We start from the raw sequence: 64118 nt of genomic DNA, 5'->3' as shown, positions 1-64118 counted from the left end.
TGTATTTATATATATATATATATAAATATTTTAAATATCATAGCATACTTCTAATTTTAAAAATCTCAATCATGCCTTCTATAAGATTTATTTATACAACAGGATTGCAGCATTCGTGAAAATAATGTTACAAAATTAGTGGTGAATTACGGTACAAATTGCATCCCAAAAATATAGGTAATTGTAATATGGAACTGAACTAGGCTACTATGCTATTAATAGCACCAAATCATTGGTGCTACCAAATTTTCGGCCATTCGATTGAGAGATGTGCGGTTAGGATGATGTGGGTCTCCTAGGATTGATTAGATGGTTGGTTGAATAGTATGATCTAACGGCTGAAAATGATCAAAGGGGTGGATCTAACGGCGGAAAACTTGGTAGCACTGAGTGCTTCGCGCTGTTGATAGCATAGTAGCCAGACTCTATGGAACTGGACATTATGGGGACCAATGATAGGGCTGTCAATAGGTCGGATTTGGTATGACTTTTTAGAAATATGAACTCGAATCCGACAACTAAATTCGAAAATCAAAACCGAATCCGAATCTAAACCCAATAGATTTTAAAAATTCATATCCGAAATCGAATCAGATTATAAACCTGAAATCCGAACAAATCTGAAACAATTATTTCTGTTTACTATATTTTAAAATATATTATATTAAAATTTAAAATTTATAAATTTAAGTATAATATTTGACATTTATATATATATATATATTATATAATCTAAAATATATTTAGATTTAGATCTGATTCGAATATATTAGATTTTTGTTTCTATATTCATATTTAAAATCATATTCGGTTAATATTAGATAAATGCGCTATTTGGGTTCCGAGTTCGAATAAAATCTCCGATCCGTACCCGTTTGCATCTCTAGCGAAGTGGATGCGACGAATGAAAATCCGCCACGTGGAGATGCACATGTTCCTCTGTCTCGGACGATCCACTCTCGGATCATCCACCGCAAGATCGGAGGCCACGTGCGTTCGCTTTTGTCGGAACATCTCGGCTCTTGCTGAACCCGGTTCACCACGTCATCAGCGGCATAGTCCGCCCCTCGGTCACTGTTCCCCCTTTGAGTCCAAGCCGACGTGGTGGACTCGGTCCACATACAATAATTTAAATAATTTCTACTCTTGGGACCCAGGGGGTTGGTAGTCCACAAAAATTTTGTGGACATTGGTCCAAACAACTTGTTTGGAGACGAAGCCGATGGCTCCGTGTAGTGTACGCTCCTTTCCACCACCGATTTCTTTCTTTCTCTTTCTGAAAAATTGGAGCCCATAATTTTTTTTTTTTTTCATTTCCGAGGGTCGCGATGGGTGCCGCATACCACGCGGTGCCCGTCAGTATCGGTCCCAAACAAATTGTTTAGGGATGACGCCCACAAAATTTTTGTCCTTTGGGTGTAGTTTTGTTTTTTTTTATTTATTTGTTTTAGAAATTTTTTTTATTCTAAGGTTGTCGCCTCTCTATTTATTGTCTAGGCCTCTTGGTATGCAATATAGTGCGCAATTTAAGTGACGAATCAAACAAAATTATCACAACATATATTTATTATATCGCTGAACTCACAAAACCAGTAAATTAATTATTGAATTTGCACTAAAAAACATATAAGATTCATACTCTCAAAATTTAGTCGAATGGAATCTGAAGTCGAGTTCGTATAACTTATGAACATGATGCGCTCCTGTCTCGGCAATTTCAAATAAAGGTTAAAAGTTTAAATGTTAAGCTGACCGTCTAAAAACTACTTCATATTTTAAATTTTTTATATTTGTTATGTAAATATATTTTATATGTCGTATTTTTAAAACTCTACGTTATAAGCTTCAAAACATAAAATTTAGCTTGTCAAAGGCGTTTAGAATTTAAGAAAAACAAAACGTAATTTTGTTTTTATAAATTAAATAATGATTTTTTTTTTCTTTTTATGGTGTTGATTTTTGCGAGAATTTAACAATAATGAATTATAAAACTGTATTTCTTTTCTTAGAATATTAAATGCTTTTTTTTTTTTTTATAGATATGTAACTTAGGTCTAAATTCTTATAAGGGGCTTAGAGCTCGTTTGTTATGATGGTTCCTCTAACACCAGTAGACAAAACATAATTGATTAATATATAAAAATATATTTTTTATCTTTCGATAGAATTATAAAAAATATATTATAACTGACTCATTATGATGTGCAAATAATATATTTTTTATTGTATTTTTTCACCGCATATATTAAAAATTTGTAGGATTCCGTTTCGCCAGCCAACCGGCATCTCCATTGCACGACCACACTCGGCCGTCAATATTCTAGGTCCAACTTTAAAGACTAACTTTGTGAACGCATATACCAATTGCAATATCAAACTCTACCTATTGAGCGTTCCGTGGTCACCACGCACCACGAATTCTCGTTTGACGCATTTGTCTTAATGAGTCTAAAGTAATGCCGAAGATATTATTTCTGTATACTAATATCATGTATGTTGTAATGAATCGGTTGCGATATACTGTTACGGTTTCATCGCTGGACAACCAGCTCATAAAAGTTGTATTATGTACATCCCGAAGGAGCTGTATTCACCAAATCAGGAAATTTACAAGGGCATAGTCGCTGTGGAAATAGATCTGCTTAATTTATTGTATTGTTAATAATTAATTTAATTAATTTTCATATGATTAGTTTAGTCTTATATATTGTATTAAATAAAAATAACTTACATTTAGATATGTAAGAATTAAATATTTAGTATAATAGCTCGGGGTTAAAAAGCTAATTAGATAGGTAGTTTTAGCGCAATAAATTATTAATAGGCTAAATTACAGAAAACCCCCTTGTAATAACCCGCTTTTTCACTTTCCCTCCCTGATATTTAAAAACCTATACTTTGCCCCCATGTAAAATAAAAAATATGCACTTCACCCCCTACCGTTAGGGTTCCGTTAAAAAATATATTTTTATGCCGAAAATACCCCTCCGCCATCTCCCTGTTGCTTCGCCACCCTCCAGCTCGCCACCTCGCTGCCGCCTCGCCGCCTAGCCACCTCGCCGTCCTCCACTGCCGCGCCCTCACCCACATCCCCTTCGCCGTCCTCCGCCGCCTCGCTTTCGCATTCTTTGCCCTTCTCCTACTGTCGCCCACCTCGGTTTTCTCCTACTGTCGCCGAAATCAAGGGCGGCGAGGGTGCAGGAGGAGAAGGGGAGCAGGTGGAAAAGGAAATGGAGAGAAATCGCGGCCGATTGAGATTGGAATCGCGGCCGAACGAAGGGGCAGCTGAGGAAGATGGGGAAGAAGACGACAATGGCGAGGGGCAAAATGGTCATTTTACACACCGTAACCCCTCTGTGAACATTTTTTATTTTACAGGGGGGCAAAGTGTAGGTTTTTAAATGTCAGGGAAGAAAGTAAAAAAGCGGGTTATTACAGGAGGGTTTTCTGTAATTTAGCCTTATTAATATTAGTGAATTCCCTTATGTATATAATATTTAGTTTTATAATGGTATTGGAGAAAATAAAAATACTATCAACATCTTTACCGTACGGTATTAGTAAATTCTTATTTATTATTAAAAATGATAAATTTAAGAGAATGAATTGGTGATTTTAATGTGTCCAAGTTATAGTCTTTTGAAGGGGCATGAGAAAACGCACTCTGGTTCATGATGACGTGGTGAACCGTGTCTAGAGAACGATTTATCGTAGTTGCGTGGGTCCCACTGCGTTTTCTCGTATTTGCGCGGGTCCCACTACAGTTTTAGCAAAAATAAAATATATCATAATCATATTCCTCGTGCCCCCCCTTTTTTTAATATTTTTTTTTAGCGCAAATATCAACGCATTTGGAAAGGCCCCGCCCCGTTCCCCTTGTCTCCCCGTGCGCACTCTCTCTCTCTCTCTCTCTCTCTCTCTCAAACATGGCGTTGGCGCCGCCGAAGCCCCTCTTCCCCTCTCCTTCCTCCTCCGCCGTGGCTGTGGCGGAGCTCTCCCCCCTCCCCTCCTCCCTCTCCTCCCTCCTCTGCCGCTCCCGATCCCCATTCCTCGGCCTCCGCCTCGCCCATGACCCGAGTACCTCGCTCCTCCTCCTACCACTGCGCTACCGGCGGCCTCTCTGCGCCGTCGCCGACGCGGCGGCGGTGGCGGCGGAGGCGGAGGACGCCGGATCGCCGCGCCCGAGGGTGCTCGTCGCGGAGAAGCTCGGCGAGGCGGGGCTCGAGCTCCTCCGCGGCTTCGCCGAGGTGGACTGCGGCTACAACCTGCCCCCCGAGGACCTCCGCGCGAGGATCGCGCGGTGCGACGCGCTGATCGTGCGGAGCGGGACGAAGGTGACGCGCGAGGTGTTCGAGGCCGCGGCGGGGCGGCTCAAGGTGGTGGGGAGGGCCGGGGTCGGGATCGACAACGTCGACCTCCAAGCCGCCACCGAGCACGGGTGCCTCGTCGTCAACGCCCCAACCGCCAACACCGTCGCCGCCGCCGAGCACGGGATCGCGCTCCTCGCCGCCATGGCCCGCAACGTCGCCCAGGCCGACGCCTCCATGAAGGCCGGTAAGCAATCGCTCCCCGTCCCCATCTCGATATCTCATTCCCTTCGTCTCCTTCCTCCTTAATTGGATCCGATCTTCGACTGGGATCGAAAGTTTTTGTCGTTTTGGATCTCTTTAGATCTACCTATATTTTTGGATCGGTGCATCTGAAATGCTTGCGTTGTGTTTGTCGACGCGAGTGTAGTGGGAATTTGATGGAGAATGTAGTTAGAAAATTTCCTCCACAATTGTGGAATATACAGTACTGCTTTTCCAATTTTTTGGCGAATAGATAAGTAATTAAAATGTCCCTGTTCAGAGTTTGCGGTGGAATGTGATGTTTTGGAAATTATTGAGCCTCGCATTAACTTAGGTTTGGAATTATGTGGAATTATTATGTGGTGTGATTGGAAATTATTGAGCCTCGCATTAATTTAGGTTTTTGAGTGGGTGGCTGTCATAGGGACCAGCTTTTTATTAATGTACTACATATTATAGCTCCTTTTGCTCAAGGAAAAGGGCAATGATTGGGTGGTATGTTCACTAAACCACTTACCTGGTTTGACCAAATTCAATGAATCCAATCTGCCTATATAAATCAAATTTAGGCACTGATATGCATAAATAAATAGCAGGTATTCATGGATCAAATATGTCAAGAGAGGCAAATATGCACTGATATGCATAAATCAAATTTAGGCCTGCCGTGCTGAGTACCGATCGAGTTCAATGTTTTTCAGTCGGTGGATGGCATGCTCTGTAAATAGCACTGTCGAAAGAATTGTAGTTCTCTCTTTTTACTTGATTGCGTGCTAGTTGTCAGTGTTTGCTGAGTGATGGTAGCTGTATAACTGTCGTTTTGGTGGTTACGTCAAACCAATTATTTGTGCTACGCTTGTTGTTGAAGAAGTGCTTTCTTTGTTCTTTCATTTGGTCCTTGTAGATACACTATTGTCCACAGATTTCTTTATCAATGTATATTGCTTGGGTGGTAGGTATGTGCTTTAAACCAACTTAGTTGCCTTGCGTCTGCTTTTGACATTACATAGGCACCTACTATTGAACTGCTAGGGACAACAACCATAGTGTTGTAAGGCCCTTTCATTGTAAAGTATTTTTTTTTTACCGTTCTCAGGTTTCAGTAGTTCTCATTTATCATATGCAGAAACTGTTTCTTTCTGTGTCTGCTTGTAGTGTTGTGTTAAGTCAGCTTCGACAAGTTGGCAAAGTTTAACATTGTGAGTGTACAGTACGACTCTTAAGGAATCATCAAAGTTCATAGCGTAGTAGTTGCATTTCTTCTAAATGACTTCTTTGGGCAAAAATATTCAGGCATAGTGACCTGCATTTTATTATTCTTATTCTAGCCAAAGCAATTTAAAGAGTTTGGAAACTTGCATGCACTTGGGTTCAATTCTGCTAAAAGATCTCCCTTTGCTGTTCACAAATTTCCCTATCCTTGTCTGCTTCATGAGCCTTATACTATTGCAGCACATAGATTCTGTTGAATCAAATTTTCTTTCACTTTGTTCAAAATTATTAAACACTTCAACATTTTTATTCCAGTTCTTTTATTTTTGTTCCTGTACCATATTTGGATAGACATTCTCATACCTGTGCGTCATTCTGTCCTCAGATGAAGTGGTAAATTCTCTCCCACCATATTTTTCTATTAAGTTGGTTTTCTTCTTGAGTTGGGGTTAAGAGCACTAGTTTCTACTTGAAGTAAATTATAGTCTGCGTGATTAAGTTAATAGCATGTTACTGTGCATTACTCAGGAAAATGGCAACGAAATAAATATGTTGGCGTCTCTCTGGTGGGAAAAACGCTGGCCGTGATGGGATTCGGGAAAGTTGGTTCAGAAGTTGCTAGGCGTGCAAAAGGGCTTGGCATGCATGTTATTGCTCATGACCCTTATGCCCCTGCGGACAGGGCCCGAGCAATTGGGGTAGAACTTGTATCATTTGATGAAGCTATATCCACTGCAGACTTTATATCACTCCACATGCCGCTGACTGCTAATACCTCAAAGCTGTTCAACGATGAGACCTTTTCAAAGGTGAAAAAAGGAGTGAGGATTATAAATGTCGCAAGGGGTGGAGTAATTGATGAAGATGCCTTAGTGAGAGCACTTGATAGTGGAACAGTTGCACAGGTAAACTGTTGTGGCAAATTTTGCTTCTGATTTTTTTCAAACTTAGTAACTATAGTCTGAGTAGCAGTAGGCAGGAGATTGGCAAGCAAAACGGCTAGAGCTTTTCCTCTAGTGAAAAGCTGGAATGATCTTTTGCATCTCTGTAGCAGTGCTGTCTGCTTTTGCTCAGTGTGAAGCTGATGAAGGAATTATGACAAAAGGGCTGGTAGTGTTACCTCAAAAAAAAAAAAAAAGAAAAGAAAAGAAAAGAAAAGAAAAGAAAAGAATTGAAGGCTGATAATATAGTTCTTTAAAAAGCTAGCTTAATTTAAAAGCATATCTACAGAAGCTCCATCCAGCCAAGGCAAACAGGCCCTTAATCCACAAGATGCTATTGGTCATAGTTACCATTCTTAGGGTGGTATCAGTCATTGACTTTACAACCTTTGATTTCATTCCTTAAACAGAGATTTGATGAATTTACTTATCTTACATGTTGCAATTACATCATTCATTGTGGGCATGCTCTATTTTAGGACCTTTTCTTATTTCATTACATTAATAAAATTACAGGATCTGAACCACTACAACAATTTCCATTTCCTTGAGATAAATTCTTTATGTTACTGACTTTTTTAATATCTTGATAGGCGGCACTTGATGTATTCGCTGAAGAACCCCCGCCAAAGGATAGCAAGCTGGTGCTGCATGAAAATGTTACTGTTACACCGCATCTCGGAGCTAGCACAATTGAAGCTCAGGTTTGGCTTTTTAATCCAGCAATTATTTGAAGTCCAATTGAAATCGGCTTCTCTAACATTTAATAATAATTACAGGAAGGTGTAGCCATAGAAATAGCAGAAGCTGTTATTGGAGCATTGAAAGGTGAACTTGCTGCTACGGCTGTGAATGCCCCCATGGTTCCTGCTGAGGTGATCACTTTTAACTAGTTGTGCCTCTTTCGCCCAATCTTCTGGAATAGCTTCTGTATGAGAAGCAAAAGCCAGGCAAGTGGCAAAAACTTGGTGGACCCTTCCTGCTGTCACTGGAAGCTGAAATGAGCATTGAGAACTGAAAAGCAGAAGCTTCAATTTGGAGATTTTGCTTCCAGTTTCAGTTGTTGGGTTTTCTGCATATATATCCTGCAAAGCAAAACCCATTCCAGAGTGAGAACCTTGGCTTTTATGTTCGTTGCTTGCAGGGCATATATGCAAAACCATCTAAATGTTTGGGGACACTTGCAAATAAGTGAAGTTTCTGGGGCATGTGTGCAGATAGTAACTCTCGAATGCTATTTGCATTATCTCACTTGTAGACTTGTAGTAGTCTATGGATACAGAAAACCTTTTAAATAATAGAGTTTTAAGTACTTCTTCGAGTAGCTTTACTCAGAGACCATATGTGCAGAATTCTTAGCCAGGTGAAACAAGCTCTAGCAGCTTGATGGACATTTAAACTTCTATCTAAAACTATTGTCCTTCTCTCACAGGTTTTATCCGAGCTATCCCCTTATATTGCCCTTGCCGAGAAGCTAGGCAAGTTAGCTGTCCAACTCATAACTGGCGGAAGTGGCGTTCGAGGAGTAAAAGTAGTATACTCCTCAGCTCGAGACCCTGATGACTTGGACACTCGAATTCTCCGAGCCATGATAACCAAAGGCATTCTCGAACCCATCTCCAGCGTTCGCATTAACATTGTGAACGCCGACTACACTGCCAAACAAAGAGGTCTCCGAATCAGCGAAGAGAGAATCTCCATCGGTGGCTCTCTGGAAGTTCCTATTGAATCTATCCGAGTCCACATCGCGAACGTGAACTCCAAATTTGCTGGCGCTTTACTGGATAATAACGGGGATATAGTCCTAGAGGGAAGGGTTAAAGATGGTATACCCTATTTAACACTTGTGGGATCTTTCACTGTGGATGTGGGCTTGGAGGGGAATCTGATACTGTGTCGGCAGGTCGATCAGCCTGGTATAATCGGACGAGTGGGAAAAATTCTCGGCGAGAAAAACATCAATGTGAATTTCATGAGTGTTGGGAGGAATGCGCCAGGAAAACAAGCTATAATGGGTATTGGCGTTGATGAGGAACCTGACAAGGAGACTCTCAGGATGATTGGGGAGATACCGGCCATTGTGGAGTTCGTGTTCCTGAAACTATAAAGGAAAAAGGTATTCTCCCCCTCCTTCTCATTTGGTAATTTTGGTGAAAGTCGTTTTGCTGCGAGGTATAATAAATGCGCTGCTTGAGCGACGCACGTAAACCTAATCTTTTCCCCCCTTTTCTTTTCCTACGTATTTTTTGTGTGCTTTTGGTATTACTAGCCCTACCAGAAGGCAGCAGATTTGAAGCCTTCTTGCTACTCTTCTTCGGTTGGCGGCTCATTTCCCTCACTTTACTATTGTTGTTGTATCATCAATTTGTATCGGAGTTCTTTAGGAAAAATCCTTTGCGTTTGTGCGGCGAATGCGCTCCCGAGTATGTGTACCCTTTTCTGTCGGCATTGTTTCAGGTTGTAAAACTTCTGCAATGTGGCTGTCTTCGTGCCGGCTTTGAAATGCCATCTTCCTTTTAACAATTGTCTTTAGCACAACTTTTAATGTAGACAACCAAAATTATTTCCTTTTCTAAAACCTTCTTGTTATCACTAACAAGAAAAAGAGAAGATGGAGAAAGTATTCATCTGGCATTAGTGATATTATCTGTATCATGTGAACAATTTACACTATGCAACTTCCTTTGGATCAAATATTTGGGCATCATAAGACTTATATCTGCAATTTGTGTTTTACATGCTCTTTAATTTCACTTTATTCGTGGTATCCAATCACTTTTAATTACCTGCTACAGGAATTGTACTCTTTCAACTATAATTTGTGCAATTACTTTGACTAAAGAGGATCATGGTAAACTCTTTTGTTCTCTCTAGCGCTTCACTGTTTGCTTAGTAATAAGGTAAAAAAAAAATGCATTTTTTTGTTGTGTTTTGTTTTCATCATTACTACATTCTATCTTTATAGGAAGATCATCAGCCATTGTACCAAGTTTTCTTTTAACTCTTGTGTTTTGTTTTCATCATTACTACATTCTATTTTTATAGAAAGATCATCAGCCATTGTACCAAGTTTTCTTTTAACTCCACCAGATAGTGGTTTTAACCACTAGCACCAACTTTATTTTGTTGAATATAAAATTTGAAAATACCGTGTTGTGTTGTGGTAGTTTAAAATTTTGGAGAACAATTGATGGGTCTTTTTTTTTTTTAACATGATATTAAAGTAGGAGGTTTTGTGTTTTGAGTTCTATCAATTTTTTAGTCTTATTAATTTTTTTTTATATTTAATTTAAACCTATGTTTTGGATTTATAAAAAAGCTGAAGTGTTTGAATTAAAAGTAGAAAAAATATTATTCTCTAGCAGCTTAAGTTATTGGAGAACAACAATCATTNTATATATATATATATATATATATATATATATATATATATATATATATATATATTCAACGTATATTATCATAAGTTACAAGAAGATAAATATTCGATAAAACCAACAAAGGATAAAAAAAATTACAGGAAAATTAATTTAACTAAGAGCAAAAATTCACTTCACACAAAACAAAATGTATTTAATTAGCCAACAATTTCATTGATATCTGTATCAACAAAGTAGTCCAACACTCTACATATCAGTTCTCAACCTTGATAGCAATAGAACAACTTCCAAAAATCAAAGGACAAAGAATTTTTTCTTTTTTGCAATTTAGTGTAATAAGAAGGCCCAAAAATTCCATTCTTTCTCCTTAGCCCATCCAAAGTTAAAATAAGGTCCATGCTATGATTCATCTACCAATACACGCATGGCATCATCCATCATCCATCATTATGCATCATGGCTCATCATCATCCATGCATGACCCGCCTCCCATCCCCATGCCTCATGTAGGGATCACGCATCTTCTGCACGTCCATCACCCCAAACACCCCATACATACTCTTGCTCTCCACATCATCCCCCATCTCACCATCATCATTATTATCATCATCATCACCGTTGTCACCACCACCATCATCATACTTGTTCATCAAATGCTCCCCATAACTGACACTCTCAATCCTTAGCATTTTCTTGTCCCCTACCTTATCTCGTCCTCCCTTCGTCGTCGCCGCCGCCGCCGCTTCTGCTGTCATCGTTGTATCTTCGCCTCTGAGTATCGCCACCACCTCCCGCATGTCGGGCCGCCTCTCGGGCTCTCCCTGCACGCACAGCGCGGCGGCCTCCACTACTCTTCGCAGCTGGACCGGGTCATACTCTCCGCGTAACCTTAGGCATAGAATGGCACAAGTTCAGCATTCGGAATAAATTCGAGACATAGCTCAGATAACAAAGAATTTCTGATGCATTACATATTGGGCTTAAATCATCAAAATGGGCCTTGGGTTGGACCGAAATTGTTTCTACCCATTTTTTTTTATTATTCACCTGGGGTCAACGAGGTCGCCGAGACGGCCCGAGGCGATGATGGGCTCGGCCCACTCGGTGATGGTGCGCTTGATCCCGCCGGGGAGCTTCTCGATGGGCTTCCGGCCGGAGATGAGCTCGAGGAGGAGGATGCCAAAGGAGTAGACGTCGCAGCTGCCGGAGACCTTCCCCCACATGGCGTACTCCGGCGCGAGGTAACCGAGGGTGCCCTTGACGCGGGTCGTCATGTGGCTGACGCCGTCGGGGATGAGCTTCGCGAAGCCGAAGTCGGCCACGAGGGGCTCGAAGTCGGAGTCCAGCAGCACGTTGCTGGCCTTGATGTCCCGGTGGATGATATGCGGGCTCACCTCGTGGTGTAGATACCTGCGTTTATATATATACATACGATAGGTAACACGTCAATCAAATATTATAATTTTTTAAAGGTTTTTTTAAGTTTAGCTCATAACAAATCAAATATTACCTGGTGAGTCCTTTCTTTAGCCAATGTCTAAGAAAATCGTGCACGTAAACATTACTATTAGAATTCTCTTTTTGTTAATATCAAACTTACGCAGTGTTACTTAATAAATTTTATGTAAATACTGCTTTTAGGAAAAGTACTATGCTAGTTCAGCAAACATTAGGGGAGCGCTGATCATATCATTTTAGCTTACGATCATAGCAGAATCTACGAATTTCTTTTGCTGAAAAATATTATATAAGAAATGATAAGAACTGAAAGCAGAAGCAAAAGTGGAGTCAAAAAGGCATCGACAGGATCACTAACACCAGCCCTTCTGCGGAGCCCAACATGACATTCACCCTCTTCTTCCAATCGAGCCGAACCTCGCTGGCGAACTGGCCGTGCAAGTGGGAGAGGAGGCTGAGGTTGGGCATGTAGTCGTAGACGATGAGCCGCTGCTCGCTACCGGCGCAGTATCCCCGCAGGCCGAGCAGGTTCTTGTGCCGCACCCTCGCCAGCACCTCCACCTCCACCGCGAACTCCATCTCTGCCTTCGAGTTGTTCGCTGCCTTCAGCTTCTTCACCGCTATCTACAAAATATATACACTTATGCTTACAACTTGCGCTCGCTTCGATTTTTTGCATAACATGATATCGGAGCGAGTTCTAAACTTCCTCACTTTTGAGAGGTCATGAGTTACATTCACTCGTTAGTATAAGTGACATGATTCATCTAATATTCAACATATACAGGAGTAAAGGTGTTAAGACTAATTCTGATCCGTTTTCTATCGTATCGATTTTTTGGCTAACACAAACAATATTTTTTTTGGCGAATACTTTTTAAAAAACTCAGGACATGGAGTAGTCGATGCTCAAGGTGTTAACTTATGAAATATTTGAACGCTACTCACTCTCACAACTGCTTCAATATCTCCAAAAGTTTTGCCTTCAAAATAAGCTATAATTTACATAATTTTTTTAGCTTCTTTTTTTCTTTTTACAGTAACTAATGCCACTTTTATAATAAGTTCTTACATAAAATATACTAAAAAAAATACTACAAAACAATTAATTAAAAAATATATATTTATGTATAAAAAATACCTGAAGCCCATCTGAGGTTTTTCCCCAATAAACGCTTCCAAATCCTCCCTCTCCGAGCAAATTCCCCTCGCTAAATCCATTGGTTGCAGAGTACAGCTCCTTGTAAGTGAATATCCTCCACGTACTATTCACTACTCCACTCACACACCTATTTTAATTTATAAAAAAAAACATATATATGTATAAATTAACCACATGCACCTACAATATCATCACCATTAGTTAACATCTGCTAAAACAAATTAAAATAAACTTTTGAGCCCCAAAATAAATGGTCTGAGTTGTTGTGGGAGATTTGAATTAATGAGAAAAGTATTAGTGACTCGTCAACCAACTCCCTTAGTTCGCGCTACGGTATCTCACTTTTTCGGTGGATAATTTGGTGCACGACCGTATTGCACCGGAAAAGCTAGGCTAAACACATTCTTAGGGCATGTTGAACTCAGGTCATCAAAAGCTTGTCCCAGCTCGGAGCGTATTCAAAACTGTACTAAACTACAATTGCATGTTAAACCCGCTCGTGCTAATCCACGTGCTCTTCTGCAGAAACTAATTTATAATAGAAAACATTCACAAATATTTACAAAGCTCACTCAGTTACGCGATCAAGTGCGGTGAGAGAGCACGAAAAAAGCTAGGCTAAACACGTTCTTAGGGCATGTTTAGCTCAGGACGTCAAAAGCTCGCCCCAAATCGAAGCTTATTCAGAACCGCACTAAACTACGGTTTCGTGTCAAACCTGCTCGTGCTATAAACATGCACTTCTGCAAAAGCTCGTCCGACAAAACAAAGAAAAAAAAAAAAAAAAAAGGGAAAACTTTCACAGATATATACGGAGCTCATTCTGCTAACCGATCAACTTACACTTGATCCACCTTCTCGTTGCAGCAGCAAGAGCTCGCCACCGCACCCATCGCGGCCGCCCTCCGACGATCAATCAACCGATCGATCGATTGATCGATCTCCGTTGACACGACAACAAACCCTTATCAAATGCTAACCATTCTCTCTTATATATATGAATGTATGTCTCTATCTCCAATTTGCCTCTTTTGTATGTATTTATTCGAAATGCGATGGAGATTTTAAGTGGTGATTAGGAGAGATCGAGAAAAGTATTTGTCACGTAAAGCCGCCCTCGGCCGGCTAAACAATACGTAAGTAGTAATACCGGGCCCTTCTTTAATTAAATTAGCTCTCTCAAAAAGAAATATTTTATAAATAATTCTATCAACATTATGAATATAAATAAATATCAATTACTCAAATATTTTAAGTGAATATATATGGTAAATCACATACTGTGTTTTTACGCAACATAATAGATTTTAAAAACAAAATGCATGTCTCTTTCTCTTCATACACTATTCTAGATTCGGTGAATGAATCATCGTGTTTACTTAAAATATTTTTCTTCTACCCTGCGTGCGTCTATGTGTATAAATATAGAACTATTTTTGTATTTATAATTTTAATTTAATTACTCAAAAAATAAATTTCTTTTATGGAGACCAAATGCAAAAAAAAATTAATAAATTATGAAAAATTCTATTTGTAGACCACAAAGGGAAGAGTTCGATCTTACACACCCATCTTAGAATTTACAAAATTTCAAATAAATTATAGTAAAATAAAAAAATAATAAATTTTTTTTAAAAAAAAGTATAAGATATACATTCTATTTTGAAATTATGATAAGCTCTTAATTACAAGTGCAATGTCGGATTGAGTATTTTTTGTTGGAACTCCATATACAAATACTGAGAGGATTATTTGGTGCACACGTGGCCAAACATGTGTGTTACTAGAGAAAATTTACTGTATCATATTAATTTGCACCACATCATCAATAACAAGCTAATCATATTTATTTTTTAAAAAAATTATAATAAAAATATTTCTTTTATAATTATGATGGGATGAATAAACCTAAAAAAAAATTATTTGATTAGTTGAACACGTTACATCACTAATATAATAATTGGTACATTTTAAAATTTTTTATGTTGCTAGAGTCGCCGCATGGAGTTTCCCAGCTGGGAGGCTGGCAGCTTTCTCTGGTCAACGTGTATTTCTCTGCCACGTGGAGACCTTACAACCTGTTTGACCTCAATTTCTTTTCTTTTTTTTTGGGGCCAAATCTTATTATAATTTCTAGTTTAAACTTTTTAAATTATTGCAGTCAATTTCTACATCGGTCTAACTTAATTGACTAAATATTAATTTATTACTCACGTAATAATATCTTATTTGATAATATGACCGATAATAATTAAAATGCATGGCAGATCGCAATCATATCAATGATACATATCAGCATCTAGGTAACTGAACTAAATGTAAGAGTTGATTGCAATAATATAAAAATCTTATGCTAGAAATCATAATAATTAATGATTTTTTTTCCCCTCCTTATCATTAGGATGAAGCTCAAAGCTAATCCATAATTTACGGTAACCTAAGTTTGGAATCTGGTCTAAACCTGCACTTCAGCCTTCTTTCATGAGGAATAGTTGGGCCAAACCACCACCAAGATAAGCTTTTCATCACTGCACAAAAAGATCGGACCGAATTTGAAAAAATTTGCGCTGTTTTCTTGGCCCATTTGCACTTTATTCCATTACACTTACTTCGGCCTGTTTTGAAGATACACGCTGGTAAACCACAGTCACGCATTCTTTCTAGTATTTAGCGACATTTGAATTCAGAATCTACTACTCAACGACGTAGCGTTGCCAAAAGCAACCGCTTCTATACTTTGGAAAGCCGCACGGAGAAAGTAATATAGCGCTTTCGAGTTTTCCAGATCTTTCAAAAGTGTTTAGACAACGAACTAAGCGTAAGTAGTAGTAGTTTGTAGTTTTTCGCTTTGGTGATTGTAATGACGCCGTTGGAGTTACACCGGTAAAATAATATATTGGATTGCCTACCCTCCTGAATTTGATTGTGGGCCATGATTATTAGTACTATTTCAAAAAATTGAAAAAGAAAAAAAAAAAGAAGATTTTTAAAAAACTATATCCTATGAACTACTCTAGTAATTAAAGTATAGATTTCACATAGAAAACACTAATTACATGAACAAGGCAACCTTGTTTTTCCAAATTTTTTTACTTTCAAAGTGATATGACAAAGAAAATGATCAATTACACCATTTTGAAGATACTTCAAAAACACTCTTGATGAGAATCTTGTCCAAAACAAAAGTTCTCTTTTTTTTTTTTTTGGGTGAATTCCTAAAAAAGTTAGTAGTTGAGTGGCCCTGTTGTGTTCCCCATTATTTTTTTGGGTTCCCCAAAATGTGCCTCTTATTAGTATACAATGGGTCCCCCTCACTCATATATATAGTGGCATCTTCTTTTGCATATAAGTTGTCTCCCACTAAATCTATTTTTCATTTTCACACCTCCCTAACAGAAAATATTTCCCTTCAAGACATATATATCTATAGCTTTCAACAAAAAGAAAAAAGAAGATTTATATATTTGTGTCATAACCCTTTATAGAGATAGAGAGAGAGAGAGAGAGAGAGTCCAACTACTATACTATCGATCCATGGTATTAAGCTCTGAGTACTATCGAATTTTTTATCGTTAGATCTATTCTTTGATCATTTTCATCCGTTAGATTATACTATTCAACTAACCATCCACTCAATCCTAAAAAATTATTATCATCGTAATCAGATACCACTGTCATTCTAACCGCACATCCTCTCATCCAACGATCGAAAACTCAACAACACCAAGTGCTTGATACTACCGACAGTATAGTAACATATATATATATATATATATATACTATTTAATTGATTATTAGAGTATAACTTGTACAAACTTAGTAATCAGTTGCTATGAAGAGTTATAGTATGGCCTCTACTAGCTAATGATTTTAGACAAACTAATTATATTAATGAATCATTGGGATGTAGAGCTAATTATAACTTTATATTCTAGTAACAACCATGGAGAACTTTTCTTGTGATACTTGGATGCTAAATAATGTGAAAACAATTGTTTCTCCATAACATAACAGTATTTCTAACGTTTATGTTTAACACTCTCACTGGCGTCCGAAATCGAAACATTTTTTTAATAAATCTACGACATGGACATAAATTAAATAAGAGAAAACTAAATAAGAATAGGGACCTGGCGGGGTTCGAATTTAATTAGAATACTCTGCTCTGATACTATATTGTACACACAAGATAATTTGAGGGAATTATTACTGGCACCCAAATTGCATGCAAATTTGGATTTAAATTCCAGAAAAAAAACAAAAAGGGCAAAAGTTGAGGGGAGTGCTTCAAAATTGGCTATAGCTGAGGGGGTCTTCATACATTTTCACGACCGAGAGCCAAATGTTCGCAACAGTAACCGCCTTGCCACGTGGCGCGATCTCCCCCGTTCCCTAACGACAGCCCCGTCCCGTACGATCCCTCGAATATTCCGCCATTATTACGCCGTGAAGCTTTCGCGGTGTCGGGTCGCCGCATACATTCCATCGCAAAACCGCGGCTACAAGCCAACGCGCACACCCACCACCGTCGGGCCAATGGATCGTTGCCACGTGGCGTGTAGTTTACTATGCGGGTTTGAGTTACCACTTACTACTTACCGCTTTGAAATTTTTTTTTAAAAAAAATTTAAAAGCCTGGATAATGTGCACATACTGTATTGTACTTACATGGTTTGGACTAATTATTTTAGCAAATTATTAATTTTTTTTAAAAAAAACTATATCATGCACTTTAGTTTAATACTACAAAAAATAAATAAATAAATAATTTTTTTTTCATAATATTATTATTTATACTGTTGTTTTAGAATCACAAATTTTACTTTATGTTAAAAATTTTGAAGAATTATTTTTAATCAAATTCATAATTATTTAAGTTAGAAATATACGTATTTATGAAATAGGTCTCTCAGCTTTTATTTTTTATTTTAAAAAAAAATCTCACTTAATGACACTCCTTAGATTTTATTTTCTTTTTATTTAAATTATTTCAGTCAATTGAAATAAAAATATTCTCAAACTTAATGATGAATTATCAAATTTAGCAATTTATTTTTTTAATTAAAGAAATGCGTTAAATAGGAGCTGTTTGAAGGACTAATTTAAAATGACCACAATTGAGGGGGTGTCTATATTATTTTTATTCTTTTGTGAGATTTTTATCTTCAGTCGTCGAGTTATTTAGATCACTGAGAGAATGATATCGAAAATAATAAAATTTATTCTTTAAATATTTTAAATATTTAATGGAGCTAGTCATTAATTTGAAAGTCTGATTATCGAAAATAATTTAAGAGTACGAAAACATGCATGCTTCTAAAAATGTCTGGTATATACACTTCGAAATTCTAATGTTTTAGTGAAATAATTAAATAACTATTCATAAAATTTACCCTTAAAAAACAAAAAGAAGAAGAGGAAGAGACATATATTCTAACACCTTGTTTTTATATGCACAGCTTCAGTGTGTATTTTATCTGATTCGATTCAGGTGCTGGGGAAGAAAAAGACATAATCACCCCTGCAAAATTGTCTATTTAAAGTGAAGTCCACTTCAATATGCAAAGTTACAAACCTCTCTTTACTTAAAAATTCTTCATAAATTATCTTTTCTCTTTTTTTTTTTTTTTTGCCCACTACAAAATCTTATTAGTAATTGTAACAGAAAGTTATTTACACAACTATCATACTATATATATATATATATATATATATATATATATATATATATATATATATATATATATTATTTACTTTGCTGAACAAGATTTAATACTTATAATAAATATACTTAGCAGGATTATGTGTATTTGATGCTTCATGCAGTCCAAACTATTAAAATTTAACCAAATAACCCATAATTGACAATTTGGAACAAAAGTAATCAATTTCTATATATCTAATTCGTATTAATTAGATTTCGAATTTGAACTTCCAGAGTACGTACCAACATTTATATCTTAGTTAATATCTATGTTCCATGCTTCTCTTTATATTTGTGCTCCTTTTTTCTTATATTATAGATTTAAGACGTGGCTTGAATTAAGTTTTTCGAATTATTCTAAAATTGAAGCTTAATTTTTTTTTCCTGCAATAAACTATTTTTATATATATATATATATATATATATTATATATATATATATATATATATATATATATATATATATATATATATATGAGTGGGCTGGTATGCTTCTGGAAGCACGAGTCCTCCGTGCTTCCAAGTTGTTTTCGATATTCGTATTTTCGAATCGACGGTCGGCTCCGTTAGAGTTGATCTAGAGTATTTGAAGTACCTAGAAAATAAATTTTGTGATTTTTTAAAATTATTTGCCTAGTGATTGAAGGGACTCAAATTCAATAATTTTAATGGCCGTGGTGAGCCGTTTGCAAGTTTAACAATGTAGAAATATCCAAATCATATGAAATTTTCATAGAAAATTCTTTATACCATATAAAACAAGATCAATAATTTTGATCTAAAATTTTAATTTCATATCATCCTATTTTGTAAGATTTTTATTTTCAGTCGTTGATTTTGAGCCTCTTCGATCACTAGGCAAATGATATCGAAAAATCGCGAAATTTATTTTTTAAATACTTTAAATACTCTAGATCAAGTCTAACGGAGCCGATCGTCGATTCGAAAGTTCCAACATCGAAAATAATTTGGAAGCACGGAGTGCTCCGTGCTTCCAAAAGCACCCCAGACGCGCTCATATATATATATATATATATATATATATATATATATATATATATATATATAAATATATATATATATATATATGTGTATATATATATACATATATAAAGGGAAAACGTTACTTGTGTGACTCATATATGATCATACACAACCACCTTTTAGATGCTTAAATAGAAGAGGAAAAAATTTCAATTCACACCCTGCATTATGATGAAATAAATTAACAAAGCCTTGTCGCTCTCCTTCCTCATCCCAAAAATTTCACAAATTTACATTTCGGTCCAAAACAATAACAACATCTCCACCATCCAAACCCTAAACCCCCCCCAAAAAAGTTAAAATAATTTTTTTTAAAAAAAATATATATAAAAGATAAAAACTCTTCACTACTCATTTGCTTCTCCCTCGCGAGTCCCGTCACGGGGCGGTGCGGTTACCGCTCCCCTGAAGGTGGGGGTGGCGAGGTGCGTTGGGTTCTGGTTCCCGGCCATGATCACGGCGATGCGCTCCTCGAACGCCGGCGGGGGCTCGGTGGGGCCGCCGCCGGAGCCCTTCCCGCCGGAGGAGGAGGAGGCGGCGCCGCCGCCGCCGCGGCGGGGGTCGTCGGAGTCGGGGTCGAGGTGGGCGGAGAGTTTCCAGTAGGAGCAGGCGAGGATGAGGAGGGCGAAGGCGATGAGGCTGAGCATCGCCGCGAGCCCCCCGAAGAGGTACGGCACCGGCGATCGCCACGGCGAGTGGGCCTCCGCCGCCGCCGCCGGAGAAGGTGGCAGCGGGTGCGGCGGCGGTGGGACGCCCCCGATCCCCGGTCTCATGCTCTAGCTCTCCTCCCTGTGAAAAGTGGTTTAGGGTTTAGAAAAGTGGAGAGAGAGAGAGAGAGAGAGAGAGAGAGAGAGAGAGAGGGTGGGGGAATGGGGAAAGAGGAGGGGCGAGGGAGTGGCTTTTTATAATGGCAAAATTTGGAGGGTAATTTTGGGATTTGAAGGTTTTTTTTGTTTTTCTTTTTAAGTTGTGTGTCTTATTTTCATTTTTCATTTTTCTTTTTTTCTTTTTTCGATTGGTTAGCTTTCACATTTCAATCACCTAGAGATACCAATGTGTTTAAGAAAAAAAAGAAAAAAAAAATTATAATGTTCCCTAATAATATATTCTGTATTATTTTTTCGAAATATCTAATGCATGCGTGGTGCATCAGTATGTCAGTACATCGATACGATAAATAAGAAAAATTATATGCAATACTCAATTTTAGGATATATGTATGGCTTGGTTATCAATAAAAGAGATTAATTATGGATCTTAAGACCACTGGTTATTTCAAACAAAATAATCGTGTCAAAGAATTTAATGTAGAATATACTACAAAGTTGGTCAGGGTGTATATGTTTTTTCTTTTTTTTTTTAGAGATAGGTAGCACGCTACCCGCTTCATTTATTTCATTTAGAAATAAACTTAACTGAAAATGTGAATCAACTAGGATTCGAACTTGGGTCTCGGGTATCAATCACCAAGCCCTTTGCCACTTGCTCTAGGGACGGTCAGGGTGTATATGTTTCTCAGATATATAGGTGGGACCAACATACAACTGAAAATTAGCTTCAAAATAGACAAAGACATTAATTGTTTCTAGCTAGATTGCAATTTTTAGAAACCTTGGTGCTTAAAGTTTAAATTTAATTATTATTATTTTGGGTTAATGTTAATTATTACTATGTTCCATGTTTGTGCTTCCTTTTTAGATGTGATAAGCATTGATAAATAAAGAAGGAATCTGAGTTTCTTGTGTGGTAGGTCTATTAATTATTCCTTGAGCATTAAATAAGAGCTTCCTTTCAGCTTGAGTTTCGCATACAAATTAACTAGTAGAATATGTATACTACATTACAATATTATACTACAATATGTATACAAACTATTAGAATATGTTTACTACAATATTATCTTTTTTATAACATAAATTTTTTGTTAAAGGCTCAAATCAATTCAAAACTTAAGTTGATTGGGGGAAGCATATCAATATCTTTCGCATTATATGCATGTCAGGATTATTTCTTTCGCAAATCAAATATGGTACTATATATACTATTTTCATAACATGAATTAGATCAAGCATGTAATACCAATTTGCTCTTGTTCACCTTTAAGCTTCACACTTTGTTAATTGGGAGGTAATGTATATATATACACTTGTAGCGCATAAACTTTTCATTAATTATGGATAAGATTAAGTCATTAATTGGTATTGTTAGGCGCGAGCTTATCTACAACACAACCCTTTGCCTGTATATTAGCTCTTCTATGTTATATATGACCCACGTAATTTATTCAAAACGATATCTAATGACAAACTCGATCCAACGGTTACAATGTATCTCTGGACACGTTTTTAATGGACAAACATAATTGGACATCCTTACATTAGAATTTATATATATATATATATACTTGTAACGGGAGTCCACATCGACTAACTCTAGCTACCCCTAATTTTTCTATAACATCTCCTTCTCGAAAAAAGGGAATAAATTGGAAACATTCCGTTCCTTTGCAGATCTTGAACGATCGATGAGGAATTATAAGCAAAAACTACAAAACCGTCATTTGAAATCTGTCTATAGAAATAAAAAATCACGACAGAAGATATGATTTAATATTAGTATGATCTAACATCCGACATATGATCCTTACAAGAGAGAGAGAGAGAGAGAGAGAGAGAGAGAGAGAGAGAGNTGCATATATATATATATATATATATATATATATATATATATATATAATTGAGCTCCTATACTTTTAAAAGTATCAAGTCATTGGTACTTCTAAGTTTTCCACCCTTGGATTAAGGGATGTGCGGATAGGATGATGTGGGAACTCTAGGGCTGAGTGGGTGGTTTGTTGAATAGTATGATCTAACGTGTGAAAATGATAAAAAACGTAGATCTAACGGTAAAAAATTTACAAGCACCAAATGCTTGGTGCTTTTACAAGTATCATAACTGAACTCTATCCATATATATGGTGGTAGCTTTGTGTGACATGATATAAAGGTGTACGAAATAAGCCACCCCCTATATATCTTAATTTGCTCTCCATTATACAATAAATTTATTTAACCTAGCTAACTTTATCAAATTTAATTATCATGCCATTGGCCACTACTAGCTATATATATTACCTAGGGATCCTTTTCTTTGTTGGTGGCATCAAAAGAGTGAGATATATCCAATTGTTTAAGCAACCACAAGCCCATGGTTTTGGTGCAATTGCTTTTTGTGGTTTCCTACATGTATATATGGTGCAACACTTGGCCATTTGTTTGTTGGAGTTCACATGTTTCCACTTGTATGGTGGTTTGATATTCACATGCTACGTACATAACTCTTGTACATTTTTGGGTGGTTGTGTGGGTTTGTCACAAAATTGGGTTGGTTAATTAAGTAGTTGGGAGCAAGAACAGTTCAACATGAGATCATGGTGTGGTTGATTCATGCGTGCGCTAAGATCAATTCTTATATGATTGTGTTTTCAATTATACGTTGAAAACATATTTTGGGCCCAAAAATATCACTTTGTACTCTTCTGGGTCTCAATATGAAGATCACATCATCAATTTTAACCACGCATGCATTTCGTATTGCATTTACCTATCAATTTTCCAAAGCAATATTTAGATACAAAATTATCATATCGCTTTTAACTAAATTCCTCGCCATCTCATATAGTACAATATAATTAGTTCAAAATATATTTTTTGTGTCATAATGTTGTGGATAATACATTTTTCCATATATAATCTGATAATAATGTGTCGAGACAGTTTTTTCTTCTTTATATATATAATATATATACTATGTACCTTAATTTTTTTAAATTTCTATTTAAATTACTTAAGTGAATTAGAGTAGGGATTCTTTGTAAAATTTGATATTTTTAATTAATATTGATTGATAATTACAGACGAAATTTACACTATCTGCAATTAAATGTACATAGAGCCAAAAAACTTAATGGGACCATTCACTAATTCGATAAAATTTTGTACTACTCTGAAAAGACAATTTCAGAGAAAAAGTGGTACCATTTGATTGAAAACGATCATAAATTGTAAAAGTTAGTTGCGAAAGTATAATATACGAGAAAATTTAAAAACTAAGAGAATGTTTGGATGCACATAACTCTCCTGCACCGAACTCAATCGGTCTGAGCAAGTTTGACTTTCGTGCCTTTGATTTGATATTCAAAGTTAGAAAACCTACTGTGAGTCGATTGAGTCAAGGTTCAAGTCCAACAATAATATATATATATATAGAGAGAGAGAGAGAGTTCAGTTTGTATGTTTTTAGAAGTACGGTAGCCTCCGAACTATTCAAGTCATTTTCGATACTGAGACTTTCATGGATAATCAGTTTCGTTAGACTTGATTTATTTATCTAGTGATTGAAATATTTGGCGGCAGGAGATGGTACATGATTAATTTCGTTGTTCTAAGTTAAAGGAAAATGGTCTCAATCAAAATCGTTGGCTTTTGGACTTATGCCGTAGTTCCATTGATTCAAGTAAGATTTTCGAACACTCTCGATGCACACCTCATTCGTCGGATTAAGTAATTCCGTAAGCAAACTAGCTCACATTAGGACTAGCCGTAGGAGTCATTGTACTACCCTAGTAGGTGTCTGGTTCGGGAACATTCAAATTTATACATATGGATAATATATAAATGCGTGAGCTCAGAAAATTTCAGGTACTGAAATTAATAAGAGGTAATAAAGGCACTAACCATCCATTTTATCCTTCCCTTTTTCTTGGTTTTTTTTTTTTTTTTTCACCCTCTCAACCTCCATTTTTTTTTGGGTAAACTTCAAATATCAGTCCTGTGGTTGTGCATGTTCTTACTTTAGAATCCTTGTGGTTTAAAATGTATCAAGTTAGTGTCATATGGTTTTATTTTTATTTTTTTGTCAGCTTTCCGTTAACATTTCATTAAATTATATAAAAAAAACTTCAGATCCCCCACCTAGGTTTATCGAATATTCACTTTAGTACCTTTTAGTTTTAACTTTGTCATTGATTTAACGAAAAAACTAGTGAAATTCGTAATAAAAAAGATAAAAATGAAACCATATGGCACTAAATTGATAAAGTTTAAACCGCAGGTCATTAAAGTGAAAAAATGTAAAACCAGAGGGATGGGGGTTTTTTTTTTTTTTTTTTTTTTTTTATTTATTTAAGTCTAGGCCAGTGACCATGTCTAGTTAATAATAAATGAGCAAAGTTAGGATACTTCTAAACAGAGGCATTTATTTTTGCACCATTTTTTATGAAATCGAATTGGCGGTCGGCACCGTTAAATTTGATTCAGAGTCTATTTAGTATCGGAATCCATCAAACACTAATAAATAAAATAAAGTTAGAGCGAAAGAATGTATGAATGTTTTTTTCTGAGCGACTCATTGGATATACGTAACTCTGTATTACATGTGAAGATAAGCAGAATTAAATTCTACAACTTTTGTCATCATTTGGCTATTATCTAACTGGCCTTAAAATTAACTATTTTTAATGGCTACTAAACAAATAATTTAAAAAATCTACAAAATTCGACAGCTTTACGAAGTTCAACTAGTGTAAGTCATGTTTCACGATGCGGATCGTCAAATTAAATATCTTTTCATCAGAAAAAAAAAAGCAAAAGTATCTACATGTACTTTAAAAAATATTTTAGTTATTCTCATACTAAAAATAAAGTAAAAACATACAAAATTTATTTAAATTATAGATCATTTTGATCAGAATTTTAATTTTAGTATCCAACCTTTTAATTTATTTGATTTGAGTCAAAAAAAAGAAATCATTTACATATTTAGTTAATACATTTTATATAATTCTCGTAACTATAAACTTATTTTTTAAATAAGTAAATATATTAAATTTGAAAGTTAAAATATCATTAACCGGTGCATATCAAACAAATTAAAAAAATTAAATAGTAAACTAAAATTTAAAAATTTTAAATAGTCAATTCAGATTTGTTACAATTCGGATAAAGTAACGATGACCTAGGCCCATATCAAACAAATTAATAAAAAATTAAAATATAAATTTTAAATTTTTAAAAATTTAAATAGTTAAATTCAAAATGATTTACAGTGAGCCCCCTATATATATATATATATAGAGTCCGGCTACTGTGCTATTAATAGCACAAAGCACTTGGTGCTACCAAGTTTTCCGCCGTTAGATCTACCCTTGTGATCATTTTCACCCATTAGATCATACTATTCAACCAACCACCCACTCAACCCTAGGGGGCCCACATCATCCTAACCGCACATCTCTTAATCCAATAGCCGAAAACTTGGTAGCACCAGTGACTTGGTGCTATTAATAGCATAGTAGCCTAGTTCTATATATATATATATATAAGGTTTTGATCATTGCTCTGTGGTGTGTGGGCCCGCACCCGGGTCTCCCACCTGACCATGCATGGGCCCCCGCGAATGTGTTGTCCTTTTTTTTTGGTGGGGCCCCGTCCACGTCAGATGCCCACCGTACAGGATAAGGACAACTCGGAATCGCTTACGTACAAAGGCATTGCAACGGAACCAGCGCATGGTGCATGGTACTTCAACCATACTTTTTTCTTTTTTTTTTTTTTTTTTTTTTTTTTTTTTGCTTTTCACTTAAACAATTCAGTCCCTACACTGCTTCGATATTATAATTTAGCCCCTTATGTTCTTTACGTAAATATAGTTTTGAATTTTTAACGTATGTTATATATTGGAGTAATTTTAGTTTTGGGTTAATTGCATGCGACTCTCTGTAAACAAATCAAATAGTAAATATTTCTTACAAAGTTTAACTTTATATATATATATATATATATATATATATATATATATATATATTCTTGCAAAAATTCTAATATTTTTAAATATACCCATGTTGTTAGTATTTGTTAGAAAAATATAACTAATCATATGTAGGTAAAATATTTATCCTGATTAGTGAATGAGGTATGTAAATTGACATTTTTACTTCTCTTATATTATTTGTGATGATAGAATAGAAGAAGATGACCGTTGGAGATTTTTGAGAGGATATTTCTGAATAATTCTAACAATTGGGACTATTGGAGGGACATATTTCTAATGGTAAAAATATCATTTTATTTATTTTCTGTTAAAAAATAAAAGTGCCTTAACAATAATAAACTAGATAAACAAATATGAATATCATTAAACTTTTACAGTGATAAATATGAAAAGTTAAACTTTGTAGAGATATATTTACTATTATATATATTTACAGAGAACTGTATGCAATTAAACCAATTTATCCTTTAATTTTTTGTTATAAAATAATCTTTTCAATATAATTTGGACGATGTCTTATATTTTACGAGAAAAAATGATTGTATATAATGAACTGTCCCGTAATTCCAAATAGAGTCTAAATTAAATATTTAAAAGAAGTAATAAATTGATATTTTAAAAAGATATAGTTGCGTGAAATTTCAAAAACCGAATTATTTAAGCCAAAAAGTATAAGACCCAATTCGCAATATCTGGATAGTGTGGGGACTATCCATAAAGTATAGTACTCTTCTTTAAAGCCTACTTTTTTTTTCTTTTTTTTTTTGGCCTTTTTTCTAACTAGGATGGGGAACACGTCACTGGAATGAATATTTGTCCAAGCACTTTTACTTTTTCCCACACTTATCCACAGTTAAGAGAGAGAAATTATAAGTTGGATTAAAAGTGTGATTGGTTAATGAGCAATAATGATGGTTAATTATAGGTTGTTTTAGATTTATAAAATCATATTCACACATAATCCCTTGGAGGTGGTGTTAATATTATTTTATTTAAGCTCATTTTATTTTACTATGTTAATTCCTGTTTATTTGTAAGTAAATATAATAGTTTGTTACTAAGCCTGTTAAAATTCGAACTAAGTTTTATAAACTATAAAACAATCTATTATTTTAAAAACTCGGAGTCATAAAATAATAGTGTTTCAATTAATACAACATACTTAACACTTTCTCATACATTTATACTCGAGATTTACTATTATGCTGAGTGCTTGTTCATCTTGGTTTATTTAAGCGAATTTTATAATCAAATGGAGTGTTGTCTCAGTAGCCCTATTAAAAAAAAAAAAGTATTGTGCTAAAATATTCTTTCAATGGATTTAATATAACATACTTAACACTTTCTCACACATTTATGCTCGAGATTTACAATAATTAAGCTGAGGGCTTGTTCTTCTTGGCTTATTTAAGCGAATTTTATAATCAAATAGAGTGTTGTTTGAGTAGCGCTATTAAAAAAAAAGTATTGTGCTAAAATATTCTTTCAATGGATTTAATTTTCTCGGCAGCAAAAGTAAAAGTACCCATATAAAGATATTCTTTTTGAAAATATTGAAATCTCATTGCCGATTTCTCACGACAGTAAAAGCATCAAACTGCTAGATCTAGCGCTTTACTAAAAATTTATTATTATTATTTTAAAAATTAAGAAAGGATAGGTAAGTTTCATTCCTAGAGATTGTTTGTTTCCTAATTATGCTGGCCCCATTAAAAAGTATGATGATTCAACAGTGTTAGGCAAAATCACTTTCACTACCCACACTGCATGCATGTCCTCATTATTATGTGGTCCAAGCTTGGTGCTCTCAATAATATACCAAGTTTTCAACCCCTATAAGGATTTATGTGCAAAAATGTCATTTTCAAAAAGTTTGACCAATTTGACCTAGGGTTTTGATTTCTACAAACCAAGTTAGCAAGGTCGGATAGGTAAACATCTATACCTGTACATTGTTTTTCCTAAAATTGTCATATGACAACTTTTTCTTTATTGTTAAGTGTGGTCTCTACCCTGAAGCAGCTCAAGTCCCTCCTCTTTTTCTTCTTCCCTCAGTTGTTATCTTCATTCATTAGTAAAATGAATATCATTCCTTATCATCGTTTTTTTTTCATCGCCGTTTTCTTTTTTTTGTTGACGTTTTTTTTTTTTTTAATTATCTATCTATCGCATCGCGCAGGTTATTATGCTAGTTAGTTTAATGGCCGAATATAAAATCATACTATCTTTTTTCCTCATAAGCTTAAGGTCTGGTTTGGTAGCAACTTCACGGTGTTGCGACATAGAACGCGCAGCTTAATAAACTCATCTGCGAAGTGCGAAAGTGAGAAACTCTGTACAAGCGTCATTTTTTATTTGGCAGACCACTAGACGCTTATATTACCAAACGATTACACTAGTTTTTGAAGCAGGGGGTAAATATAGCGACACTCTTAAATCTCGCTCCCGAATGGAGCCCGAGGTTTTAGAGTGATTGGTTGTACCGTATGATATCAAAGCAGGAAAGTATTCGGCATGATTCAGTCATATGCCAATTTTTTAGATTGTTTTTAGATTGTGGGGATTTATGTGAAAAAATGCCATTTTCAACAAGTTGGACCAATTTGACCTAGCCATCTAGCTAGGGTTTTGCTTTCTACACAAAGTAGGCATGCATAGAATGAGATTGTTTTGGTTGGATGGGTGTTTTGTTTTGATCAATTATGAGTCAATTTAGGGCTTTATAGGGGTCTAACTTTAAGGAAAAAGCAACAATCATACAAAGAAAAATTGTCTCTTCAGCCGTAATTGCGGCGAAAAGCAACTTTTTTATTTTCTTTGTTTTTTTCCCCTCTTTTTAAATTTGAACTTTGAATTCAATTCATATAAAATGTTACAAAAATAACTCCAATAAAGGCAAACTTGAATGTTCTTTTTTAAAAAAAAATTTAGTGTCTGAGCTTAAAAAAAGATAAAGAATTTTAATTTTCACTTTTTTCCCCCTTTTAATTGCATATGATTTCTGTACATAAAGAGAGGAGATTTGCATAAAGAGATTTTGCATTTTTGGATTTTTTTTTTTTTTAGTCTTTGAAGTGAGATTTTGTTGGAATCTCCAATCATATTCAAACAGGGAGGGTTAAAACAACAAACAATAGGCTGAGTGGGTGTCTCTTTCAAAAAGAAGATTTACTTTTCCTAATTGGTGGTTTGGTTGGTAATCATTAATCATATGACATGACAAATTCCACATATTTTAATGTTTTTTTTTCAAAAAAAAAGGAACCTTTATAAAGTTTACACTCTATTCATTTCATATATTCTGCTATGCCCTAGTTTCTGGATAAGAGCAAGCATAGAAATTAAGATTCTGGTATAAGATGCATATCCTGGGCAAGGCAATCTGTTATCCAGATGCATATCCAGGTCAAAAAAAAAAAGCACTTTATCATGTAGCAATTCCACTATAGATTCTATTTGTATGTAGTGTTTGTGGGAATAACTTTAGCTTCCCACATCATGTTGCTTCTACTTGGTGTAGAGAAAAGGGTTGTCTCATTTAGTGTGAATTGAGATGCTGTGATCATCTCATGCATCATTTGCTGGAGAAATTGCTTAAGATTGTTGAAGTTCCTAAGCGTATTTAGGGCTAGGGCTAAAAGAGCTGTTTTTATACCCTGTTTTTGTTATAGTAAAGATCTCGCATTGTCTTCTGTCTGTAGGGTATAAACTAGTGGCTGAATCATATAAATTATCTGCGTGCTTTATTTCCTTCCCTATTTCTCACTTTTCCTTGGTTTTTCGGCTTGTGCCATAACACAAGAGTCGTGACATATTCATCGATACTAATCTTCTTAGCGCAAAGACGTAAGAGTCTAAAACACTATTACATATATAATCGCTATGATGAGAATTTCACATAATACACTAGAAAGAGAGAACAATCACCAAAACACAAGAAAAATTTATATACATTGATCTTGTTATCTTCACCAAGGTCGAATTTTCGGAGACATGTTTTCAGAATCCATACAAAGGCAAATGGGTTGTCCTGTTAAATATCCTCCTTGTTTGCCTCTTCTTGTAGTTACATTCAAAAGTTAAAGAGTCATACCTCACTTCTATACAACAAATAATCATATAATCATATACACCAAATCATAATTTCCAACCATGAGAGAAGGTAAATGATTACACATAAAAATTTTTACAGACGAATTAGTAAACAAATCTTCGACTTCCAATTTACAATTACATCACGACGCCGACTTTCGAAAGTCTCCAAACTCTTCGCTGTCATCCCAACAGCCAAATGCAGTTAAGATATGAAGTATTCGACGATGTTATCTTGTTACGATCCGTGTGCTACAGCATTTCAATTGAGACCAGCTGATGAGTAGGAATCGGTCGGTGAAACGAACAATTAATCCTCTTTGGCTACACGAATTGTGTTATTAGATATCCGTAAATAATCAGAATAACCAGGAATTACTACGAAGCGATCATTTCTGCTTTCTCCGGAGTGAAAAGAACTACCCTGGAAAGTACAAAGAGAGCTTCGTATGACAAACTCAGACTTTACTGTAAAAGATTATTTGTGGATCAAGAATGGAGCTAAAGAATTTGTTTTAAATGTAGTTCTCACATGTGTACCTTATCCAATTTGAGTGAACCGTGCACATGTTCACTCTCCACTAATGATTAGCGACTGAAACGGCGCCCTCTTTATATCGACGAAGATAGAATAGTCCCTGCTCATCGTCTGTTTCCATGGCTCGCCATCCATTTGCATGTACGCATCTCTCCATTGGCCCCCTCTGATTTCCAATCTAATTGCTGCAGCCTGAAAATGTACCACAGATCAATTTATGTATTTGGCGAAACCTGTATCAGTATCCATGGGACAAAAGGTACAAATAAATGGTGCACAAAAAAGAAGATCAACACAATAGTTTGCCGCGATGTGTTTAGGTACCTGGGCAATGTGTTTAGCCGATATGAGCTCTACCATCACAAGTGAAGCATGCCACCCTTGCTTTAATCCGAAGATTTCAAGCAGGCCATCATCAACTTGGGCCTCGACAAATCCTCTCTAGCAAAACTCAACCCCAAAAAAGAGGATCAAAACTTCGAGTTAAAAATCGGATTTTAATCGTCATTATCAATTACAAGTATTGTTCCAATGGGGCTTTATTGACTTGATATGAATTTCCCAAAATGAAATCTTACAGGCATGAATTTACAGTCGATGAAATTCAGCAAGTGAATTTGCAGAACAAGAAAGAAGTGAGAAAAGCATGCTGAAATAAGCTTCAGTCAACAGTTTAGGCTTAGGATAGCGAAAGCTTTGTGCCCAAAATGTTCCCATGGACGCAGCCACACACACGGTCACAAACATATGAAAAATGAGCAAAAGAGAATTACAAGCAACGCAGTTTAATCTTTTAATGAGCTGTGTGGATGAAATTTCTCGTGAAGCACTTTGATAAAGTAACAAAATAGCTAAAGTATAATCGTCTGAACCAAAGGGTTTTGCACAAATTAGTTCTACAAACCTTTTCTAAATAATCAGGTTTCAAATTGCCCCATGGATTCCTTCCACTCCCATAGTTGTGAAGATTCAAAGCAACTATAGCCCTAACACTGCACGAGAAAAAGTTATTCACATGAGTTGGAAAATACAAATACGTTGGTAAATCGAATTGAACTCAAAACTGGGATCTAAAGTAGAGAAAATCGTATAAAAAAAAAAAAGAAATTCAGGTCAAGGATGACAAACTTGCCTTGAAGGTACGGGAATCTGCTCCCAATCTGAGCTATCAATCTTCTTAATCGATAGCTGAAGAATGTTCTTCAGTCCTCTGCATAACGCATTTTTGAAGCAAATCACATACTATTTCATGGAGCACTAGCCTCAAGTTTATGTTTCAACTTCATAAAACTAGCATACAAAGGTAAACTGGAAAAAGAGAATAGTGACTGAAAAATAGAAAGGCGATCTCGCGCTGAAAAGCAATATTCCTCTTTGCTTTTAAGTTTTATCAAAGTACTCTTCAAGGAGTTGTAGAAAATTAGAAATAATACTCGGAAACTAAATATTTGGTTGCAATGGTTGGTTAGCTGCCTTTGTATTCTCACATGATCACAAGATCATTTTTGCTGAAGAAATAAGAGATATTAATAAATGAACATTCTAACATGTGTAAAAGATCGCACAGAGTTTCATTACAAGACGAAGAAAGTATTAAAAGAACTGCATCTACAAAGATCACGATAGCCATTATATCATGAGCTTTAAAGAAGTTGCTAAATAAATTTGACAAAATTGCTTGAAAATGATGCAAAATTTAATTGTGTTAAGACTTGAAGTTGCGGGAAAACCGAATTTATCCAATCAAAATTCCTTCGTCAAACCTACCCAACTGAAAAATCCTTCGATTCGGGAAAATCCTTTTGATCCCTAATATTAATGGGTGTGTTAATTCTCCTTTTTGTAGGTGATAAAAATAGTTTTGACTGTGAAAAATTCGCAGTTGTATTACCAAAGGAAATGGATCAAGAGGTGAACTATTGTATGCTTGTGAGAGGACAAATACTACACCTTAAACTTGGATCACTGATGCATGGTGTAAAGAACCATCCTTGCTTACAGGTATATCCTGCATAAATCAACTGCCATAAAATCAGTCCATCAGTATTCATCAAATGTGTTAAGCGTGAAACAAGTTTTTCAATATTTAATCATGAAAAACCAAGAAATAATTAGAATAATATCAGTGCCGTTGCATGCTAGGGAATGTTAAATTTTGTAATTATCGATGAAATATTACACTTGTAACAATTTCGGAAAGTACAACTTCTCCCAAGATGTAGTGCTCAAAATTGTAAAACTAAGGAGCCGTAAATAGGAAATATGGTGATTAAGGGAACTGATGGATTTTTTTTTTAGTTTTATTTTGCCCAAGGAAAAGCAAGATAGTCCTCACAATATCATGATCATAATTTTAACTAAACTTCGATAAAATAATAAAAGGATAAGCGACAAAAACAAAATGGAATTGTTCATAGTAGCAATTGATATGGAAAATGGACTGTAAACAGAGACATACCTTATTAGCTAATGGACTGGGGGCAAGGAACGGTTTCTCATCACGCAACTGATGAAATCCATACGCAACCTGAGCATCCATTCCTACATGAAGAAGAGTCCAGTCATACGTTATATAGAAGAAAAATAGATAAATTTAACATCCGGAAGGGGAACGACATTAAAAGCCCTAGGTCTCACAGCAAAATATAAGAGAATTAAAAACCAATCTCTTCTTTTTTCTCTTTCTTTTTTTTTTCCAGAAAAAAGCTTACGATACAGTTTTTCGGGGACTGAACTGAACCCATAAACTCTCGTAAAGAGCGGATCATAATCTCATTATAGAAAACATCAGGACAAGGAGGTAAGAATACGTAAACAAAGAGCCAAAGCACCATATTGGTCGACCTTACAATAATGTGACCATAATATGAGAAATGATCTATAAGAAGAAATAACAAAACAAGTAGTTAAATCAGATAAAAAGTTAAATTAACAAATCTTTGACAATGAACAGCACTACGTGGTCCAAATGATTGAACAGAGTTTGCTTTCCACCTGAAACATGAAAGTAGTGGAAAGATACCATACCTATACTAAAATAATTATAGAAGACTCCATTAAAGCAAGAAACCTTTTCTGGCAAATCACCCTCAATGTATCCATCCTGCAGAAATAAAAGCATTATTAAGAGATAGTACCGTCAACGTAGAACTCAAGTTACTGAGCTGCACATAGAAGCTGAATGTGAGAAAAGAAACACAGTATGGCAATTAAATGAACTGAAAGGAGGAAGAGTACGATTTGGAGGGTCAGCTGCAAAAAGAAAGAATACAATGCGCCAGATGCTACCGTACAAACGCTTCTTAAATTCATGAGCAAATAAGTATAATTTAGAAAGAAAAAAAAAATCAGAAAGAGAATATAAGAAAAGTGTGAAGCATAATTTAAGGAGAAACATATATAACCTTATCAAAAGCGCACATTCCCAGAGGCTTAAGAGAGTGTGGCAGTTCTACATCCGCTTCTTCTCCTGCCGGCATAGAGACGGTCACATCCCAACTGCATTAAAATATTTCAAAATTTTATATTAAAGAGGAAAACAAACTTGGCGATAGAAATTAGGAACGAGTTTTGAAAATATTGAAATTAGTTTCTTTTTATTTAAATGAAATCATACAAGGTGAAAGAATGATAGGAATAAGAAATGTGATCTAATTTCAATCTGAAGATAATTCGTACCTGTCTAGGCGGCAAATTGGACCCGTCATTGCCTTGTAGAGAGAACGTTTGACTGCTGATCTCCATGCAAATGGAAACGAAGGCCCCTAAAAAGATACTTAAGCATGAGTGTTATCCGGAACAGTTTTTCCTCTCAGAGAGGCAGCCAGTTTAGCCATTTGACAAATAAAATACCCAGGCTTTCGTGCGAAAGGAGTTATGAGCCCCAACCAAAGCGCTTAAAGAGATTTTAATGACAAGCTCTAAGTGCTTCTTCCGATACTTTTATATAACGGAGCTACAGGTAGGCCAAATGGGACAAAAATAAGAGCGGAAAGCAGATACTGACCCAACTGAAGCTCCTAGAAAGATCATTTCCTGTTCCGAGTGGGATAATGGCGATCGGTGGAACTGGCTCTCTTTTTTGCACATATAGCTCTGCCAGGCATCCTAACACCCAACCAACTGTACCATCACCTCCTGCAACCTGCCACATTATTTATACATATATAAAATAGAAGTTCATTAAAATTTGGCCATAGGCCGCAAAGATGAACAAAAAGTTTGTCAAGGAAATCGCAATGTCACCGTCTAATATGGTAAATACTATTCACATCTAGAATAAGAAGGTCACATATAAAGGACTAAGCAGCAGCATGTATTCTAATCGAAATGCATCAGAATATGATATGATATCTAACCCTTCAGAACTCGATCAGAAAATTACCATGATTCTCAGCTTCTCGCGCACGACCCTTGCAGAGCAATCACCGAGATCTGCCAGATTCTCCAAGCAGCCCAAACCGTACCAGACAAACTCCGAAGGCTCGACAGCTAAAAGATCATAGACCTGCATTGCATCATTCAGAAGAACTTTTCAGCAAGATTTATGTAAGTAGAAAGCAAATTAGCTATATAAAATTGTACGAGGTAATCGATTTTCAAGAGATGCAGAGTTTCAGAAGCAGATTTGTATCGCGTGAAACAGATATTCGATCATGAATACTCGCTAATACGACATTTTTTCCACATATCTTAGCTTTTACAATATTAACTTTTGAGTTATTCTTATATAATGAAGCAACAAAAAAAAATTTAAAGAAGTAACTGAGTGGCGTTTCTGATCAACTGCTGCTTCTTGATAACCTCCATTCCCTGCATTCCCTCAATACAAACTAAGTATTTTCTCACAATAAAACTCAACAGTGTTTAAAAAAAGGAAAAATTTATTGCGTAGGCTGTGTGTATTCCTACATCGAGACACAGCCTATTCATCGATCATTCATCACATCACATATTTTAGCATACTTTTTTATATATAGAAAACTAAATAATTAGTTAAAATCGTACCTATAAATTGGTACATATATATCTTTTTTAATATATATATATATATATATATATATATATATATATATATATCACATTTTCAGTTCATTATAACTCTATCAAATATTCATTTTTAATGATGTTAATTTTGATGCCATAACCCTTTGCATATTTTTAATCTATCGAAGGGAGTTAATTGCATGTATGTATATATATACATATAATTTATTATAAAGGATATATTGAAAAGAAAAAGAAAAAGAAAAAGAAGAAAGGATTGTTTGGTTTTGAACCTGTTCCTCGCCGATCAGCTCCTGGAGGCGGCCCTTGAGGATGGGGCCGTGGCGGCCGCCGCTGCGGGAGTTCACGAAGGCCACCATGGGCGCCTCCGGGAGATCCTCCTCGACCACCCTCCCCTCCACCTCGGCAGCGGCAGCAGCGGCGGCGGCGGCATCCTCCTCATCCTCCTCCTCCTCCTCCTCGGTGGCTGCGGTGGCGGCGCTTTTGGCGGCGGAGTTCGGGTCCTTGGACCGCATTGCGGCCGCCATCGCCGCCAGGATGCGGCCGGGGATGGCCACCCTCTGCCGCAGCTCCTCCCTCTCCGCCCTCCCCCCGCCGCCGCCGATCCCGCAGCCCCGGAACGACTCCACGATCGACCCCCGCGGCGCCGCTGCCGGCGCGCTCGGCGCCAGCGCCTCCCTCTCCCCGGCCCCGCCGTCGCTCAGCCCCGACATTATCCTCCTAGTTTCCCTCTCTCCTTATGATATCTATATCAACATCCACAAATCATATAGGGAAGAGATTTGAATCCAGCAAAATTTGAATTACTCCTCTTCTCTGATTCTCTCTCTCTCTCTCTCTTTCTCTCTCAATCATCTGAGCAATTGCATAGCATATTGCGATGAGAATGCGACATTATTATTATTTTTTCTTCTAATCTGTTTCTCCCATGACAATATTTTTTTTCTAGTAATTATTTTTATTTTAATAGGAATAAAAAAAATGGAAGGTTTGGAGGGGAAGGGGAGAAGAGGCGGAGATGGTGGGAGAGCATTTTCCCGCGGAGAGAACACGTTGGCACGGTTGGTTCGCTTTGCCCCCGACACTTGTGTGGAAATTACGACGACTGCCACGGAGTTCGTTACGATCGACTCGTTACACTCGCTTCTTAATTAATTTTAGTAGTATTATTACTATATTATTTTTATATTAATAAATATATTACTATTTAGTTGATTAGATTAAATTAATAAAACTTAATTTAATTATAAAATTATAATAAATTAAAAATCAAATATCCTCATATCACGCTCCTCAAGTGTAATTAAGCCATTTCAAAAGTGAGCATCTCTTGCAAATATTGTTATTATTATAATGATTAAGCAATTAGAACTGAAACTTGAAACATCAAAATATCAATCATCAAATTTTTTTTACCGCTTATGCTAGAAACAATCAATAATTGCGTGACAGTGTTATTCTATACAAATCATCACTTCAAGTTTACAAAAATAAAAGACCATGTACTTCTTCCGCATCACGTTGTTTCTTCTATGCATACAACCATAATATACCATTGTAGATGTTATTTGTTAAATCAAAAGACATGCATAAACACCATCAGAATTATCTTCTTCTATCAACATTTCATAACCCAAGAATTGTGGAGTCGTCTTTCAGAAGCATACAAACCAAATTAACCATTCCAGGCAAATCTTTTTCGCACAGAATCGGCTCAGTTAGAACCACATCCTTTCACAAAAACTGCAGCACCAAGAAAACAATATGAAATGAAATAGGATAAAACACGGTAACCGTGTAGAATAAATCCATAATACATGGTTCAATAAACCAAATTCCAATAGTCAAACGAGCAGTTGCTTAACTGTACCAACATGATAATAATTTTTATTCAAGGATGCTTTATCTCTGAGCTGTTTCGATAGATAGTACTCGCCAATCAAGAGTACACGCACTGATTTTACAGCAAATATGCATTAGCACTTGAAAACAAACAAAAGCTTGCGATGAAGCCCATCTTCATCCAACTTGTGCACCGGTTCTCATTCTTCAGGTGAATCAGAGCGGATGGCTACAATAAGCACATAGATAAGTTAGTATCGGGTAGTTTCACACGATGAGGAAAGAAGAACAATGAGATAGCACGAAAATGGAATTAGTAGTAACGGAACCAAATAAAGATTTAAATAGTGTAACTGCATTACGGTTGCAGTAACGAACAAATCTATTAGTGTCGAGTGCTTAAAAGCATACAAAAGTGGAGAACTGAAGATTCACTAGGTCATAATGAGTTATGTAGTACATAATACGTATGTAATGTTGGGCATTGTTTACTGCTTGATGTCACAGGTAATATACGATGTTCCTTACTGCTTTCTGAAAACAGAATAGTACTTGAAAATCTGTAAACTTTAATAACTTTTTCTTGTTTGATAAGAGATTATATATGAAGTGTAAGCTCGAGTTACACATGACTCTTTAATTGAGCAGAAGTTACCATATAAAGAAGAAGAGTCTCCATTCTGAGATCATCAATTTGCCTCGAGTTTAGTTCAAACTGCAACTTTGGGTGATGATCAATGATAAACAATTCACAGTAGGATCAAATGGGAAGCTTTCTGACAGCTATTGACGCACGATCATAAGTTTTCTAGGAGGAAAGAAGATAGCAATGGTCATATAATCGTATTAAAAGGATGTTGTCTCTAGTAACCTAGGAAAATGAAAAGAAGGAACAGAGGCCCTGAATATATTGAGTTACAGAAATACATCTGTATGATCTTGGTCCGCTTGGACTATACCACTTTAAAAAGGAAAAGATTTTGAACTTTCCAAACAGCTGAATAACCATTATAAAAGCTAACAAGAATCCAAGTTATTTCATCTACTCGCTAAATGGCAAAAAGCATCTGTAAGAGCCACATGATGTTTTGAAATTAAATGGCTGTAAACATCTCTAAGAGCCTCATGAATGTTTGAATTCACAGTGAACAGCAACCTCACAGCTCTCCTACCATCATTATATAACACCGTAAATGTACATAGTGTTCAACTCTAACTATGAAGCACAAAAAGAATAATCATCACGCAATTAATCCATTCCTGAAGATCTTTTTTTTTTTTTTTTCTTTTGTCTGCAAAATATCCCTTTTAAAGGGAGGGTATCAATGGAATAGAAACACACAGAAGCTGAACATATCAATTCAAAGCAACATTTCCTTATAAACAATAAACCACAAAAGATCCGTATTTCTAGCATCACTATCAACCACCAAAAACCCCTCGATTTAGGTACAATCACGAATCAGATCGTTTCAAGTGTATCAATCAGTAAATAAGACACCTAAAGCACAAATCTTATACGAAAGGCATGAATGAGATCAGCGGGAACAGAGATCGAGCTCGAGGAAACCCAAGGATACCGAAAATTAGGACCCTTTCAAGCATAACAACCAGTAAATTAGGCACCTCAAACCCAAATTCAAACCAAACTGATTCAAAACAATACAAGATCTTAGCGATCACAGCGGAAACAGTGATCGAGCTCAAGCATGCCCTAGAAACCCTAGGAAACCGAAAATCGGACCATATCAAACAATCGCTAAATTAAACACCTCAAATCCAAATCCCAGCCAAAACAGATTCAAAACAGCAACAGATCTCAGCGATCGCAGCGAACACAGCGATCGAACCCGAGCAAACCCTAGAAACCCTAGAGAGGGGAGAAGGAGATTGGATCTTACTGGGTTTCTCGGGCTTTCCCTCGGCCCATTTGGAGATGGCGAAGTGGACCTTCTCCCGTGACGTGGCCTCGGACTTGAAGGGCTCCTTGAGGCAGGATCGGACGAGGGAGGCGCAGATGTTGGAGTAGGTTATGTACGTCATCCCCGCCGCCCTCCAGAACGGCACCGCCGCCGTGCTCGTCGCCGTCGCCGCCGCCGCCGTCGCCATTGTCGTACCCCCTAAAAAACCCTAACCCTAACTCTCCCTCTCTTCTTCCTCGTTTCCTCCCCTTTGCTCTCTCTCTCTCTCTCTCTCTCTCTCTCTGGAACGTTCCCGAGTAGGAGGTCGAATTAGGCCACCCCAGAACATGTAATGGGCCCGATAATATCTACTTGACTTGGGTTGGGCTTTGACTCGATATTGACCAGGCCTTAATACGGCCCACTTGGGCCCAATAAAAGGTGCTATTTAAGTGGCTTACCCAACTTTTTATTGATTTTTCATTTTGATCCCCAACTTTTCTTCTTTTTTAATAACGGACATTGTCATATAAGTAATTAAGTACAAACCAATGTTTGTAACGTTACCAAGTCACCACCAAACCTTGCCACATGGCAATTCGCGTCCCAATTAATGATAATTTTTATTTACGGTAGGGACTTAATTGAAACAAATATTAAAAGTTCGAGACCTAATTGCGATGAAAGTTATTTTTTGAAATCACAATAAAAAATCTTAAAATGATTGAGGATGCATAAATATCTTGTTCAGCATATATTTTTTTATTTATAGAACCAAAGTATATCGTAGACAAAGAATGTAATTAAATGTTTAAAATGGTATACCATTTTCGGCATCTAAGTTTACTTTTTTAAAGAATAAGATAGCCTGAACCCCTCAACTAGCTAAAACCAAACTCGTAACTTGTTACGAAATTTTATAAGTAAATTTTTATGACACATGAGTTATTACTTAACTTATTTTGATATTCAAACTACACCGAAATTGCTAACACAGTAAAGAGTCAATTTGTTTCATTGAAAGTAAGGAATGAAGTAAATTAGGATCATAAATACTTATTTCTGACGTGTAATTTAATGTAAATTAAGTTTAATCATAACTCAACCTTTTCAAGTGCTGTAACTAATACAATTTTTTTCTTTATAAAATTTAATATACAAAGCAGAGGAACTGCCAGTTTCAAAAGCTATTAATTTTTTTATTTTTGGGTAAACTATAAATACAATTCCTCTGGTTCCTACTTTCTCACTTTAGTAACTCGTGGTTTAAAGTGTATCACTTTAGTACCCTGTGATTTTATTTTTTTCTTTTCATCGTCACTTCGTTAACTTTTTATTAAATTATTATATACAAAAAAACTTCAGATACCCCACTTATAGTTTATTAAATATTAATTTTAGTACACTTTAGTTTTAACTTTGTCGCTGATTTAATAAAAAAAAATTAATGAAGGAAATAACAAAAAATAAAAAAATAAAAACACAGAGTACAAAAATAATATATTTTAAACTATAGAATACTAAAATAAAAAAAATATAAAATTACAGTAGGTATTTGAAGTTTTCTGTTTACTTTTTATCCAAAAATTAGTTATGGACAGACGGACGGCGCGACCCAGCAGAAACGCGTTAGGGAGAATGGCAGACTGACTTTGAAGCCCCGGGATTTCGGCTTTCGCCGGCCTGGCCGGCCTGACAGGCCGGCTGTCTGTAAATCTTACGAAGCGTCCGTCTGCCCATTCATATCTCTCACTGCCATGGAAGAAGTCCATGCCAAACCATAAATTTTTTTTTTTTTTTTCTATTCTCTGTGACTGTCATAGTACGAGCTCTGACAGAGACAAAAACCGCGTAAACAGATAGTAGAGACAAAAACAAAAAACAAAAAAAAAAAAAACGATTTAGACGCTTAATTTGATCGCTTTATTAAACTTCACGCGTTCGTTATTTAGTCACTCTCACGTCCCGCAAAATTTGTCGACTAGGCCAAAGAGAAAAAACACATACTTTGTATGAGACAAAATAAAAAATTTAAAAATGTGTACCCAAAATACTTTATAGTTTAGATAAATTTTATACATTTTTACTTCTATATTTTATGTTCATTGTTTCTATCTATTTCGAATGTCTCCCTCATTATTTCTTCGGTCAAAGCACGTAATATGAGACTATGAGCCTATCAATAATCCAATTGTCTCCTGTATCATCATTTCGTTCAGCGTACGCGATACGCTTTACCTGGTATTTATCATGCGGGTGAGTGTGAATGTGTTAGGATTAATACTAGACCGATCTATTAAGTAATAAGATCTTAATCATTGGAGCTCTGTAATGTTTTCATATTAATATACTATTTTCTGCTAAATCGATTTTTTGGATAATAAGATCGCATTGGCGAATATTCGGTCGTATCTCCAAAATAGTTTTCATATTAGAGATTTTATTGATGTGGGGAAACAAAAAAAGAGTTTTAGAATCTTGAAACCAACAATTGGAAAACTCTAATTTAAAGCTACTTACTTCTGCTGCGATGAAAAACTATTGCATAAAATTTAACAATTTTTTTAAAATTTTTCTATAATAATTCTATTCAAATAACAATTTTCTAAGAGTGACCCTTGCTTAGCCAAATTACAAGATACAACTTATCGAAACCAAAAAATATATTAAAGAGCGGGTAGGCTTATTAAATCATGTAATAATCACTAAAATTACCAAGCACATGGACATTAGAATGATCCCAAAATGATAGAGGAGTTAATTAGGTCATCAACCATGTTCATGGGACCACAAAATAGTCCAAGTAATTAATGTTTGAACTTGAGAATCAAATGGAAAAACACCTTTTCTTGTAACCAACAAAATTTCCAAACAAAATTGGAGTTAACTACAAAAAGAATACCCAAAAAAGAGTATCATATAAGTGTTAAATCTCATATATCTAACTCATAAAAGGGGTTGTTCTTTGCATATATACACATATGTGTAACTTGCAAAATAATTACTAATGCTAGTTTTATATCTACAATGTATCGACGGCAATTGGTATCTGATCTTGCCCTCCGCCCCTCTTCTGTGCTGTCGGATCCCAAACCCTAACCCTAACCGACGATAGCCGGACCACCGCCTTGTGCCCTTGCGCATCATCCAACTTGTTCTTCGAATTTTCGATACTTGGGCACAACACTTTCTGAGTCCATTCCTCTAATGTAGCTTTTTTGAGCCATATAGTTGCAACTATGCGATCGACGGTATCGTCGTCTACCCTTATAGTATATCGGTCGCCCATTTTTGCTTTGAATCTCTCCGATATGCAATCTAAAACTTTTCTCTTCAGCGGATCGAAATCAATCGGATTGAAGACAATAGAAGCATCCGCCAATTCCATCAAGTCGGATGCTGGGGATTTCGTCGAACACTTGATCGCGAGCCGTCCTTTCTCAAAGTCACGCTCCACTGTGACATCACTCGAGTTGCGAGAGCCCTCGTCGGCTTCATCTTCAGCCTCCGTTGCCAAATTCAAGTCAAACGGTAACCCCAATAAGCCCTTTCTTAGCTTCAAAGCCTGATCACTGTCGCGAAGCCAAGCCTCTCGACGTTTTGCCGGGTTATCCACAATAGAGAACTCCAATTGCCAGTTGCTAGTTGATGAGTTTAGTAACTTCTCCTCACACTGAATAAGTGAATCTTGGGAACCATTGAACTCCTCCGGCGGCAACCAATTGGATGCAAGGATGATGATGGCGGAACCGAGGCCGATCTCTCGACCATGCGAATCCGTCAAGCGGCCCCTTTCCATCGCCCGTTTGATGTTTAGTTGGAATAGCGAATCCGCTCGATCAAAGTCCTCTATCATAATCACCGAAAAAGGGTTTCGACGAATGGCATCCATGACCCTGTCAATAAAGGTTTTGCCCCACAAATTTGTGTTGGACTCTCTATTGGTATCTTCTTCTTCTTCTTCTTCTAGCGAACTATCACTAAACCTAGTTGTTATTGGATGGGTTCCGAACATGATCTCCGATAGGGCGGTCGCCATCTTCCTCTTTCCGACCTTATCGGGCCCGAGAAAGAGCAGCCACGCGTCTCCTTTGGGCCCAAGGGGCCGCCGTCTCCCACCCCCGCACTTGCATTGCGTTATAACAGCGGCGATGGTCGACGCGGCATTCGGTTGCCAAGTGACTTCCTCCAGAAGCCCCTTCAAGAGCTTCTTGAAGAAGTCCGTATCCGAAATTGCACGAATTTTAGACTCAGGTTGTTGATCAGATAAGTCCTTGAGAAGCTCCGCACGGGGCTTTTCCGAGAAGTTGCAAGGCTTCGAGGGCCCGAGAGCTAACTCGGTCTTCACCGGGCTTCCGGGAGGGCTTTTCGGCCGAGTCAAAGATCTCTCCCGAGTTTTATGTATCTCGAGAGGTGTTATGCTTTTATCGAGTGTTGAATCGGGCTTAAACGGCGGGCAAGGAGCGAAAAAAGAGGGAGCCATCGTGAGGGAAGGATATGAGGGCTTCTCGGAGGAGTCGAGAAGTGCCGAGTGGAAGTTCGGGTGGAGAAGGAAGCACTTCTCCATCCATTTCACCCGCAACTCCTCGCTTCTCTGCTTCCACACAAGCGCTTTCTCCTCGGCCTACAAAGTAACACCATTTTAGAATAAAACACTTTGAACCATCAATTTAGAGCTTCGGGCAAATACGGTAGGAACCTGAATCCGATCATTGCCGAGCATTGCGAGCTGAAGCCACTGCGGAAGCCCTTGCTGGGCTTCCGCCTTCTCCGGGAAGCACTTCTTTCGATCCTCTTCGATGAGCTTCGCCAATTCCAATTCGTATTTCGCCGTGCAAAGCTGGCACATCGCTGCGATCCTCGTGGATGCATCGGCAGCCGCAGGAGGCCGGCTCAAGGGCACCGCCATGCTGCAAAACCTGCAGTTAGATCCCGATCAGGAACACGTCAAGTTTAAATCAAATTTGAATGAATTCAGGCACCTCGGTAGAGTGTAGTAAAGCGGCGCCCTCATCGCGATCGGCACAGCTTGGAGGTCCCAATCATCCTCCACCGTCGGGTAATTTATCCATAACCGGAGATATGTGTTGCACGTGGCGGCACCAACAAGCCAAAACCGGCCTCCGCCACTGCCACTGCCACCGCCACCGCCGCTAAACCTACTCACTAGCTTACCAATCTCTGCAACCACCTCCCGGGCAAAGTCCGGCCAAGTGCACTCCATGAGCCATTTGAGATCGCCGAGATCGAGCATGACGGCGCCGCCACCATCAATCCGGCTTTCAATTGAAGCGCTCAATTCTCGAATGTGGAATGAAATACGCGACCGATCACGGAGTTCGTTTTCGTTGTTGAAGGCGATCACGTGGGCGGCTCCCCCGCCGGCCTTGATCTTCCGTAACATCTCCTTCGCGACGGCTTCCAGATAATCAGAGTCCGCGACGATCACCGGGTTCCGTCTGCGGGGCCTCAGCATTACATCGAACACCCTCCGCGCATCTATATCTCTCCTTTGTGAATCCCCCCCCTCTCCTCCGCCGCCGACGCCGACGCCCACGCTGGTGCTTTGAGATTCGCGAAAGCGGGGACTGAGGTAGGGATTTGATGACGGCGACGGCGGCGGAGAGGAGGGAGAGGAAGAGGCTAGGGTTTGCTCGATGGAGGACTTAACGGCGGCGGAGGAGAGGGAGGCCTCGCGCATGACGCGGCTAACGGAGGGGTCGTCGAGGACGGAGAGGAGGAGCTGCTCCACCTCCACCCTCGCTGAGAGGAGCGGCGCAGGCGGCGGCGGCGAGCGGTGGTGGTGGTCGGCGGCGGCGGGGGCGGGGCGGGGCGGGAAACGCGCGGCGCTGGTGCGCCTGCGCGCGCTTCAGCGCCGCCGCGAGCGCGTTCGACATCGCGCTCCGCGGGCTAGGGTTGGGGTCATGGTTGGAGCTGGGGAGGCGGTCGAGGCGATGGAGAAGCAGAGCTCGAGGCGACGGCAATGGAGGGGGTGGGGAGGGGGGAGGTGGAGGCGGCGGAGGCGGCCGGCGAGGCGCGGCGGAGGGGCGCCGGAGGGGGCGAGGAGGAGAGAGGCGTCGCCGACGACGTGGAGCGCGTGCGTCTGGGAGTGGCGGCGACGCGCCGCTCCGGCCGCCAGAGCGGCGGAGCACCGCCGCCGCCTCCGGCGACAGTGTTTGTTGCGGCGTGCTCAACCCATTCCTCATCTCTCTCACGCTCTCTCTCTCTCTCTCTCTCTCTCTAAAAATCTCACCTTTGAGATTTAACTCTCGTTTCAATGTATCAAAATATCACCTTTAAGAGCGCTCTCTCTCTCTCTCTCTCTGTTTATCTCTCTGTAGATGCTCTGTTTTTTGGCATTCAAATGGGTAAAAATCTCGCCTTTGAGAGATTAAATTAGTTTCAATGCATCAACATACCACCGTTTTGGAGCTCTCTCTCTCTCTCTCTCTCTCTCTCTGTTTTCCCTTTAAACTTAAGTTCTCAACTCTGACAGCTTAGACGCGTTTTACCGCACCAAAATATTACCTTTTTCAAACTTCTTTCTTTAAGGCACCATTTGATTCGTATGATAAGCGGGGATAACAAAAGTTATTCCCGCTATTTTGCCAAACGGGGTGAAATTTGGCCGGAATATTTTATCCCGGTTAAATCTTGTTATTCCCGGAATATTTTATTCCTGCTATTTCGCCAAATGGGATGAAATTTGACCAAAAAATTTAAAATTTAAAATTTTGAATTTAAAATTTGAGAATTTGAATTTTAAATTTTAAATTTTAAATTTTGAAATTTCAAAATTAAAATTTTAGATTTAAAAATTAAAAATTCAAATTCAAATATAATAAGAAAGTAATATCATTATTTTTTATGTAAAAAAATTTACTATTTTTTTTATTCCATCTTACCTAATCAAATGCTATTTTTTTTAATTCCTAGAAATAATCTAATTTTCATTCAAATACAAAATTGATCTAATCTCCACTTATACCTCAATTTATATCTATTCTTGGAATAGTCACTTTTTGCTTACCCTCGAACCAAACGATACCTCAGAGATTTCACAACTTAGACACAAAATCTCATCTTTTGAAGCTTAATATCATTGAAACCCAAGAACCATCATCTACAGTATCAGAATCAAAGGACGCGCACGTGACTCATCCAAAAGTTTCTTTGGATTCATTTGATTCGTCTTTTTTTTTTTTTTGAGAAAACTGAATAAATTCCAAGGAGAAAGGTGGTGGAAACAACAAACAACCAAGTCAGAGGAACAGAAAACGAGATGGGTATCCTCTGTTTTGGGATGAGACGAGATTAAAGAATAGAATCTTCCTCCATATTATTTATCTGTAGCTCTACTTTTGTGGGTGAAGAGAGAGAAATTTGACTTGGGTTTTTAGAGAGAGAGAGAATATGCATGGGAGGGAGACAAGCATAAACTTGCTTCTCTCTCCACCACTTCTTTCTCTCACTATTTTTTTTTTTCTTTCTTTTTTTTTGGTGCCATTTTTACAATCTACTATTATTTAATTCTTTATTTTTGGGGTTTTTTTTTTTTTTTTTGTTTTTGTGTTTCAAGTTATTTTAAATATATCTATAAAGAGTTAAGTTTTATTAATAAACCGTTAACTATAATCGTTATTTCTATAAAATTATCATTTTGCCCTTTTAAATATATCTTTCTATCATCATAATTTTTTTTTTATTTGCCCTTAAGTTATGGACAGCAGAAGCATTTGATTTTTGAACTTTTCAAATATACTTCTCTATTATCACCAACTTTTTTTATTTATCCTTAAATTAAGGACAAAAAAGGTATTTTAATTTTTTAACTTTGGTAGATATTTAACTGACGCTTAAGTCGGGATAACTTAACGGGTGGTAACTGCGGTGATATTTTTGAATAACGGATGAATATATAAGGAGTTATTAAAAGTAAAAAAAAAAAGAATAAATTAGATTTTTTTAAGTTTCGAGAGAGATATATAAGTAATTATTCCTTTTTTAAATAGCTTTCTTTCCAATTGAGGTTTTTATTTTTAAAAATAAAAATATTAAATTACTAGATATAATTACCATGCGATAGGACTTACTCATAAAATATTGTTTTTCATATATTTTGTGGTACCCATAACACCACTCAACTAATAAATAAGATCACATTATATATCCGAATTCTGTGGATACTTCAAAAAAAAAATAATAATAATAATATCTAATATGCTGTTAAAAACTTTAAAAATATCTAATTTTTAAATAATAGTTTGGAATAAATAAGCAAAAGTCACTCCAAAAAAATTATTCTTATTAAAATCGGTGGCAAATGCTTCTTGAATGATAGTTGTTACAATACTTTAATAATATTAGAAAAATTAAATATATTTTTTAACTTTTAATATTCAGTAAAAAAAAATGTACAAACTACCAACAAAATAATAATAATAAAAATAATAATAAGAGTTCAGCTTGTATATTTTCGAAAGGGTAGAGGTCTTCGTGCATCTGAGTTACTTTATGATTAAATATCTGATTCGGCAATCATCTTTGTAGGGATGACCTATAGTATAGAAATTATTTAGAAATCTTTTTTTTTTTTCGTCGTCATTTGTAAAGTGATCAAAGAATTTTAAAAATAATTATTTTAATAATCTATGTGATATGTTTTCAACCGTGTAGAACAATCTAAATTAGATAAAATTTTAATATAAAATTATTATTTTTAATTATTTATTTTTAAACTGCTCGTTTACTAAGCAAATAACATCGAAAAATTAAAAAATTTTGTTTCTAAATAATTTCAATCCTGTAGATTATGTTTAACAAAACCAACCGCGGAATCGGATATCCCATCATCAAGAAATAATCTAAAATTATGAAATTCTCTGTGCTTTCAAAAATATACTAGTCTAGTTAATAATAATAATAATAATAATAATAATAATAATTAATAAATAAGTTCTAGAAAGAGTAGATTGAAGCATAGATAAATATATGAGAGCAAAAAGTGTGGATTGGAAACTAGTTACAAGTGCACATCACTTTCACACTTTCATTCTCCCCTTGTAATCCAAAAGTTTTATTCACTTTTTCTTTGAAGGGAAAACTTTAAATACTACTCTCGTGGTTTCGCACTTTTTCACTTTAATATTATGTGATTTCAAGCGTAGCAATTTAGTATCATGTGATTTTACACTTTTTCACTTTAATATCATGTGGTTTAAAGTGCATCAATTTAGTACCTGTAATTTTATTTTTCTCTTTTCGTCGACTCCGCTGTTAATATTTCTTAAATTATATACAAAAAACTTTAGATACTCTATCTAGATTTATCAAATATTTACTTTAGTATCCTTTAGTTTTAATTTTATTACTGATTTTTTTTTCCTCCGTTAATATTTCATTAAATTATATACAAAAAGCTTCAGATACCCTACCTAGATTTATCAAATATTCACTCTAGTATCCTTTAATTTTAACTTTGTTACTGATTTAACGAAAAAATTAGTAAAATAGATAATGAAAAAAGAAAAATAAAACCACAGGGTACTAACTTGATACATTTTAAATCACATGATACTAAAGTGAGAAAGTGCGAAACCATAAAGGCTGACTTGATACACTTTAAACCGCAGGGTACTAAAATGAGAAAATGTGAAACCACAGGGGTATTCAAAGTTTACCATCTTTTTGTTTTTTTTGACAAAAAAAGTCCTCCGAAGTCGGCAATAACCAGGAAATCGTCGCCGTCATCTTTATTCCAACTCATCTTCCCGTAACCCACGGCTCACGATAAGTTTCAAGTCATATACTTTGCGCCTTTATTTTTTATGGATTGGCTTTGTTAAATATTAAATATTAAAAATAATAATTTTATTTTTGCTAGCTAATATTTTCCAAAATAAGTGTATCCTAGGTCTTGAGTTCGAGCTCTCCGTCAAATTCCCGATCTTTATTTAATTTTTTTTGATTTAATTAAAGTTTATAGTGTTGAATATAAACAGTAAAAATATCGATCTCTCATAGTTTAAAATTCTAAAAACAAACTGTTATTTCAAAAGGCTTAAATATTTGGAGGCAAACAATTATTTCATACTATTTTGTTATCTTTTATAATACTATTTTTCAAAATTATAGATAGATTTTTATTTAATATGTGGTATATGAATTTTAAACTGTAAAAACTTGTCACCCGATTTCATAGCCATTTTTGTGGCGGATTTCGATAGTATCATTATTTATTTGGCAAATTTTTAAAGTTCAAAATTCTAATATTTGAAGGGATGAATTGTATTTCAATTTTTTTTTTTCAAATGATTCTAAAAATTACTTTCCTTTAGAACAGTTTTCTTAAATACCCGTAAATTACACACATGCACTCACATGCATAGTCGTCGGATCGTTGACGTTAACCATTAATTTCAAAAGTTGAGTTGACAGAAAGATGCAATCAAAGCACATAGTCACAGCGCCCACGGATCTCGATTGTCGCTCGACCCAATCAGATTTTCGCCATGGGACAGGATGCTGGTTCCTTTAAGCTAACAATCCCCCTTTCAGCAACGATTGTGAGTTAGCCCAACCAACCTCCCACCATACTAATGTTGCAAATCAAAGTTGTGATCTTTGACTTTGATACCACTTGTCAGATCGTTGGGACTAATCTTAATTCCAAAAACTTGAACTGCTAAAAAGATGCAACTAATGACTCTAATAAGTATATAGACATAATGCCCACGGATCTCAATTGTGACTCTACGCAATCAGCCTCCCGCCATTTTGGATATGGTTCGACCAATCCGACCTCTTGCCATTTCAAACGTGACTCAATCCAACGTGACCTCCTGCCACAATACATAATGATAGCCCCTTTAAGCCAACAACATGCACGCACTCACATGCACACAACGCACACACCTGTTTGTTTCACCAAAGGTGAAGATCAAGATTTAAAATATACTTAACGGTAAACTAGAGTTCAGATATAAATTATTTTTTTATCACTAAATTTTTTTTCAATTCCGTCGTTTGTTTAGCAGAAAACGATCGGCATAACGATCGGATGTGTGAGAGATGAATTAATAAAAAAGAATTTTCTTTCTTTCTTTTTCGTAATTGACTCCGGACTTACACAATTGAAAACGACTTCACTGCTTTTCACTTTCGGCCAAACAAACGCACCAGGTGCATGGGGAATCGTTGCTTACACATTTAACGCGCTTTCGGAGGCAGCGGCGCTTTGGCAGAAATGGATTCGCTTTTGCATTTTATTACGTGCTATTGTTGCGGAGGAATTCTACACTGTCACACTTGCACCACGTTATCAATAACAAGCCAATCACATTCCTTCTTTTCAAATAAAAGTACAATAAAAATACTTTTTTACAGTCATGATGGTACATATATTCTTAAAAGAATTAATTTGATTGGTTTGTTACGCCACGTCACTAATATACCCGTTGTATTCTAGAATTTTTTTGCTGTTGCGCGTTGCAGCTTTTTCACGCTGCAGGAAAAAAAAAAAAGAAAATAACAAAAAAAAAGCGCCTTTTCGCACCTCGGTTTCCTCGCCGCACACTCAAACGTGTCCGGCCTTTTTCAGAAAAAACCATCGCCCTCGCGAAGAATCCGTGTCCCAAAATCTTTGTCCCCTGTTCACACCATTGTTGTCACCTGATTCGTCGCTCGATATTATTAAATATTAAAAAAAAAATTCAAATATCACTCATAAAGTTTCGTATTTAAAATTTGGGACAATTATTTATATATTTTTGAAAAATTTTCGACTTTCTGATTTATCTCTTTTATGAGGCTAATATTGAAAATGTCTTTTTTGCGTTTCAACATATTTGAAATATATCCATAGAGTTAAAATTTATTAATAAACTCTATTATTTCTATAAAATTACTATTTTGTCCTTTCAAATATATCCTCCTACCAGCACTGACTTTTCTTATTTACCCTTAAATTAGGGATACAAAAAGTATTTTATTTTTTGGTCTTTTCAAATATACTCTTCTACCATCGCCAATATTTTTTTTTTGCCCTTAAGTTAAGGAAAAAAATGACATTTTAATTTTTTTTAACTGTTATAGATATTTAGCTCATGTTTAATCCAAGTTAACTTAACGGATGATAACCGTAGGGGTATTTTGGAATAACGGAGGAACATATGAAGGATATATTGGAAAGAAAAAAAAAAAGAGTAAATAAGATATTTTCGAAGTTTTAAGACGTTTATAGGCAATTATTCCTTAAAATTTAATTAGCTTATGCATGCTCTTCTCTCACCAACCATAACTTTAAAAATATTCATTCACATTATATAAAGATTATAATCCCAATATTTCCAATATAAGACTTGTTCTTACAAATCTATCAATATATTAATAATATATTAGGGTTAACTTTAATGAGAGAATCCAAAATATTATCATGCCCTATTTTAAATTTTATCCTGTTTTACTCACTAATAAGTCGACAACTATAGAATACTTTTTAGAAGTAAACAAATTTATTTAGAGTTTAGGATTTATAATTTAAGATTTAAAGTTTAGAAAATTTTTGAAATATTCGAATTAATAATTGATATTATTAAATTGAAAAAAGCTAAATAAAATACCGAACATCATATTCTGATATTATATTAAATAATGTGAAACCATTTAAAAACTTAGATTGTAGTGAACAATAATTTTATATATATATATATATATATGTATGTATGTATGTATATATATATATATGTATGTATGTATGTATATATATATATGTATGNATATATATATATATATATGTATATGTATGTATGTATGTATATATATATATATGTATGTATGTATGTATATATATATATGTATGTATGTATGTATATATGTATGTATGTATGTATGTATATATATATGTATGTATGTATATATATATATATATATATATGTATGTATGTATATATATATATATATTTGAGAAAAAGGAAAAAGAAGGCCACTCCTTTTCTATGCAACTCCCATGAATGAAGGCCATGTATGAAATCAAAAGTTTGGAGGGGACCTGTCCTTTCTTTTGTAGAGAATAAATGAGGCTTATCCACAGAGTGGGTACATGAAACTTTTTAGGTCAAAGTGAATAATGTATAAAATAAAAGAAAGGGATGAGAAACAACAAAGATTCTCCTGCTGTGGCCCAAACTATAAAGTAGAATCACTGCCCACAGCATGAAAGATGCACTAACCAACTACTTTCTGAATAATCTATTTCGATAACGCATCAAACTTTTTCACATCTTTACTATCTCTAAAGCGTACCTAAAATCACGATTCATTTCGTCCGAGACTTAATTTGAAGTCAGATAGATACACGGTTAATTTGTAGTCTTTTTTGAATAGTCTGTTAGTGCGTTCCTTACCATGTGAAGGATAAGGAATTTCTAATAAGAGCGTACCCATTTAAGATGTGAAAAAAATGAATAAAAAGATTGTAAACTATGTTAGAAGTATTATTCACGAATATGATAGCAATCTTATTTAATGAAAGGTTCTTACGGCAAAATTAATATAAAATCACATGATAGTTAAGTACAAACTTTTGAACCACAGTATAGCGTAAGTGAAAGCGCGCTAAACTACACGGGGGCAAAATTGAAGTTCACCTCAAATTTTTGGGCCTTATTTTGAACATCATATCCGATCCACTCCATAAAGTAAAGCCCAATTTATTTTGGGCCAAGTTTGAACTAAATTTTATCAAATTTTAAAAAAAATTGCGGGCTCTGATCCCGGTCCAGTTAACGACAAGTGAAGTACATGAGCCCAAAATAGGATTGGGCTCGGGCTTGGGCTCGAGTTTGGGATTTAGTATTGGAATTTCCATAAATGATTTTATACTTATTAAGAATTGATGATGTAAAACCTGAAACCGTGTACGGGTCACGTAATGGCATCAGTATCGCATCATAAATATTTAATTATTATTTTTTCATTCTGTATAATTAAAAAAATATATTAATTCAGTATAGTATTCTATATTATTTTTAAATATTATTATATTTTATATAACTAAAAAAGTATTCAAAAGTATAGATTATTAAAAACTAATGCATATTTTTAATTAATTGTTAAAAATATAAATAAAAAGAAATTCGGTCGGTTTTTACAGATTCGAACAGGTACACATCATACACTATTTTTAAGCCAGTCTGATCTTATAGGTTAAACCGAATTGGTTTGGGCACTAGGTTACAATCCGACCGGTCCAACGGGTCAACCTGGGTTTTAAAACATTAGTAGGAACCGACCGTCCCTGGAGCAAGTGATAAAGGGCTCGGTGGTTGATACCTAAGACACAAATTCGAATCCTAGTTGATTCACATTTCTAGCTAAGGTTATTTATAAATTAAATAAACGAAGCGGGTAGCGTGCTACTGATCTCTCAAAAAAAAAAAAAAAAACATTAGTAGGAACTGGACCCGATACCATGATACTCGAACATCAATTTAACAGGAAACGACCTGAAAATAGCCTTAAAAGCTACGGCGTATGTCATAAATTAGTAACAAGGATTTGTGATTTGGTTCACAAAAAAGAGAAAAAAAAAAAGAAGGAGAGACCTGAACTGTATTATTATTTTGAATAAATTTGAGACATGCTTTGAGATACAACAAGTACTCAAATCATTTAATTTCTACGTCCTTAGTTGCACGTTTTATTTGAGTTTGGTTTTATTAACCTAACTCGAAATTTGATCTAAGTATCCTTAATTTTCATTTCATGTTGGCAAAAAGGTTTGATGCATCAATTTGCTTCTTTTTTTTTTCTTTTATTTTTGCTTCTTTTTTGTGGTCATAAATTGTTTGACATGATTGGTCTCCTAACCTCCGGACCAAGTCGTAGTCACCATATTTTAAGATGGGTTAATTGCATACTGATCCCCGCAAATATAATAAATTATAAATATATTTCTATAAAGTTCAACTTTTATAAATTTTCTATGCAAAAGTCCTAATATTTTCAGATATGTCACTCTAGTTTGTTACCATTAGAGAATTGTTAGAAAATTATTTATATTTCTAATTTTGCCATCACAAATATGTCCCTCTAAAAGTTATAACAGTATAATATAAGAGGAATAAAAAGGTTAAAAATTAATCCGGATAAAATATTTAACCTTTGGTTAACTAAACTTTTCTAACGAATTTTAACGGTAGAGACATATCTAAAAATATTAGAACTTTTATAGGAATAACTTATGAAAGTTGAACTTTACAGGAATATATATGTAATTTACTATATTTGCAGGAACTTGTATGCAATTGATCCTTTTAAGATATACTCGCACAATATATTGCATTCGAAAATATGTAGTCACCGACTTACCGCCGCTGTCCAGAACAGATAGTTTGTAACCTCTTCTTCGAGTTTAGACCTGAAATTTGAATTCATATCTTAAAAAAAAAAAAAAAACTCTTTGGTCGTACCTAGTCTTACTAGAAGAAGCACCGTATAAAATTTTTCTGGCGACTCTTTATAATGAAATCAAATGCTTTAAATTAGAACTGTCGCTCTTGGGACTATGAACGCATATTCTGAATTAACTTTTTTTCGCGTCAGAAATTCTAATTTTTTTCTATTTGTCATCAGATATTGCCGCAATAAACAGCAAAAATAAAAAGTGGAGCCGAGCAGATGCTTGTTACTAGAATCATTATATGGTATTCAAAATTAGTGGGGCATAGGGGGCCATTTTGTAAGTAACCTTTTTTTATGTGGTTCATACTTTTCCAAAGCTCTATAGTTAGTCAATAAATTGAAGATCAATTTATCATTTATTTTTGTAATTATTGTTTTTATGTGGGACTATTGTTTACATGTGATTTTGAGAGCTTAATTCACTGGTATATATATTGAAGATCTTTCTCTAAGGTTTCTTAGGCTTCTTCTTTTGAAAATACAAATTATCATTTCAGCTTTTCGATAAAGCCAAAAATTTAAATTGATTTTGTTACCAAATACACAACTTAATCTTTTGAACAAAGAAGTTGTATTTGATCAATCAGATAAAGCGGGCACAGAGTGCTTCAGTAAGAGTATCAATTTTTAACCAAACCACGAGAACTTAGGTGGTTACGTAATCGAGACCTACCAAGGATAGAATAATTCACGTTTTGCGAATGCTTAAATTTAAAGCTCATGCTTACAAAAAGGGGAAAAAAAAATTCAGCTTTTTTCTCGCGACAAAATAAACGATATAAATTATGAAAAAAATTACAAAATCAAGCAAGTCCAATTAATGGTAAACACTTTAATCCAAGCAGAAGATAATATAATTGCTTAACAAATCCCATTCATGTGTGAAAATGAAATAAAATTCCAATTTGACCAGTTACATATAATACACAATAAATTATTTAGTGGATCTATACATATATACTTGTCAAACCATAATGTTTAATAATAATTGAATCCTTTTCATTTTATTGTACACAATTCCCTTGCTAAGATTCCTAGGTTTGTATTTTATATATACACAATAAAATACCAATATTTAAAGATAAAGAGATTTTATTTTTAAATTTAAACTAAAAGACAATAACTTTTCAGATTAGTCCTGTAATTAAACTAGTGCTGTAAAAATGTATGAAGACCCCCTCAAGTAAATGCCCTACTAAAACAAACCCTCCAGCCATTTTGCTTTTTACTGATACATTTTAGTTTTAAATTATTTTGATTTGAGTTAATCTTTAAAGTGTCCATCATTAATAATTAATAATTAATAATTAATGAGTAATAAAAACTTCATACAATTAATCTCATTGGCTTAAGCAAAATTTGTCAACCTAGTCAAAGTGTTAATCCCCCTAATCATGTTTCTCCCGAGGACAACAAGAAATTAGATCACATTCCATTGGATTTCACAAACTAGTCGTAAGTTAATGTTAGTTTATGCGCATTGGATTTGTAGCAATGACCCATTTATTTATTTTTTTTCCATTCTATTTTATTTTGGCTTTTTTTTTAAAAAAAAAATCTATTAGTTTTGCTATTTTGTAAAAATAAGCTATTCTTTTGTTTTTACATATTTGGATAAAATTTTTTGAAACGGACTAAAATGTCCTTTTGTCCTAAAAATTCGATCTCTCCTTCCTCAGCCCCTTCTTGCGGACTATGTCTCCACCGCTGGCGAAAGTCTCGAACGCTCATCTCACCTTCATCACTTTCACACCAACTCCTTCCTCGCATCTGCCTCGTGAAGGCCTTACGAGCGTGAGGAATATGGTGAAATTGACCCAGCCTGCTCGTCGTCGTTACCACCCAGCGCTTTACCGGAAACGGAGACGTAGGTGGCAGAGGAGGAGGGCGACAATCGCTGGTAAAGAATTCTTCCGAAGTATATTCGCGACGGACGTGGCCGACAGAGATGAGGTGTTGGTGATAATGAGAGAGAAATATCTTGTCGACGATGCGATATTGCACTGTTTATTAAAAAATTACACTATTCAAATATATATTCAACTATTTAATAAAAAAATTTGTACTTTTTAAAGTTTAATATATAAATCAAATAGTATAATTTCTTTGCTAAATGGTATAATATATATTCGAATAGTGTAACTTTTAATTGCAACATCGCATTGTCGGCTTTATTTTTTTTCTTTTACTACCGTAACCACGTATCTCGCCATCAGCCATGCTCGCAAACCCTCTCCTAAACTTGCTTCAGGAACATCCTTGACCAACAATTGTCACCTCCTTCCTTCGCCACCTCGGCGATGCTCCAAGCAGTGCCACCTTCATTTTTACTACGGTGACCTCACCGGAGAACACCCAGAATGGCCACTGTTACAGCCACGAGAGAGAGTCAAGTTTCATCATCATCCTTTCTCTTGTGCGTGAGATAGCAAAAGAGCGCACGTGGGAAAAGAAAGAGAGTAAGGAGAAAGAGAGAGAATAGAAATATTTTGTTCATTAAAAAAGAAATCGAACTGAATCTGCAACAAAAAAGAAAAACAAAAAAAACTACTTTTGTAAAATAACAAAATTAGTGAATGTTTTAACAAAAAAGAAAAGGTCTTTATTTATTTTCTGTGGGTTCTATTTTGGCACCCACGCATGTGACAATTAATGGTGTTGGATTTGGCACATTTGATGGCCTCTTCATGTCCACAACAATAAACTCAGCAAATGGTGTTATGTTTCTTGGTGTCGGTGGCGTATTCTAATCTAAGTTAGGATATTAATAATAAATTAATTAACAACACACATGCAATCTCTATGCGTAGGAGATATTAATTAATTAAGAAAATGCATGCATGGAAACGTAAGTAAGGGTTAATAATTTGTAGTACTCATCAATGTCCTTTAATTACTTGATTATTAAATCATGTAATAATATAATAATTTATAACTTAGGCATAAAATAAAATTATTCTAAGACATTTGGATTACTCCCATAACTTGCAAGTGAAGGTTGACCCTAGCTAGGGAGCATAGGAGTTGGTGATTTTATTTATTTAATTAGTTTGATCAAAATGTACAAGAACCCCATCAACTATACGTCACTTCGAAGTAGGACCCTTAACTAATTTGCTTTTGATTTGCACTATTTTAATTTGTCCATTCCGAAATAATTGCAAATATACCCTTCAAAATATTTAAAATATTTTATTTATTTTTACTTTTTTTTTCTTGTTTCAAATATATTTCTCGTATATTTCTTCATTATTCAAAAATACTTCTACTGTTGGTGCCTATTAAATCATTTCGGATTGGACTTGAGTTAAATTTCAATCATAGTTAAAAAATTACTAAAATACTTCTTTTACTCATAATTTAAGAATAAATAAAAAAAGTTGGTGATTCTAGAAGGTTATATTTGAAAGAAAAAATAGTAATTTTTTATAAATAACAGTTGTTTCTAATCGTTCACTGATAGAATTTAACTTTATAGAAGCATATTTGAAAAAATTTGGAATCTTAAAAAGATATTTTTAATATTAGCCTTCTTAAAGGAATAATACGAAATCATGAACTTCTTAGAAATATATAAGCAATTGTCCCAAAAAAATAATGACTAATAGGAGCAGGAACCGTTAAATGTATAACTGTCATGTAGTGTGTCTATATTGTTGGCTTAAATGGGCTAGCATCATTCTCTGTGACGGGAGGCCATGTTAGGCCGAGCCATATTCGAAATGGCGTAAGGCTGGATAGGCCGAATCATATTCGAAGTAGTGTGAGGCTGGTTGGGCCGAGTCACAATCGAGACTCGTGCACGCTATATCTATACGCTTTAAGTAAATTGGTTGCGTATTTTTAACAGCTCAAGCTTTTGGAAATAATAGTTTGCGCCAACGATCTGACATATATTAGTTGGTTCTAATCCAACTCAATGTATATAAGATGTGGATTAATATTTATTCCAATAAGTTAAAAAAAAATAAATTATATATTTTTTAATTAATTATGAAACATATCTTCCAATATTTTAACAGATATTTTTATTCTTATCTCTATGTGATATTTTAAAGGATTCTGATAATATATAAATACAATCTCTTTCTCTCAAATTTTGTACGTAAGAAAAAAAAGGAATTTTCTCACTTATAAATCTCCAAGTTTATCAAAAAAAAAACTATGAATTAAAATAAGTCGAAGGGCCCAGTATTAAACTCAAGCTTACATTCATTTCTCAACCTCAAAAACACATCAAATTTACACAAATTGCAACTTGATCTTACAAATTGAATGGTTCTTATAGTGCACAAACGAGTCAGTTACGATATAATTTAATACGCATAATAATAATAAACAACCAGAAATATAAGGTAAGGTAAGATATCATGATAGTTTAATTACTTTGGTTACAAAATGAATATCATTGCTTGGTTGTTTCTCGAATCGGTTACCTTTACCTAACAATAAGTAAAAATGTTATATTATTATTACTCAAATTATTAAACTTTGCATATATAAATAATATTTAAATTGTTTAACAATGCACTACATTGTTATTGTACTTTAAATCTCCCTACACTCGCACTAGAAGTAAAAGAATATTGAATATACATTTGTACTTGAAAACCCTAAGACATCTTTAAAATAAAAAAATTTAGACTTTAACAATATTTACTTTAACTAATAAAAGTTATTTTAGAAACTGGATCAAATACACAGAAGGATCGATTTATCGTATACCACCTTATATATCTTAGTGGTGTGTTTTCTTATGTGTTTTTAATCTATTTAAAGTAATGGCAAAAGATAAGTTTACTGTTGGTGAAAATTCAATAGAATTTAAATTGTATATTTCAAAAAATATTGTGAAATTTTTTATTTGTAAGAAAATAAATTTTTTTTTTATTATTGTTATAATCTTATAGTACTGTCAAATATAATAGGTAAAATAAATTCTTGACAAAATTTGTGCATATTTTTATTATTAATTAGTGTTAATAAATATTGAATAATTAATTGCTTCTCGAAAATTTTGTCGTGTGACCTGTCACGAGGGATGTAAATGAATTCAGATTGGCAGAAAATCCGTTCCAATAGGACCCGAATGAAATAATAAATTAGAGCCAAAATTCTTTAAAAAAAATTCATCTGATATGCTCAGAAATAGAACGAAAAATAGAGAACTTCTTATTTTGATCCGTCCTCATTTGTTAAAATTTTTTAAAAACTTACTATTTTTCCGACACACTCTGAATATAACGATTAGTAAAAATAAAAATAAAATAAAATAAAATTTAACCCCTTTCAAATTCGTTCCGAGAGAGAGGTGCAGGGCTCACTCCCTCTCCAGATCCGCCCCGTTTGCATCCTCATCTATCACCATGTCCGGGAATTAATATTTATTTATTTATATTTATTTTGTTTCCTAAATTTATCATGTTCTCCAGGTACTCGGAAACATTAACTTTGGACTCGGCAATCGATGCGCCCCGTCGCCGGATCCACCGAACCCCCGACTCGAGCGTCGAGCCCGAGGCGAGCCCAAACTCCCACGCCCGCGCCGGGCCCACCGACTCCGGAGTCCACGTGTCGTCTCTGTGGGGCCCACCTTTCCAAAATGGAAGCACATGTTACATGGACCGGGCTCATTTCTCACCCAGCAACGCACAGCCATTTTAAGAAGAAAAGTATCTTATCTAATATTCCCAAAAATCATTTGAAAAAATAATAATATTTGATTAATATTTTAATATTTTTACTAAAATATAAGCAAACAAATTTTAACAGCAACTCAATTTAAATTTATCTTATTGTCTTCGATAAAAAAAAAAAAAAATTGACTATCTCACATGACTTCACGAAACTATTTAAGTATATATATCTCAGAATCATATAAATTATTGTTCTAAGTACTGAATCGCAGAATAAAAAATATGAATAGTAGAGATGGATTCTATTTTGAATAGATAATCTGATACCGATATATATTCATGCTAATAGCTTTAGCTTGTAATGGAAAGAATTATACATAATTTGCATGGAGGAGAGATAAAGAGTACGGTCCATGATAATGTGGTGGACCTGGTCCAGGCAATGTTGTCCTCTCTTTCTGTCGGTTGCGCTTCGGGCTCTTCTAGATGTCGGTGGACCACTGTTTTCTATGTAACATTTTTTGTACCTCAGATTTATGAAGATGACGTGTCGATACCACGTTGAGAGATTTTTGCATGGACCGCGGTGCATGGACCGAGTTCTTATATACGGAAACCCAGAGGTCATAAATTAATCCACAATAATTTTAGTCGTATACGTGTTGTATCTGGTCTTAATTTGCTTCTGCTTTTAGTTACAGTCATTTTTATAGATATTCGGCACAAAATATATAATTAGTTAAATTATTTTTACTTTCTTTAATACTTATGGATAATTTACACTTCCACTTATATTTTTAGATTAATACATTGTTTTAAAGTAAAGTGATGTGAATATATCCAGGTTTTATAGAGGCAAATTGTATTTATTAAATTTAATTAAATTAAGTTACTAAATAGTAGTTAAATTTACTGATTTTGTATACACAGTTCCCTGTACTTACTTATGTTTTTCCATATATATAAAATAAATTTTCGGAGGATAAAGCTTGTAAATACTTAAGAAAAAAAAAACAAAAAACGAGTCAAAGTTTATTGTTACAAAGGAATTTGCAAACTCTAAGTTCATTTAATGCATGGGGGTCACCATTTTCAGTGGTTGGGTGCATTTGTGGGCAAAAATAACCAAAGTTGATATGCCTAACTTTGTAGCAGTGTTATAAATATATAAATAACATAGTGAAAAGTTCTATAAACTTTATACAAAAAAAAATAATAATGAAAATGATGGTAAAAGTTTATGGAACTTACCTATAATCCATTTTGATTGAGCTAAACTAATCTTCAAATGTTTCAATTTTGTTACCTAATCTTTTAATTCACTTGATTTTGGCCACTTGAGACAATTTCAACTTAGAATTCGGTTTTAACAGTTTATGTTAATAGATCTAATTAGAGTATATTATAAGATTTGCATGGGTATATTTTTATTAAAACAAGCGGGGTTTTTAAATTTTATATCGAACAGTTCAAATAAAATAAACTGAAAGATTAGATACCAATTCAATTTTTTTATAGAGATTAGATAGTTGAATAAAAAATGGGTTATATAGCTCAGATAAATTTCATACATATTTGCTAAAAATTATTTAAAAAATTAAAGCCATGATTAAAGCATGTTCTTAGTCCCTCATGACCCTCTCTTGAGAAGAATTTAGTTCAAATTCTTTGATTAAAATGGAACATGTATATGCCAGGGAAACACAATATCACTCTAGTACTATATTATTAAATGTAATTTTATTACTATTTATTTAATATTAGCTAGTTATTCTTGTTGTACCGGTAATTATTACTATAATAATAATAATGTTATTGGGGACCATTCTAGTGTAATTATTTGGTAATTAATAGTTTTAGTTGTTCTAAAGATACTCTGATCTACTAATTAAATGAAAAAAGCACTTTGTCTAAAAACACTCCTGAGATTACTATAATGTGGCTAAGTACAACATTGATCTTTCATTGATTTCTCCATTTGAGTGCCAAAAAAGACCAAACCCATATTACTCCAGTAGATAAATTACCATCACTTTATCATTTTGTTTAGAAATTATTTAGTGTTAAAAGTGACCTGATTGAAATAGAAATTAATAAGTGTTCAGTGTTTGAAATTAATATACATTAAAGATCTTTGTGCAAAATGTAATTTCACCTAATAGTGTAGTGAGGTATAGTATAATTTCTACATTGTAAAATTCCATAAAAAAAAAAATAATTGGAGAGAAAATGATCATGTGCTTTAGGAGTTAGTGAAAAAAGAAAAAGGGCTTGGAATTAGTAAATAAAAAATCCTTTGGTTGAAGGGTCAAAATCAGTAGATTACGTATCCAATTTTCCTGTTTGACAATGGATTTATTGACTAATTTAATCTAATGACAGCTTAACGACCGATGTTTAAGATCTAGTTGTGAACAGCTCTTTTTTTTTTTTTGTTTTTTGTACTGATTTTAATTGATTAATTGTTAATATTTTACATTAACTCTGCTACATTGGTGTATTTTACATTTTACATCTAGACCCATATATAGTTAATAAACTATGTTACTAGTAATAGAATCAACATAACTTTATTTTAAGTTTTACTCTTTCAAATAAGGTAAATTGCACTCTTGTACTTGTTGTTTAATGTTTCACTTCCACCCATAAACGTTGAAGTTCGGCACCACAAATTTTTAAAAAATGCATCACTTTAACATTTGCTATCACGTAACGTTAGAGATAAAATTATTGTCAGTAGTCATTCCGTTCGTACAACCATGCAAAGTGAATTATTGATGTATCAATAATTTTGTATTTTTAATCAAATATCGAAATTTTGTGTGGAGAAAAAAACTGTAACTTACTAATTAAACGGTGGAGATTGAAATACGAAATGAGATTTACGGGCTAAAAAATTCTATATGAGGTGAAAATTTTCACCCTTTTTTTTTTTTTTTTTTTTTTTTTTTTTGACACAGTATGAAGACTTGATGATGGGGAGAAAGGAATACTTGACTCAAAAGACAGCAGCAAAAAAGAGTTAAAAAAGAGATGTGCTGACTGTCAGGCTTGTGCCCATCTGATCCTTTTCTTGCTGCTGCTGAAAGCCTCCAAAATCCTCATCACTCAACCTTGTTTTTGAGTTTCTGACTAAGTAGCAGCAGTTAATTACTATTTACTGATTAGTAATAACTTTATCTTAATAAGATGAAACTACCTCTAATATTTATCTCTCTCTCTCTCTCTCTCTCTCTCTCTCTCTATCTACTGTGTACATTTATTTATATGTGGATGGGAGAGATGCTCAGAGCTTGAAGAGTGCAGTGTCATCTTCCAGTTTCTTACTTGGATCTGGA

General features: G+C 35.2%; 7 protein-coding genes across 9 annotated transcripts in view; 2 read left to right on the top strand and 5 right to left on the bottom strand.

The window, feature by feature from the left end:
• LOC109724794 (D-3-phosphoglycerate dehydrogenase 3, chloroplastic-like) lies at positions 3927-9446 on the top strand. The gene is made up of 5 exons (XM_020253724.1): positions 3927-4554; positions 6312-6688; positions 7318-7428; positions 7504-7599; positions 8157-9446. Exons 1-5 carry the CDS (start codon positions 3927-3929, stop codon positions 8829-8831), a joined length of 1887 nt encoding a protein of 628 aa, XP_020109313.1. The 3' UTR covers positions 8832-9446.
• LOC109725173 (putative serine/threonine-protein kinase) lies at positions 10411-13617 on the bottom strand. Its single transcript, XM_020254265.1, has 6 exons — positions 13568-13617; positions 12704-12851; positions 11921-12186; positions 11152-11514; positions 10845-10992; positions 10411-10796 (listed from the first exon to the last, which is right to left on the bottom strand). The coding sequence occupies exons 1-6, from the start codon at positions 13615-13617 to the stop codon at positions 10572-10574; spliced, it is 1200 nt and encodes a 399-aa protein (XP_020109854.1). The 3' UTR covers positions 10411-10571.
• On the bottom strand, positions 19604-20333 carry LOC109725001 (protein GLUTAMINE DUMPER 5-like). The gene has a single exon (XM_020254036.1). The coding sequence runs from the start codon at positions 20242-20244 to the stop codon at positions 19819-19821; it is 426 nt and encodes a 141-aa protein (XP_020109625.1). The 5' UTR covers positions 20245-20333; the 3' UTR covers positions 19604-19818.
• Positions 30267-36900, bottom strand: LOC109724679 (diacylglycerol kinase 4-like). Its single transcript, XM_020253581.1, has 13 exons — positions 36212-36900; positions 35317-35439; positions 34939-35076; positions 34611-34696; positions 34337-34430; positions 33960-34035; positions 33391-33473; positions 32883-32953; positions 32065-32142; positions 31837-31924; positions 31257-31373; positions 30935-31124; positions 30267-30818 (listed from the first exon to the last, which is right to left on the bottom strand). The coding sequence occupies exons 1-12, from the start codon at positions 36650-36652 to the stop codon at positions 30966-30968; spliced, it is 1554 nt and encodes a 517-aa protein (XP_020109170.1). The 5' UTR covers positions 36653-36900; the 3' UTR covers positions 30267-30818; positions 30935-30965.
• Positions 37694-39960, bottom strand: LOC109725269 (ATP synthase subunit epsilon, mitochondrial-like). The gene is made up of 2 exons (XM_020254387.1): positions 39683-39960; positions 37694-38010 (listed from the first exon to the last, which is right to left on the bottom strand). The coding sequence occupies exons 1-2, from the start codon at positions 39888-39890 to the stop codon at positions 37982-37984; spliced, it is 237 nt and encodes a 78-aa protein (XP_020109976.1). The 5' UTR covers positions 39891-39960; the 3' UTR covers positions 37694-37981.
• On the bottom strand, positions 42510-45542 carry LOC109724541 (protein SMAX1-like; the record flags this gene model as incomplete). Its single annotated transcript, XM_020253389.1, has 3 exons — positions 42510-44306; positions 44382-44601; positions 44665-45542. Coding segments are annotated over 3 exons (2700 nt in total), but the record flags the coding sequence as incomplete, so codon positions are not given.
• The window catches only part of LOC109724904 (probable xyloglucan glycosyltransferase 5), a 4431-nt gene continuing 4313 nt past the window's right edge, over positions 64001-64118 (top strand). For 2 of the 3 annotated variants that reach the window (XM_020253886.1, XM_020253888.1), the window contains exon 1: positions 64001-64118. This exon is cut by the window's right edge and continues 39 nt beyond it. The gene's annotated coding sequence lies outside the window, so the exon portion shown is untranslated. The other variant, XM_020253887.1, reaches the window with a different exon arrangement.

This window comes from Ananas comosus, linkage group 19, assembly GCF_001540865.1.
Source record: "Ananas comosus cultivar F153 linkage group 19, ASM154086v1, whole genome shotgun sequence".
Classification (NCBI taxonomy): domain Eukaryota; kingdom Viridiplantae; phylum Streptophyta; class Magnoliopsida; order Poales; family Bromeliaceae; genus Ananas; species Ananas comosus.
Note: the sequence above shows the minus strand (reverse complement) of the source record. Positions and strands in the feature narration are given on the sequence as shown.

Excerpts from the sequence above, each read along its gene's own strand:
- LOC109724794 (XM_020253724.1), top strand. The coding sequence starts at position 3,927 with ATGGCGTTGGCGCCGCCGAAGCCCCTCTTCCCCTCTCCTTCCTCCTCC. Across the intron at positions 4,555-6,311 it reads CGACGCCTCCATGAAGGCCG|GAAAATGGCAACGAAATAAA; the intron begins GTAAGCAATCGC and ends TGCATTACTCAG. Across the intron at positions 6,689-7,317 it reads ATAGTGGAACAGTTGCACAG|GCGGCACTTGATGTATTCGC; the intron begins GTAAACTGTTGT and ends ATATCTTGATAG.
- LOC109725173 (XM_020254265.1), bottom strand. The coding sequence starts at position 13,617 with ATGGGTGCGGTGGCGAGCTCTTGCTGCTGCAACGAGAAGGTGGATCAA. Across the intron at positions 12,187-12,703 it reads AAACCTCAGATGGGCTTCAG|ATAGCGGTGAAGAAGCTGAA; the intron begins GTATTTTTTATA and ends TATATTTTGTAG. Across the intron at positions 10,797-10,844 it reads CAACGATGACAGCAGAAGCG|AAAATGCTAAGGATTGAGAG; the intron begins GCGGCGGCGGCG and ends GTAGGGGACAAG.
- LOC109725001 (XM_020254036.1), bottom strand. The coding sequence starts at position 20,244 with ATGAGACCGGGGATCGGGGGCGTCCCACCGCCGCCGCACCCGCTGCCA.
- LOC109724679 (XM_020253581.1), bottom strand. The coding sequence starts at position 36,652 with ATGTCGGGGCTGAGCGACGGCGGGGCCGGGGAGAGGGAGGCGCTGGCG. Across the intron at positions 35,440-36,211 it reads AGCTGATCGGCGAGGAACAG|GTCTATGATCTTTTAGCTGT; the intron begins GTTCAAAACCAA and ends GATGCAATGCAG. Across the intron at positions 34,431-34,610 it reads CCAATTTGCCGCCTAGACAG|TTGGGATGTGACCGTCTCTA; the intron begins GTACGAATTATC and ends ATTTTAATGCAG.
- LOC109725269 (XM_020254387.1), bottom strand. The coding sequence starts at position 39,890 with ATGGCGACGGCGGCGGCGGCGACGGCGACGAGCACGGCGGCGGTGCCG. Across the intron at positions 38,011-39,682 it reads GGGAAAGCCCGAGAAACCCA|CCATCCGCTCTGATTCACCT; the intron begins GTAAGATCCAAT and ends TGCTTATTGTAG.